The sequence below is a fragment of the Gopherus evgoodei genome, chromosome 11, assembly GCF_007399415.2.
Source record: "Gopherus evgoodei ecotype Sinaloan lineage chromosome 11, rGopEvg1_v1.p, whole genome shotgun sequence".
NCBI classification, from domain to species: Eukaryota; Metazoa; Chordata; order Testudines; family Testudinidae; genus Gopherus; species Gopherus evgoodei.
In genome coordinates, this window is record NC_044332.1 from 23,218,755 (window position 1) to 23,290,843 (window position 72,089).

The 72,089-nt window shown below is 44.3% G+C and overlaps 1 protein-coding gene and 1 long non-coding RNA gene across 2 annotated transcripts in view; both read right to left on the reverse strand.

The window, feature by feature from the left end:
* Nucleotides 1-4,915, reverse strand: part of LOC115659939 — a 10,675-nt gene extending 5,760 nt beyond the window's left edge. Inside the window, exons 1-2 of the long non-coding RNA XR_004002673.1 lie at nucleotides 4,383-4,915; nucleotides 3,873-3,933 (exon numbers count right to left, since the gene is read on the reverse strand). This is a non-coding gene — a long non-coding RNA (uncharacterized LOC115659939). The remainder of the gene's footprint in view (nucleotides 1-3,872; nucleotides 3,934-4,382) is intronic.
* A 2,970-nt stretch (nucleotides 4,916-7,885) lies between these two features.
* On the reverse strand, nucleotides 7,886-35,268 carry LOC115659856 (SUN domain-containing protein 3-like). The gene is made up of 12 exons (XM_030580564.1): nucleotides 35,183-35,268; nucleotides 34,441-34,563; nucleotides 32,553-32,686; nucleotides 31,479-31,595; nucleotides 30,817-30,888; nucleotides 29,065-29,128; nucleotides 28,125-28,257; nucleotides 26,690-26,771; nucleotides 26,300-26,403; nucleotides 22,804-22,971; nucleotides 22,147-22,242; nucleotides 7,886-7,961 (listed from the first exon to the last, which is right to left on the reverse strand). Exons 1-12 carry the CDS (start codon nucleotides 35,266-35,268, stop codon nucleotides 7,914-7,916), a joined length of 1,227 nt encoding a protein of 408 aa, XP_030436424.1. The 3' UTR covers nucleotides 7,886-7,913.
* Between the last annotated feature and the right edge of the window lie 36,821 nt (nucleotides 35,269-72,089).

A 72,089-nucleotide genomic window follows, 5' to 3' on the forward strand; every position in this document is an offset into this window, starting at 1 on the left:
AAGCCCATGGGCCCTAAATGAGAGAGCCCCAAACACCAGCTAAAGTCAGCTAATTCCAGGTATCCTAAGATATAAACTGTCATGGTCCTTGGAGCCACTCATCTGATAGCGGTTAAGAAGCCAGACCCTGGGAAGGAATCCCATGTTTAGGGCCAAATACATCACTAATTGGTGACAAGCTCAGTTCCAACTTGTTGTGTGGACAGGACCTTAAAAAGTGCTGCATCTCTGCCCAGAATTTCAACTGATTGCGCTCTGAGGACTGGGATCTTATCTCTCCCCTAAAGCTTGTTCGTTATATGTGCACTGATCACACACACACACTCACTTGCCCCTTTACACACATATACAATGTTACAGTTATTCTGGGTTTGATGCCCATTCTCTTTACTTGACTCTTACCAATTTATTGTCTTGTGTCCTTGGTGACTAAAATCATGTATTTCATGAATTGGAAATTCAAATAAAAAGGGTGGGGTTTTTTTAAATATTAAGACAATTAAGCAGGCTGGAAGATTTATGATCTCATTCTTTGCTAAGAGTCAAAATGATGAGAAGGAGGCAGCAATGGGAAACCTCTGATGAATCATCAGGACACACAGGTGCCAACAAGTCATGGGCAGGACATCTGCAGTGGGCACAATTCCCCTTAGCATTGTCTAACCCACTGTATGAGTCTAGAAATTGACAGCCAGACTGACACAGTGTTAGAAAGATCACTTGTATGTGAGGTAGAAGATCATCCATGTTACCCCAGCCCCTCTAGATCCATGATTCTACCAGGGATTTCAGACTAAATAAAGGATTAGGAGAGGTATTGGTGCACAGCTCCCTAGAGCAAACAACGCGCTAGCCCTTTGTGTGGGCTGGAGAGAGGCAGACAGCGCTGTGCTGGGAGCCAGACACAGGGTCATAAAGGGGGCATAGACTGCCTTAGGATGTGGGAAGTATCAGAGGGTAGCCGTGTTAGTCTGGATCTGTAAAAGCAGCAAAGAATCCTGTGGCACCTTATAGACTAACAGACGTTTTGGAGCATGAGCTTTCGTGGGTGAATACCCACTTCCTCAGATGCATGGCATGCATCTGAGGAAGTGGGTATTCACCCACGAAAGCTCATGCTCCAAAACGTCTGTTAGTCTATAAGGTGCCACAGGATTCTTTGCTGCTTTAGGATGTGGGAGTGATCCTACAAGGTTCTTAGTGCCCTCACATCTCAATGACATCAGTGGGAGTTGAGGACACACAGCACGTCACAGGAGCAGGCTCTTAGAGAGCTATATCTGCAGCTAACGCCGGATATGAGGGAGCAATGTCTCACTCCAAGCAGACAGTGACTGATTCTGAAGCCCGAGAAATATCTGGGGAGAGGCACAGTCCCTCTTGGACACACCAGAAGCCTTGGGAAAGTGATATTCAATATTTGGACATTCAAAATATTGGCACCTGAGGGCAAGAGGAGAAAACATGAGTAAGCTTCTCCAAACCCTAATCAGAGATACTCCATGATGACAAGAGCTCCCTCCAACTCTGTTAGTCTTTGCAGGGACAGCACAGGGCAGCAGCTCAGCACCTCCCTGGTAAATACTCCACCTACCAGGCTGCAACAGGCACCAGGCTCACCCTTCACAGGGGGATTTACAGCCACCGACAAGACCCCATCCCTTCCTCTGGCTGCTCTCTTCCACTGGGCAAGCCACAGCATGCACATAGCCCGTCTCTGCAGCCCAGAGACCCCTGTGAGGGATATCCACAACCAGCTGCACCACACACACCCTGGCTTCTGTTCCGTGTCAGACCCTCCTGACCTGGAAGGAGACCTGATTTTCTCCCTGCCCCAAACTCCTGCAATTTCTGTCTAATATGTTGGGTAAAACTGCTGTTCCTGGACTAGAACTGATGAGGATTTATAACTGTGGTCTGAGCCCTAAGGAATTTGTCCTCCCTCCAATCCCACCTCCAGATCCTCATCTTCCAGTTACACCTTTCCACAGCCATCTATCACCTAACATGACCCCCTCAAATTGCACTGCTCTACAGCCAAAATGCTTCTGAAAAATGTAGTCCAACTTTACTAATTCTGGGTCACTGAGAACAAAAATGATGCTTAAAAAATTTTTTTTTTAATATTAGGGCTGGAAGGGACCTCAGGAGGTCATCTAGTCTAACCCCCTACTCAAAGCAGGACCAATCCTCAGATTTTTACCCCAGTTCCCCAAATGGCCCCCTCAAGAACTGAACTCACAAGGCTGGGTTTAGGTGGTCAATGCTCAAACCACTTAGCTATCCCTTCTCCAACTCTACTTTTCAAGATATGCTATTGGGTCATTATATACAACCCTTGACTTGGGAATGGAGGAGGATAAGTGAGTTATAAAGGGAAGGGATCTCAATTTAAAGCAGAAATGACTAAAATATATCTTTGACTGGATCTATGAATAAATCTATGACTGAGTTTGGACAGTACTTGCTTTTTAGGCAAAACAATGAATGATGCAATCTGAAGCTGGTATTGCATCATACATGATATGAATTGCATCATGTTATTCCTAGAAGTCATGGATGATGCAATCATAACGAAGCTTACGTCACTCAGCTGAACAAATTGCCCTATATCAGCTCTAGAAATCAAACAGTGTCATGCTCTCTTAATTGTCAGTGTTTGATTTTGCAAAGGGACACATTTCTGTTTAGCCAAAGTGAGCAGAGATGCCTCGTACTTGTGTGAACAGTGCAGATAACTTCTGCTATGTTTGTGGTGAAGTGACTTTTGCATCACAAAAGAGCAGTATAACCACTATGGTTAAGAAAGCCTATCACCTTTATTTTGGCTGCAAAATTGGAGATCAGGACAAGAGGTGGGCCCCATACATATGCTGCAACACTTGTGCAACAAATCTTCGCTAATGGTTGAACAGGAAAAGGAAATCTATGTACCTTTGCAGTGCCAATGATTTGGAGAGACCCAACAGATTATACCAGCAATTGTTACTTCTGCATGGTGCCTCCAGTTGGGAAAGGTGTATCAAAGAAGAAAAAGTGGACTGTGCATTATCCAAACATTCCATCAGCTATATGCCCAGTACCCCACGGAGAAGGACTGCCAGTTCCTGATGCACCAGAATCCTTCTCACTTGAGTCAGACGAGGAAGAGGATGAAACTTCTGGTCCTGAACCATCAATGTCACAGGACCCACATTTTCTCCCATCCTCCTCCTCTGAACCACACCTCATAACACAAGGAGAACTGAATGACCTTGTCAGGGATTTGGAACTACCCAAGAGTAAGGCAGAGCTGTTGTGCTCCAGACTACAGCAGTGGAATCTCCTGGCAGGCTATCAGGGCAAATGGAGCCCATCAATGCTTGCAGACTATTGCTGGACAGTGACAAGAGATGCTTCATTTAATGAATACAAGATACAAGCCAAGAAACACCGAGTAGACCCTGAATAGGACTAAACTATGTACATAATAGTTTTTTGCCTTTTGTTTCATAATAAATTTTATTTATATAACCCTTTTGCTGATTTTTAAAGTGTTACATAAACAGGACAGGTGAAATATCATCATGTAAAGCAACCATAAACACATGAAAAGACCTAGGTTTACAATTTATGATTAAAACTCTACTATCTACACAATATACATAGACATAAAATGTAAAAACTTAAATATCTTAGAAACAGTAGCCAATCAGTTGTTTTAATTGTCATATTTGAATTCAGCACATCAAAATACATAATAAATATCACATTTTATCTCTGAAGCAGACGACTTCTAAAAAATTGTAGACCAGTGTTAGTAGCAGACCTTATGAGCTGAAAAAATTTAAAAGCTGCACTATGCAAAACCATACACAACTCAGGATACTCACACTAGGGATTGTCACTGGGTTCTGAGCTCTGATGATGCCTCAGGTAGTATGGCAACTCTCTCTAACAGTTCAAAAGAAACAAATATAATAAGTGATCTTGGCTTAATTGGTGCATGATAACTGTAGAGATTACAGATCAAGTTCGTCTGTGGTGGAACTCCACCAGAGGCTGGCAAGGCTTCATTAATGAGCATCTGCAAAGTTCTCCAAGCCCTTGGGAGGTGCTTCAGAAGGCAAAGGACTATTATAAAGTGGGGCTGACAGAGGGATTTGAAGAGAGGGTGGGTCTGGGCAGATAAGAAGCTGGAGACAAGTTCAGGGCTGCATGAAAGTGAGAAGGCATCAAGATGAGAATGGGAGGCCGAGCATGGAGGCTTAGGTGGAGTGTAAGAAGCAATGAGGGAGTGGGGGAGGAGGAAACAAGAGCAGAGAGGGATGCAGGGGAAGTCTGTGAGGAGCCTAGGAAGGGATAGTTAATGTCTATCTAAATCCCATCCTGTGGTTCGGTACCTGGAAGAAGCAGTGGCTTTTCATCTCCTTATCCTCCTGCTCCCAGGGCCGCTGCACATCTCTGGTAAACATTGTGGAGAAGGTCAGGACAAGCACCTCCCCCTACGCAGAGGATCCATCTACAGGCAGTCCTTGACTTTACGATGTTCAACTTACGACAAACACAACTTACAAGTTTCTGTACTGACACCCTGATTCAACTTATGCCGTTGGTTTCGACTTTATGATGCTCAGTCACACTATGGAGTGGATTGCGGTTCTGAGTTATGACATTTTGACCTATGGCGCAATTTTCAGGAACCAATCATGTCGTATGTCCAAGGACTGCCTGTACTTCCTCGGCTCTCACGCATGTCCCAAATTCAACAGCCCGGATCTCAGGGGTGGGAGGCCCAGAGACAGAGAGAAAGGCCTGATTCCAGTTAGAGAAAAAGGTTCTGTGAGGCCTGCAGTGTTCACACACACCCCAGCCTCAGTCACTTCCCTTCTATCACGCATTGTGGCTTCAGGGTTTGAACCCAGCACCAGCAACACCATTCTCCCACCTCTCCCCTGAAAGAAAGGAGTTACCCCTTCACCAGTGAGCGAGTAGCAGGACATTTGAGTCACTGGGTCTCACAGAGGGAGACAGCAGCACATGCCCCAGTGCAGCTTATTAAATTCACTTAGAAACAGCATGTTCTACACCCAAACTGGCTGGCTTCCGCTCCTCTATTTCCCCCTCCCCCTTCCATCGTACTCCCCCACCTTCTCCTACTGGCCCATGTTTCACAACAACCGTCTTCTGGCCAAGAAAGGGGTCTGGACACCACCCCACTCTCCACCATGATCTCAATGTCGTCTCCAGAGAAGGGGTCCTGGGATCAAGGAGGAACCAAAGACACAGCTCAAACTTGGAAGGGAATGAGGTTATTTCATTAACTTATTCCAAACAGAGGAGAAGCATTTTCAAGCCTGACCCTGCTATGTCCCCGCTGAAAAACAAATAACCCAGCTGGCTGTTTCACATTTTTCTGGGGTTGAGTGGCTTGTAAATGTCTCCAAACACCAAAGAAAGAGATGGCCTCAGAATGTGTGAAATGTGGGTACAATTAATGTGTAAAATACTCTGTTAGTAAGCAGAAAAGCACCAAACCTCCTGGGCCCTTGCTGTGGAGGTTCCTGGTGTGTCCATGTTTAAACCCTCGAGTGATGATTGCTACTTAGCAAACCCTCAAGAATGTCCTCTGAATCCAGAAATCTTTAAAAAAAAGGAGAGAGTCTTAAGGATTCTCTGCTCAGATTCTTGCTCAGTTTGTATAAACCTCAGTCTGTAGCTTCGGTCTGGTGGTTTCTATACAATCAGGGCCAAAGCCTGGTAACTTCAGTCAAAGTGAGTTCTGCCTCTAACTTCAGTGGGCTCAGCATGGCATTCCAGATGCATCTAGCTTTAAGAGTAAAGATCTAGCTAAACAATCAAAGTCCCAGGAGCTCATCACATACTTTGCAATGTAACCCCAAGGAGCTTGGCTCCTGGGTCTCTGTATGTTGTAATTCTTCCCTTAGAAGGAAGGGGGGCCCAACGGAGATTCTGAGCGCACTAGGCAACCCAGACAGAGAGAGGAGAGACGCTCTTTGACGCAATAGGGCACCTGTTGGCTCATGGGGGTGAAAGCTGGATGGCCATCAGCATGCCTGCTCAGAGGAGGAGCAGTGTTTGAGAGAAAGGAGGGGGTTAGAGTCAACTTACTGACAAGTAAAATCCCCAGAAGAAGAGCCAGTCTGACCAATAAGGAAGATCCCTAGGGAGACATCTGCCCCCAGGAGCACTGTGAGAGGGGAAAAGCCAGTTTGGAGGAGTCTGGAGCAAGCCACTGAAAAGCTAGCTGTGGTGAGCTTAAGAGTCCCAGGCCTGCATGCAGGGTCTCCCTGAGAACTGGCCTCTGGGTACCTGGAAGCAAGATCCCTCAGCTTGGTCCTCTCCCTGCTCAAGGTGACTCCCAGTTTGCAGAGTTTTGTTGGGAAAACTCCCTGCCCTGTCAGGCTGAGTTAATCCTTCATCTCTGTAGATAAATCAGTCGGCACATGGCATGTACTGCTCTGGCTGCTAGTCCAGGGCTGTCCACCTGCTGTGACTGATCTGAGTTCCAGGGTAGGAGGTTTGGCATTTTAGAATAGTTATTGTAATTTGCACCTGATCCCTGCAGTCCTTTATGGTGAGGGGGTCATCTCTGGAACAGAACCAGCCTGATTCCTGTGTGAAGAGGACACCTGCCAACTGAGATTGTCAGCCCCTCTGCAGTTGCTGAGGAGTCGAGATTCATCTCTGAACCTGTCAATCACTCACAGAGTGTGAGTGCACCGCCTTTTACTTAGATAGTCAAGAGAATTGTTTGGGAGACCTCCTAGTCCACGACCTGTGTCCGCAGGCCAGGGGGTAAGGGCTTGGGCATTTTATTACCTATTGTCTATTAAACCTGTGGAAGGTCTCAGCATCTTATTCTACGTGAGTCTTTTTGGCTGTACTGAACCACCAAGTCATCCACGTTGCTAATTGCTGCACAGAAGATATAGTCGTCACAGAACTTCAAGGGCTCCTATGAAGTACATGTACCAATGGGCCACCACATTTTACTCTTGCTATATCAGGTCACATGACTGGGAAAATTCAGGGGTATTATCAGTGTGGGGAGGGCACTGGTGACCTTGAGAGCTCTATTTTACCCTATTATATTTACTTCCTGTTCAATAAAATTATTCTGTTGAATATATTGTGTGTGTTTGTGTTATTCCTTGGGAATCTCCAACTATCTGGCAAACAACGAGAGATTACACTGTGGTTAGAATCTTCTTTCCAAGGGGCCCTGGTGATTCTGCCAGGAAGGAGTGAGGGGAGTGGAGGAACTGCCAAGCAAATTCATAGGGGGAAGAGAATAAGGAAGTTACACCCTGCTGAATTGGAGGTGAGATCCAGACGAACTCAGGCCTCTCCATTAAAATCCATAATGAGATCGGCACTGAAGGAGGTAACCAGGAGAATAAGGGTGCTACACAAAGGTTAAAAGCTGGAAAACAGAGCTCAGTAAAATGCTCTAATGGGATTTCCAAAGCACTGAAGTGATTGAGGAGCAGACGTGCCACTGAAAATCATTGGAGCTGACGTGCGGAGATGACTTCTCTTGGGCAACATCAGTGCATTTGAAAATCTCACTCTTAACCCAGTCCCTGGAAAAGCCCTTTCTGAATTTAATATGCACTGTCAAGGCACCAGAAAACCTTCATGTAACAGAAATTTGCACCTGAGCTGCAATTTAATATACTCACTTCCTGTAAATGTCTGTCTTGTAGAGAAGTATCAAAGCCCACACACAAAGCTAGTGCACCCCCAAGTCAAATGCAAATTTCACTCTCATTTTTCTACCTGAAAAAAAAATAGCACATGAACCTGCACTTACTGCCCCAACCACGAGCTAGTCGAGAATTATTCCAAGGCCCCTCCAATCTGCAGATCCAGAGCATGGTTCCCCTTTGAGGACCTCTAGAGTAATAGTGTCATGGGGTGCCACAGATGCTGTCCATAGTGTTCTCACCTTTCAACACCTGCAAGAATGAGAACGTCTATGACACCAGACAATGCACCCACAGCCCATCCTCTCCCCAGTGCACTACACTCTGGGGCTATGCTAAATATTAGAGCTCCTGCTACCAGCTTTGACGAAATGAGAATTACACAAAGTTCCATATTGTGTAGCTGGAGTTCTCTGATCTGTAACAAAGCAACAGAACCACTCGACCCCATTATAGAGGTTGGGCAAGCTGGTGAGATGGAAGCAAGGAGAGGCAAAGCTGATACACAAAGACATCTTCAGAGGCAATGCACAACTGTAGGTGAACATGACACTATATCTAACTCATTGGCAAACTCCACCCTGATGCGTTCACTGTTTGAAGATCAGAAGACCTGGGCACTGCAATATCTACTGCAAAGCAGGTGTGACCCCAGGGATGAGTTTAAAACACAGTTCCTTAGTGAACGGTAATTCACTGTGCACAAGCTACTGGGTGCTTTAGCAGCATTAGAATAGCAGAGAAGATGAGTAGGAGGAGTCCACTGAAGCTGCTGCATTTCAGCCACCTGTCTGATCACTGTTATTCCGGCCTCCTATAATCATGCCTTTGGAACACACCAAATACTGAGTATTTTCCAAAATGGTCCCCAAAGGGGAGAGGATACCCCTAGCAGCCTCTGGACAGGCACTGCTCTCTGGGGAATCACTGGTATTTATGCCTTACAGGGTGACTTTAAATGTCCTTTTTATCAATCAGTTAGTGTTGCTTTTGTCTCTATGCTGGTTGAAAACCCAGTTGAGCATTTCACACCTGTGGCATCAAGGGAAGGGTATTTAAAAATACCAATTAAAGCAGGACAACTAAACAAGTGGGGTACAGTGTGATAAGGTGGGGGAGTCATAGCTTTTATTGGACTAACTTCTGTTGGTGAGAGAGACGAGCTTTCAAGCTTACACAGAGCTCTTCTGCATGTCTCAAAGACAGTGAGATGTTTCCCCGCAGTTGTGCATTGCCTCCTCTTGCTTACACTTTACCAGCCTATGCAACCTCTATAATGCAGTAGAGCAGGCCTGTACAACTCATAAAGCGGCGAGGGCCATATTACTCCAAAGAAAACAGCTGAGGGCCGAACTGCCCCAGCCCTGCTGAACCCCTCCCAGCACCGCCAAGCCCCCCCCCAAAACACAACACGCCCTGCCACTGCCTGCCCACTCGCCTCCTCAGCCTCCCACCCCCCCAGCTCGCCTCCTCACCCCCCAACACTGCCCGCCTTTTCAGACCACCTCCTTCACCCACCGCTTGCCTACTCACCCCCTGTGGGCCACACAGTGAGCCCATGCAGGCCGCATGTTGTGCAGCCCTGCAGTAGAGTGTTTAAGCTTCTTTGTCGCAGATTGTAGGAGTCAAGCTAAACACCATGGAAAATGAATCTGCAAAGTGCCCAAGCTCTGAGAAGGCAGCAGGGTGACCCATGTGAATAGTCAGATCCCTTCTTTGTGAAGGCCAAAATTGGTTCTCTTCACAAACCTATCTGTTCCCAGTGGCCAGCTGATAATTTGAGTTCCCTGAAAACAAAGTGAAATGGAAAAGGACCAAGTGGGAGGTCTACAGTGGGATTAGGTAGAAGCCCAGTCCCAGAATAGAAACATGTTGCTGAAACTGATAGGGGAAAAGCTCAAGGTCCTACCCTCAGATGGGATTTTCTCTTGTAAGTTTTCTCCCTGACTGCTCCAATGCCTTCTGCTGCCCACGAGGATTCCCTCTGGGCAGCACAAGCTTTCCTGGTGCCACAGCAATAAGAAAGGAATCTGAAGCCTCCCTCCTCCCCAAATTCCTCCCCTCTGATGTCATGCCAGAAAATTTGCCTCAGAATCCTGCACTCTCTTTGACCTTCTGTCATAAACAGATAGTTAAGGGTTAATAGAACAGGAGTACTTCATGTCTCTTTTGACTGTAAAGGGTTAACAAGTTCAGTGAGCCTGGCTGTCACCTGACCAGAGGACCAATCAGGGGACAGGATACTTTCAAATCTTGAGGGAGGGAAGTTTTTGTGTGTGCTGTTAGTTTTTGGTTGTTGTTCTCTCTGGGTTCTGAGAGTGACCAGATGTGCAACCAGATTTCTCTCCAATCTCTTCGATACAGTCTCTTATATGTCCAGAATAGTAAGTACTAGGTAGATAAGGTGAGTTAGGCTTATGTTTGTTTTCTTTATTTACACATGTGTATTTGGCTGGAAGGAGTTCAAATTTGTATTTTGCTGAAAGGATTTTAATTTGTACTTGTATACTTAGGCTGGGAGGGTATTCCCAGTGTCTATAGCTGAAAGACCCTGTAACATATTCCATCTTAAATTTACAAAGATAATTTTTATTGTTTTTTCTTTCTTAAATTAAAAGCTTTTCTTGTTTAAGAACCTGATTGTTTTTTTTATTCTGGTGAGACCCCAAGGGACTGGGTCTGGATCCACCAGGGAATTGGTGGGGAGAAAGGAGGGAAGGGGGAGAGAAAGGTTAATTTCTCTCTGAGTTAGGATTACGTTCTCTCTCAGGAAGAGTCTGGGAGGGGGAGAGAGAAGGAGGGGGAGAAGGTGGATTTTCCTCTCTGTTTTAAGATTCAAGGAGTTTGAATCACAGTGATCTTCCAGGGTAACCCAGGGAAGGGAAGCCTGGGAGAGGCAATGGTGAGGGAAAGGGTTTACTTTCCTTGTGTTAAGATCCAGAGGGACTGGGTCTTGGGGGTCCCCGGGCAAGGTTTTGGGGGACCAGAGTGTACCAGGCACTGGAATTCCTGGTTGGTGGCAGCGCTACAAGTACTAAGCTGGTAATTGAGCTTGGAGGAATTCATGCTGGTACCCCATCTTTTGGATGCTAAGGTTCAGAGTGGGGGGTTATACCATGACACCTTCTCACAGGACTCCCAACCTGGCTAGAGCACCATATGCCCCACCAGGGAGCAGAGGGATTGGTCAGCATTCAGTAGGAAAGGAACCCAGGAATTGTTTTCCCCCGTTTTTCATGTTCTTTTAAAGTCCCCGTCCCCCAGGCTGGAGGATAGGTCATCCCAAAACTCTGCACATATAAATGGTCCATTACTTGCTGCACAAAACCTGTGCAACAGGATCACAGAAAACAAACTCATTTCAGTGCCTACCTTCAGCTCTGGCTTTGCAGCAGCCTTTTAAAAATGTCTTTCTAGACCCCATTCTGCTCCCACTCCTGTCAATGGCCCTGCAATGGGGGACTGCTCAAGGGTATAACAGCAGAAACAGGATCAGGCCCTACAGCTTACACAGAGGGAAAGTTTGTGGCTGTGTCAAAGCCTCTCATCCTTTCACTGAACCAGACATTGCCCATGGCTCACCGATGGAGAGTTCATCTAATAAATAGTATCTAAAGACACCCATAAGCAACTTTATATTTTAAAGAAATCCACACGAGCCCCGCGAGCGACGAATCCTGTCCACATGCATAGGTAAATTTCCCTTTGACGTTAATGGGGACTGTGCGAGCAGAACAACTGCCCTATGCTGGTATTATGGTACAGTCACAAATTGCATTATGGCATGTAAATGATGCAATGTATTACTTTCGAACCACAATTGGGCCTATCTAGTTTCACACAGCGGTGGTATTACATGCCCATCCTTTGAACAGAACAAGGCATGTGGAGTGCCAGCTCATATGTTCTAAGGGTCACAGTCACAGAGGAAACCCAGCTCTGCAGGGACACTTTTCCCTTGAGAAAGCTATTTGCCACTCGTGAGTTTGTTTCAATCAGAACTTCTGAAACTTTAATAGCCCCCAGGGACTGTATGAATGGAAGGAAGAATCTGGGCTCTTTTGGTCATATTTCTACATCCCTATTGTAGTCATAGTCCCTTCCCAGACAGTCCATATCTCTGTGACGCTCTGCCCCTGGCAGAAGGTAAACAGATCCCCACCAGGAGCATAATCTCGAGAACACACACATGCTCCATGGAAGCCCCCAACAAGCTGGACCAAATCCAGGTACCTTCTCCTGACTGACAGCCTCCAGTACCTGCTTCTTCCACATCAGGCTGCCAGCACCAAACAAGATCAGAGCCAGGGTTATAGTTAAGAGGAGTAAATTCTCTCCAGCATTTGCGAATGGCAAAGCCCAGAGCAATGCATTCAGGTAGAGGCTGGATCACTCTCAAGTACTGGGGGCATCAGAAGCCACTTGAAACTTGTTACACCTTGAAAAATTAGCCCTGGAAATGCCAGGTCGGGTCCTTCAGCGGTACTCACCCAACAGGGCAATGTCAAACATGCAGCCTCTTTCATTAGTCAGTTCTGAGAAATCTGGAAGCTCCAGGCAGTGACATTTGGCCCTCTCCCCTGCTCCTTTAACACCTAGAAATGGCATTTTCCTGCAGTCCCTCGGAAGTGGCAGTAACTTTGTGCATCACAACCACAGCTTTATTTCCCATTGACCTTTTTATGAGGTCCCCATCCAGTAGCTCTGACTTCTTCATGGTTTTCAGAGCTACCATTTTCCTCAGAGGCTTGTATTCCACCAGGAGCATCTGAAAGAAGGCATGGGTGGGGGAGTTAGTCCCACAGCTGAGTGTCTGCTTTTTAATGGTCACTCTAGTAAGTCTTCAGGGAAATGGACCTTTCTAAACTAGCCTTTCCCTAGAACATCAGAGAAGCAGAAGTGCCAGAGCTGCAGGGAGATGCTCTGAGATCTGCAAGACACAGAGTTAATGATAAAAGTTTTAGAGAGTCCCAGCAAATTGGGGAAAGAAACCATAGACATGGCCAGATAATGCTGGGGTGACCAGATAGCAAGTGTGAAAAATCAGGATGGGGATGAGGGGTAATTGGCACCTATATAAGAAAAAGCCCCCAAAATCGGGACTGTCCCTATAAAATGGGGGACATCTGGTCACCCTAGATAATGCTGCAGTTCTTGTCACCTTCCCTGCTGCTCAGATTCCTGGCCTAACTCTGGGGATGCTGGCTACTTCAGTTCTGCAGGAGCTGAGAAAGCAAATCACTCTGGTTCATTACTGCCTAGGAGTTTCTCTGTTTCTTACAGCTGGTGGTTTGGCTCATGTGCATTTCTTTACGAGACAGATCTGGTTTGATTTATCGATTGATAATGGTAGATGAAACAGTTCTCTCATTCTATACATTTTAATTGGAACATGGTTAACATCCCCAAGGACTCAATTCTAATTTGATTCAGTACAGCAGTTCCACCTCCAGAGGGCAGGAGAGTGATAAACTTTCCTAACAAAGACATTTCTGACACTGGCTTCCAAAAGGAAGTGCAATTGCATGGTAAAGATGAAAGGAATAATTCGAAGACTCAGAGACAGACTACTATGCTTTTAAATACTGGACTTCCAATCCTGCAAAGATTTATGCATGAGCTTAACTTGGAACTCAAATGGACTATTTAAATGCATAAAGCAAGGCATATAAACAACTCTTTGCAGGATCATGACCTATATTTGACAAAGCAGTTCCTCTTTTAATTTCAAGACAAAAAAATACAGGTGGGATCTTTCCCCTGCTATAGTTGATTATATGAGTATAAAATAGTAAAAGGAGACCAGCTGTCTTGCTGAAGAAGCAAAACTGAGAACAGTTTGTACTTTATCATCATGATATTTAAACAGTGGATTAACAGGTAAAATTGCTATTAGCAATGACTAATAATACCCAAGTATTTGATTGGCAGAAGCAGGGTTTTTTGCTTTGGTTTGATTTTTTGTTTTGTTCTCCATCTCTCTCTATCCCTTCCCCCCCAAAAGATCATTTGTGAGCAGGAAAATGTAGGAAAACATAAATGAGTAACAAATGAATAAGATACTCTAATGTTTTTGTTACTATAAATAAGAGAAAACATGCACAAATAATGAATTGTCTCATTGCTACAGAATCTTTAAGCCTGATGTTTATGTTGGCACTCGGGTGCCAGAGAATTCAAAAGGGTTCATTTATAGGAATAGCGGATTTACAGTAATGGAGTAGGTTATCCTTTCAGCAGAAAGCGAGAGAAGCAATTCCCAATGAATTGTTACTGCTAAAGAGGAGCTTGGGGTCTGTACCAGTGCTCCTCAATTTATTAACTCTGCCAAGATTGGAAATAGAGAATCTTTTGCCTGAACTGCTGTAATACAGGCCCCACAAGGAGTCATTATAATAACATGGCAGGACTACTGAGAATTCTGAGGCTTTCTGGCCTGAATTTGCAAAAATGACTTGTGTTGTTGGGTACTCAACAGTCAGAGGGTGAGTACCTACTTTCTGAAAACCTGGGCCCTTTAAGATGTCTCAAGTTCAGCACCTAAAATTGAAGCAGCCAAAATCACTGTATCTTTCAAGAAATATAGATCAGTCTTGGCTATATATCTATGAACGTATTTTAAACATCCATTTATCATTAATTGCAATTTACACTCAGTATACCTACACATTTTAGTTCATACAAATAAATGTATTCCAACTAAGAAGGGTGATACTGACTAAGCCTCCAGGCCTCATAAATTTAAATCTTTATTATCTCCTGTCAAAATGGACAGCAAGAAATATTTTGTAGCATGCATTTATCAGGGTATACATTTGCCTTTTCTCTCACACCAGCTCTCTAAAGAGACTAAATAATTCTATAACAGAGAGCGGTGCTGGCCATAGACTTCATCAGAGCAATATATCAAATACAGCTAATCAGCCCTGTTTATCACAAAGTACTTGAGAACTTTTAGCCCATTGCAAAATGTCAATTTTCAATACTTAAGATCTTTGCTGTGGCAACCAGTTCATTAATGAGCCGTACACTCGCGTATATTGGAAGTAAGTTCTGGGAGGCTAGGACACATCAAACCATTTGAATCGGAGATTCTGTTGCTTTTATATTTTGCTGGTAAAAGTATTTCTGGCGTAATTGCTCAGTTTTCCATACAGCAATAACGATGCACATTTTCTCGATAGACAGAACACGCAGAGTCAGGCTTTCCTAGCTTTATGTTTTAACAGATGTAACAATATTTTCTTGTGTACTACAGGTTTCAAGGAGTCAACATAAAATTGCTTCTCTTGACAATAAGATCATATAAGATGGAGCCAAACAGCATGATTCTCCCTGGACCAATACATCTGTGGCCCAATCAAGGAAAAAACGGTTGGTATGCTGGAGTTAGTCATACAGTATAACAATAGGGGAGCCAGACTTCCTAAAGAATGCTGAGGATTTCCCATTCATTGTTGTCCATGGGGCTATTAATTACATCAGTGATGGAAGATTTGATATGATCATGAAATAACTTGAGTGACCTAGTAATAAACTATAAAATGGGAATGACACAGGTCAACTTCTTCGAGAGCTTCTGAGGAATTTTCATAGATTGTAAAAGGCCAGAAGGGACCCTTATGATTATCTAGTCTGACCTCGCCCTGCATAGCACAGAACATAGAATTCCAACTAGTGATTCTTGCAGTGGAGGGTGTTATTCTTTCCTGCTACATAAAAGATAGAGACTGCCGACCAGTTCTAATTGTCCATTATAATCCCCTGTTTTCTGTAGCTTTGGGGATGAATCAGGTTGTGTAGTGAATGATGCTGTTGCCTGTAGGGTCTCTGGATCATTAGTTGCAGAAGCTGGAAGCTGTCTAGTTCTTTTTTGAACCCTGTTTAACAAAAAGCTGTGAACCGCACTGACATTTGCAAGTTAAGTAAAACACAGGCTAAAGCTCTGAAGCTGGAAGCTGAAGAACCCCATACCCACATGGAGTACCATGTTTAAATCATGATGGTGAACAATGGTTCCGGAGCACTGCCATCATTTTCTGTGGGCCTGTCCTTCCACAGATTATAACCATTGGCATTCTGCCATTCACATGAAATTACTAGTATTTATTGAGAAAATATATTCTTTTTAAAAGAATGTTTGTTATCATTGCAGCATATACAGTGTAATCTGTAGGGTGTCTTACTGATTGGTAATAACTGCTGCCAGACAGAGTGGGATGAATTTAACTGTACTAATAAAGGCAGCAAAAATTTCTTTTATTTTCACTTTCTGAGGAAAATAGTCTGGATTAAAAAAAAAAGCACAGATTTAGGGAGAAGATGTTTAAAACCCTAAAATACAGCAGATTTAGCGCTGTCCATTTTGATCATCTCAGGACTGTATGAACATCTGTTATCTGGCATAATGTGAAATCAAAATTGAAACCAGATACAGTTACAAACAAACATTTTCCCTACTGGTATTATTAGGACAGTGCAAAGTCTCTTGAAGAGGAAAGCACCAGTATAAAGTAACCAGTATCCTATTAGGAGTTTCAAAGCACTCCGAATCATGGCAGCTGTGCAATACCAGTAATTGACATGTGCCATGTTGAATGAAAAAAATATTTGTTTCCAAACAGCTAGATTTGCTTTGTACTTTATTTTTCCCAGTAGGGGGCCACAGACATCAGGGCATGGCAAAAACTGCCAAAGGACCTATTTTGAAATGCTGTCATCTGAGATAGTGAGAATCTTCCATTACAAGCACTTACAGAGACACTGCTATGCCAGTAACAAGTTGTCTCTACTCAGCAAGAGTTTAAAAGGACACAATCAAGTTAAATTTGTGCCAGTAAAAAATAAATTTAGAAAACCATAAAAGCAGTAGGAATGTTGACACCATTTTTTTAAAGTTACAGTGAAGACTGTAGTTGTTAAATCAACATTCAACTGTAGTGTTTGAAACCTAAACATTGCAGCACTAGTAACGTAAAAGCATATCTGACTATAAACATGTCAAAAACTTTTATTTTCATTTCTCTCTGCTTTGACACAAAAAAAATAAAGAAACAAATAGCGATAAGTGGATTTCTGAAATTCTTGCACTTGTAATAATCTAATGCACTATTAATAAAGAGGTGTAATGCAAGAAGTATGGGTAATAAGCAGGAAGAACTGGAAGTGCTAATAAATAAATACAACTATGACATTATTGGCATTACTGAAACTTGGTGGGATAATACACACGACTGGAATGTTGGTGTGGATGGGTATAGTTTGCTCAGGAAGGATAGACAGGGGAAAAAGGGAGGAGGTGTTGCCTTATATATTAAAAATGTACACACTTGGACTGAGGTGGAGATGGACATAGGAGACGGAAGTGTGGAGAGTCTCTGGGTTAGGCTAAAAGGGGTAAAAAACACAGGTGATGTCGTGCTGGGAGTCTACTACAGGCCACCTAATCAGGTGGAAGAGGTGGATGAGGCTTTTTTCAAACAACTAACAAAATCATCCAAAGCCCAAGATTTGGTGGTGATGGGGGACTTCAACTATCCAGATATATGTTGGGAAAATAACACCGCGGGGCACAGACTATCCAATAAGTTCCTGGACTGCATAGCAGACAACTTTTTATTTCAGAAAGTTGAAAAAGCTACTAGGGGGGAAGCTGTTCTAGACTTGATTTTAACGAATAGGGAGGAACTTGTTGAGAATTTGAAAGTAGAAGGAAGCTTGGGTGAAAGTGATCATGCAATCATAGAGTTTGCAATTCTAAGGAAGGGTAGAAGGAAGTACAGCAGAATAGAGACAATGGATTTCAGGAAGGCAGATTTTGGTAAACTCAGAGAGCTAATAGGTAAGGTCCCATGGGAATCAAGACTGAGGGGAAAAACAACTGAGGAAAGTTGGCAGTTTTTCAAAGGGACACTATTAAGGGCCCAAAAGCAAGTTATTCCGATGGTTAGGAAAGATAGAAAATGTGGCAAAAGACCACCTTGGCTTACCCTTGAGATCTTGCGTGACCTACAAAATAAAAAGGCGTCATATAAAAAATGGAAACTAGGTCAGATCACAAAGGATGAATATAGGCAAATAACACAGGAATGCAGAGGCAAGATTAGAAAAGCAAAGGCACAGAATGAGCTCAAACTAGCTATGGGAATAAAGGGAAACAAGAAGACATTTTATCAATACATTAGAAGCAAGAGGAAGACTAAGGACAGGGTAGGCCCACTGCTCAATGAGGAGGGGGAAACAGTAACGGGAGACTTGGAAATGGCAGAGATGCTTAATGACTTCTTTGTTTCAGTCTTCACTGAGAAGTCTGAAGGAATGTCTAGTATAGTGAATGCTTACGGGAAGAGGGTAGGTTTAGAAGAGAAAATAAGGAAAGAGCAAGTAAAAAATCACTTAGAAAAGTTAGATGCCTGCAAGTCACCAGGGCCTGATGAAATACATCCTAGAATACTCAAGGAGTTAATAGAAGAGGTATCTGAGCCTCTAGCTATTATCTTTGAGAAATCATGGGAGACGGGGGAGATTCCAGAAGACTGGAAGGTGGCAAATATAGTGCCCATCTATAAAAAGGGAAATAAAAACAACCCAGGAAACTACAGACCAGTTAGTTTAACTTCTGTGCCAGGGAAGATAATGGAGCAGGTAAACAAAGAAATCATCTGCAGACACTTGGAAGGTGGTAAGGTGATAGGGAATAGCCAGCATGGATTTGTAAAGAACAAATCGTGTCAAACTAATCTGATAGTGTTATTTGATAGGATAACGAGCCTTGTGGATAAGGGAGAAGCGGTGGATGTGATATACCTAGACTTTAGTAAGACATTTGATACGGTCTCGCATGATATTCTTATAGATAAACTAGGAAAATACAATTTAGATGGGGCTACTATAAGGTGGGTGCATAATTGGCTGGATAACCGTACTCAGAGAGTAGTGGTTAATGGCTCCCAATCCTGCTGGAAAGGTATAACAAGTGGGGTTCCGCAGGGGTCTGTTTTGGGACCGGTTCTGTTCAATATCTTCATCAACGATTTAGATGTTGGCATAGAAAGTACGCTTATTAAGTTTGCGGACGATAGCAAACTGGGAGGGATTGCAACTTCTTTGGAGGACAGGGTCAAAATTCAAAATGATCTGGACAAATTGGAGAAATGGTCTGAGGTAAACCAGATGAAGTTCAATAAAGATAAATGCAAAGTGCTCCACCTAGGAAGGAACAATCAGTTTCACACATACAGAATGGGAAGAGACTGTCTAGGAAGGAGTATGGCAGAAAGAGATCTAGGGGTCATAGTAGACCACAGGCTTAATATGAGTCAACAGTGTGATACTGTTGCAAAAAAAGCAAACATGATTCTGGGATGCATTAACAGGTGTGTTGTAAACAAGACACGAGAAGTCATTCTTCCGCTTTATTCTGCGCTGGTTAGGCCTCAACTGGAGTATTGTGTCCAGTTCTGGGCACCGCATTTCAAGAAAGATGTGGAGAAATTGGAGAGGGTCCAGAGAAGAGCAACAAGAATGATGAAAGGTCTTGAGAACATGACCTATGAAGGAAGGCTGAAGGAATTGGGTTTGTTTAGTTTGGAAAAGAGAAGACTGAGAGGGGACATGATAGCAGTTTTCAGGTATCTAAAAGGGTGTCATCAAGAGGAGGGAGAAAACTTGTTCACTTTAGCCTCCAATGATAGAACAAGAAGCAATGGGCTGAAACTGCAGCAAGGGAGATTTAGGTTGGACATTAGGAAAAAGTTCCTAACTGTCAGGGTAGTTAAACACTGGAATAGATTGCCTAGGGAAGTTGTGGAATCTCCATCTCTGGAGATATTTAAGAGTAGGTTAGATAAATGTCTATTAGGGATGGTCTAGACAGTATTTGGTCCTGCCATGAGGGCAGGGGACTGGACTCGATGACCTCTCGAGGTCCCTTCCAGTCCTAGAGTCTATGAGTCTATGAGTTTACAATATGTGGGTCTAGATCCTCACCTGGCATAAAGTGATGGAGCTATGCTGATTTTTACAGCAAAGATCTGTCCTATGATTTGTTAAAGGGTCCCTTTAGGTCTTTTTTTAGATTTCAAATTGTTCAAGGCAGCACCCTTTAGTGAAATCCTGGCTCCACTGAAGTCAATAATAAAGCTCCTACTGACCTCGTGGAGCCAGGATTTCACCGCTTTTCTTCCTGTCTGGAAAATGACTAGCACACTTGGGGTTCCACTATATATATAATGACACTTAGTGAGATGACTGTTCGTTCCAAACATGCAGAGGTGCATTTTAATAGTAGATGACTGAGTGTTTCCTTAAGAAGGAGGATCTCTTTTGGGTAGCCAAGACTTGGCTGCCTCAGCCCAGCATGGGTGCTTGCCTATTTTGAAAGACACCAGGATCACATAGACTGCCTAAGAATATCTCTAATAGGTCTTAAAAGTGGTTCTGCTCTGAAAAGTGATGCTAAAAACTGTATTGTGGGCTCCACTCTTGTTGTGGCTCCCCTTTCCAGTTCAAAATTACAAGTTGAATTATATTTCTACACTAATGGCCCAGCCCATTGGGATTTGAAAGTCCAGCGGGGTTCTTTCTGACTAATGCATCAGCAACAGTAATATCCATTCCACAAATGAAGCCTTGTTAATAATTCTGTCAATGGTACACAAGCTGGAACAGAATCAAGCTTAGTCTCTCCGAGAAGTACTGTATTAATTGGACTTGTTAAAGCTTACTTTGGCCAATTAAATCAGCAAATAGGATTCAGATAATACTCTGGGAGCAGATCGATGGAGTAAGAAGGTGCCATTTTTACAGTGTCACTTTCTGTCCATAGCCACAAGTTGGATTTTAGGAATCAGGTTACATTTCATTAATCATCTTCTTCAGTCTGGAGTGAGTCAAAAGTAATATAAAGAAACAGGGCTGCTTCTGTTTGCTGTTACTGGCCAGACCGACACTATCAAAGTGAACGTGTTACCAAGAAGTAATTATTTATTGCATGGATTCTTGCTGGCAGGTTTGTCAGAGCGCTGGTTCCCCATGCACACGAAGCCCATAAATGCATGTATAGTTTTGGTGACCCCAGTTGCTCAGGACTTTCAGCTGTAGGTATCCGAATCGATCTGTGTTTGCATCCTGAGGGAAGGAAAGAACCAGATGTGTGAAAACTCACTGGTTTGTTCCTTAAGGACACTCATGAGTTGTTAAGGGACACTGCTAGATTCTGGCTCTGGTGTCTCACCAGCCTATGAAATGGTTTGACAAGGAATAGCCAAGGCCCATAAACACAAGAGAACAAAAAAAGTAGCAGGGTTTAAAGAGGGCCACTCTAAAGGAGAGGAAGAATCCCCCAGGAAAGAGGACTCAGACCCAGAAGCCCACTGGGAGGTCTGGAGAAATGAGACCTGCCTAGGTTGCCATCATAGGATGGTAGGAGTCAAGGGAAGGTAGATGAGAGTAGGCTGGGTTTTAAAATCCTTTTCTCTAGTACTTTGTTCCTACTGATAATAACTACTGTGTTTGTTTAAAGAAGGTTGTTTGGTCACTGGTTCCCAAAGGCAAGAACCACAGGTGCCCGAATTCAGTCAGCCCTTCAGGGTAATAACAGTTGATCCATAGGGTATGTCTACATCTACAATTTTGCAGCACTGGTTGTTACAGCTGTATTAGTACAGCTGTATAGGGCCAGCGCTGCAGAGTGGCCACACTTACAGCAACCAGCGCTGCAAGTGGTGTTAGATGTGGCCACACTGCACTGCTGTTGGGCGGCTTCAAGGGGGGTTCGGGGAACGCGAGAGCAAACCGCGGGAAAGCAGGTCTCCTTCCCCGGTTTTGCTCCAGTGTTCCCCGAACCCCCGAGCAAGCAGATCTCCTTCCCCGCGGTTTGCTCTCGCGTTCCCCGAACCCCCCTGCAAACGGCAGGGAAGGAGACCTGCTTGCTCGGGGTTGCGGGGAAGGAGACCTGCTTGATTACCAGAGAGGCTTCCTCAGGTATGCTGGGATACCTGCTTATTCCACAGAGGTCAAGAAAAGCGCTGGTAAGTGTCTACACTTGATTACCAGCGCTGGATCACCAGCGCTGGATCCTCTACACCCGAGACAAAACGGGAGTACGGCCAGCGCTGCAAACAGGAAGTTGCAGCGCTGGTGATGCCCTGCAGATGTGTACACCTCCTAAGTTGCAGCGCTGTAACCCCCTCACCAGCGCTGCAACTTTGTGATTTAGACAAGCCCATAGAGTACTATAGCATGGGATAATTGCAAAATCCCACTCTGGGATAGATAAAAGGAACAAGGCCTGACACCAGAGGGGAGGCACTCGGAGAGAGACCAAGAGGGGACCGAGGGGCTGCTAGCCCTGTCACTGTGACAAATATTTTTCAGCATCACAGTTGGATCAAATGAAGAAAAACATTCTTCTTCCAATTTCAACTCCAAAGCATACCTCCAGCTTGAATGTTTGGACAGGGAACCCTTCCTGATCATAGACAAACTCCCCTAGGAAGGCACCTCCCTTCTCTCCAAAGCCTTCTTTCAGCCCCTAAAAGAAGAAACAGGAAGGGGATGGAATGTCAACAATTCCAGGGCCAGAGACAGACAACATGCTGATCAAAGGCTATTGCAGCATGCCACAAATCCCACTGTGTGATCAGCCCTCAGTGCCAACCAGCTCTGACATATGAGCAAGCAGCAAGCATGCAGGGGTCAGTTTCTTTACAAAAGGTAAGAAGAAAAGGAGTACTTGTGGCATCTTAGAGACTAATAAATTTTTTTGAACATAAGCTTTCATGGGCTACAGCCCACTTCATTGAATGCATAGAATGGAACATATAGTGAGGAGATATATATACACATACAGAGAACATGAAAAGGTGGGAGTTGTCCTACCAACTCTAAGAAGCTAATTAGAGTTAGCCTATTTGGTAGGCTATTATATTTCACTATATGTTCCATAATATGTATCCGATGAAGTGGGCTGTAGCCCACGAAAGCTTATGCTCAAATAAATTTGTTAGTTTCTAAGGTGCCACAAGTACTCCTGTTCTTTTTGCAGATACAGACTAACACGGCTGCTACTCTGAAAGTTAAGAAGGTTACTCACATAGATGGCAAAGTTCTTTGGGGCACTGGATATCTCTTCTGTCTGAGAGTCTTCCTTGGCAATATGATCCAGCGTGACAGCAAGCGGATGGATGACTCTGGATAATTTCACCACGACATAGCCACGAGATCCACGCAGAGCCCAGCAGTTCCCTGGAGTGTTATCCCGCTGGAACCCATACATAAGATAAAATAATGAATCACATTTCAGACATGTCTAGATGGCCTAGTGGTCCCTTTGGACATGACAGTTTATGACTTGCTAGCTACATGACCCCATATCACAAGCAAAATATTCTGGTGGCAAAGAAATTCCAGGTTGCCAATGTCCCTAGCAAAATATTAAAATGGGGAACAGAAAGATTTTTTGTTGTTGTGAAGGTCACAGATCAGAGGAAATGGCTGCTGGCATTTTTAATATCAGGTCAGTTAGAGCTTTTCTGGGAGTGCAATGGGATGGTGTTGCAAATGCCTTTCATGGACTTATGTATATATACGCCCCAGACCAATAATGTAAACAAATACACACACACACACACACACACACACAGATGAAGCAAGACATGCAGATAGGTTGTCAATCAAAACATGTAATAACCATGAACCGATTAGCTCAAATCATGGTAACAGTCCAAACAGCAGATATTTAGCAGCAGGCCCTGAGTAGCTGCACACACCCAATGCTGTGCACACCTACAGAGACTTAACCAGGAACAGAACCACTGAGTTCAGGGAGAAGGAGCAGGCTGCGGGAAGCAGGAAGGCAACATGCACACCAGTCATCACAATTTCCTTCCTTTCTCTCCAAAAGCTCAGCGGTACTTGGGAAGAGGCACTAGCCATAGATTATGCCTCTGATGCACTTCAAGAGGAGGATGCTGTTGCTGTGGCACAACTTCTCCAATTGGCCACATGACATCATCATACACAGAAAATCTTCCCCATCTGTTCCCCTTGCAGCAGGTGATTAACACCACGTTCTCCCCAGGATAAAAACACTCATCGCACTCTGTACCCTGCAGCCATGTCACGAGTATCAAAAACTCTGCCAGACACTGCTTGTCCAGGATAGAATGCCTGGAATCTTGCATGATACACTTGTTGAAAACGCATATTTCCTCATCTCAAAAGTCAGCTTCAAGAATGGTGAAAGGGTGGGCCGTACCTTATCCATCAGCATAGACAACCTGGTTCTCAGAGGCTGACTGAAGAGCCAGTAGAATGGGGTTTCCCCAACACATTTATGAGATTACTCCAAATATCATATAAAGCATGAGTTAATGCAGTATCCAGTATACATGTAACCTACTTCTTCGGACTCCCATGCAGTCTCTCCACTACCCTATTTCTCTGGGGATGGTACACAGCTGATTAACAATGTGTTGTACCAATACCCATCCGAAAGCGTTCAAACTTTCTTGATACAAAAGGCATCCCATTAACTGAAAGAAGGCTTTCTGGCAAATCAACATAGTGAGTCAAGGGGTTAGGCAAGAAATGAGTTCTGTTAATGCCTTGTACAATTATGATTTCAAAGTAATGTAATCATGAGTAATATTCTATAACAGTCAATAGTGTGTAACCATGCAATGCAATTGAGAGGCCAGTAACATCCACTGCAATTCTCTGCCATGGTCTGTCTATGACTATAGTTGCAGAACTACAGTAGTTCTGTGTGGATCATTTGCCTATTCTGGGTGCATCAGAGCATAACAACCTGACCCACTGTTAGCAATGCTGAGAATTTTTAAAGCTATTTCCTTAGTGCAGACAGGACCTAAGAGAGTAAATCCATGTCTTCTCTTGGCCTCAGTCACTCACTACTTTAATTGAATAATATGGATGCCCACTCATCCATTTAGCTAAAAAAAGAGAGTCTCATTTAATTGCACAAAATAGAACACGAAATATTTATTTAAATAAGTGATACCTAGCTCAGTTCTCAAGTCAAAAGACTTAATTTACAAAACCTATTAAGGTTGCTAAGTAAAAACAATGTAGATTCCATCACTTTGCAAAACTTAGTCATCTAACAAGCCAGGAAATGCATAGTGAAGGACATTGATGCCCACATGACTATCACATTCTTATCAAACAAAGAAATATATACTGCATCACAACAGCCTTATTTCATACCCATCATAATGGAAGTGTGCCTACATTATGTTATAATGTCAGTCTTACAAACTTTTCTTGTTATGCTACATGTACCAAGTTATTCTCAATAAAGTTATAACTATGCATTTCTTTGTTCTGGATTAGAATGTGTCCCTATGCATTTTCTCAGCAGAAGATTTATGATGCTCTGAACTAGAAATTAGCTTGCTTTTTAACAACTGACTTTTGTAATTGACGCGATAGGTGACCATATTATCACTTTAACAACTTTAACGTTTTTTTTTTAAAATGCAGGATTTGGTTGTGTGTGTTTGTTTTGTAACAAAGTAAAATATTCTAAATTATTCTGATTCAGTCCTGGTCTAGGTCTTAAGTTTCAGAATTATTTTGATCTCTATAAAGCAAAATATTTGAAAAGGGCCTCAACTGCTCTTCCCTTCCCTCCTTCCTCCTCTGCCTTGCTTCCAAGACCCCAGTTTGAGAATTCTGTGTTTCCCTGGCAGCTAGGGATGACATCAAAGTACCAGAGTGGTACAGGGAGATGCTACATTCAGTGCGACAGTGATATTCTAGGATAGGAAAGTAGACTGTCTTCCCTATTACAAAAGCCTCTCTTCCTAGACGATCAATTTGGAAGGACTCATCCCTTCTTCACTGTGGGTAGATATAGTTTCTGTCTGTTTTCTACAAAAAGAACAGGAGTATTCGTGGCACCTTAGAGACTAACAAATTTATTTGAGCGTAAATTTGTTAGTCTCTAAGGTGCCACAAGTACTCCTGTTCTTTTCACCTTAACTGATCACTCTCGTTAGAGTGTGTATGGTGACACCCATTGTTTCATGTTCTCTGTGTATGTATATATCTTCCTACTGTATTTTCCACTGCATGCATCCGATGAAGTGGGCTGTAGCCCACGAAAGCTTATGCTCAAATAAATTTGTTAGTCTCTAAGGTGCCACAAATATTCTTGTTCTTTTTGTGGATACAGACTAACACGGCTGCTACTCTGAAACCTGTCTTTTTTCTAGTGTCCCAAGCTTGAGACAGTTGTGAGCCTGGTCTCTTGAGAACTTTGAGTTTTAGAGGAATATCTTCATCTGAAATGTCAGCCATTAGCTTTGCATTTGGCACTGTGATAGCTGACACCCCGTTTAGATCTCTTAGCAGGTCCTGTTTCTGCTCATAGTGCTGTTGCTAATGAAGACAGCTGATCTAATCTGGAGGGGTCAATTTGCTCAGCTGGAGACTTATGTTTTGTCTCTTTCTGGACAGGGGACTCTGCCTCCACAATATCATGTGAGGGCTGGTTGAGGTGGTGGGGAAGGGAGGATCGAGCCACCAAAAGAGAACAAACAGGTGCAGTTTCATGGCATTCCTACCTGTAAAATCACATCTGGAGATCGTGAATATTCCCAGCAGAGTCCAAATATACAGATATGCGCACCTGTCTTGTAGCTTTCACTGTATTTCACAACAGAGGCACCTGCAGATATTACAGCATGCGTGAGAATGTTTTACATCCAGACATACTAGAAGACATAGGGAACAGCTCCAGAATAAGTTGCATTTGGACAGTAGCATATGTGCACCAGGCAGATGTGCAATTCCCTAGTATATACAGGGAATAGACTTTGAAGTCTATTCTTGTGATATAACTCTTGGCTTGCGAATAGGAACTAGGCTTGGGCATTTATCTTCCATTCACCCCAACTGAGAGCATCTTTTGCTGTGGAAGAGGAGAGAGCCCATTTTACTTGAGTTTGGCTTACCCAATGATTTCAGAGCAAAGTCCTCCCTCTGGATGCAGTCACTGTTGCCCTGTACCCAACTGTCCACTGACTCTACTGGATGCTGTGAAGGAGACACCAAATGAGGGAATGCTGCACAGAATAACATCTAGAGGTACTTGAACGGACACATCCCATCTGGGCTTAGACAGTTATTTTCCATGGTCTCTGCTCAACGACTCAGCAATGATGCTGCATTCCACACACTGCAGCACAAATATGGTATCCATCAGCCATCCCCATAAAAGGATTTGTTGCCTTAGTCCTAGTAGACAGATCTCCTAGACTATCAACATAATTGGTGCTAATTAGCCTCCGTGTGAAGCACTGGAGCTTGGATTGGACTTCCTCTGTCCTGTGCTGATTGGCTGTTTGTTCCACCCCTTCCTTCCCCTTCCCTCAATCTCTTCACCTCAGCTTCATTCCACTCCTGTCTCTCTTACCCTAGCCCTGCCCTCCTCCACTCCTTTTCCTTCCATTCTCCTCTCCCTTTACTTGGTTTTCCATTTGGCATATCTCCTCCTAACTAAACCCACCTCCCACAAAATAAAACACAGTGTGCCACTATCATCACCACGTTTGCCACCATTGTATCATTCACTCTGATTGTGTGTTCTCTTCCTCCCCCCACACTGTGGCTCTCTTCTCTCTATATGTTACAAACTCATGGAGGAAGAGACTGATACTATCTACTCTCTTCGTATAGAACCTGGCACCATGGGGCCCCTCTCTTGGGTGGCCCTAAAGCACCACCATAAACATGATTCCTAATTAACAACAAGAAACAGGACTGAATGAGTCACATGAGCTGGACTCTTCTGTCCAACACAGACGTGTTCTCCAATAGAAGGGTGAGATGGAAGGGTATGTGGGGGTGGATAGCACTGTCACTGCCTTGCCTATTCCTCCTCTGTGGATAAAGAGGACTCCAGCCTCCAGGACTGCCCGCATGCAAAGGCCCTCTAGAATGTAACCAAGATTAAATCAATATGGTTCTATAGAAGTTATTCTAAAAACCTATAACATTTCATAGAAAGTTACTCCCTTTCTACTGTTTTGTTTGAGCCCGCTCCAGCAGCAGGGCTGTCCTTTGCTATTCAATTCTATAGGACGGCTCAAAAAAGTCCTCGCAGTCTGATAGCTTTCTAGAGGAATGGGTGGGTTTGGTACCTTCACTTTTAAAGTAAATGTAACATAGATGAAAGCCATCGAGTAGCAGTAGGTGAAGTTCTGACACTAATACAAAGAAGCTCAAAGCAGTGGCATTTGGGCTGACTTGGATGGGCCACGGCTGTCCCCAGACAGTTTCCACATGCCTGAAAGGCTCTCAAAGCCATGTAAATGTATTACCCACCTGGACTTAGGTCCATTTTCTAAGACTAAAATGAAAAGCAACTACACACGGTCTGGTCCTCACTTTCTTTGTCCTCCAACGCTGCTGTCCATGCGTCTTTGCTAGAGTCTCTACTTGAATCTGCAGCTCAGCAATCTGCCCTCGAAAGTCATCAATTTCCCGCTGAAGGTGTTGCTGAAGAATCTCATTCTGGTGTCTTTATAAACAACAACAAGCAGACATCAGGAAATGCCATTTCAGACTAAGCTGTCACACAGTGTGTACGCAAGCTATCCCCACCGGTGGCACAGAGAGGGGGCAGGAAGCAGACGCCTTCACACATAGGTGAAGACAGAGAGAGAAGGTGAGCCACAAAGGTCAGGATTTCAGGCCTTCCAAACCTCTCTGCCCCTCTCCAGGCCGTTTTCTTCAATGTAGACTTTGGGGAAGAGCTGTCTCCAGGGAGGGTGCTTTCTCCAGGGCTCTCATTCTTGTCCCTGAAGTAAGGGGCAGTACGGTAATGACCTCAGTGTGCCCCAATGGCAGGCAGCAGAATGTGATCTTTCCCATAGGTGCATTAGTACATCCCTTTCCCCTATGTATGGGACACATCCTGCATGTTACCACAACCAGGCCTTGAAGCATCAAGCTGATGGTCTCTCAAGGCAGCAACTGCACGAGGTGAGCCAAAGGAAGACTCTTTCTGGCTCAAGCAACATGAGAAAGAGAAAAGAAGGGAAGAGAAGAGAGCTGGATTTAGCTAGAGTTCACCTCTCCCAGATCTCAGCCAGTATATACAGCTCCCACACTACAAAGCTTCCAGCCCACACACCACAGGTTACGCATTTGAGAATTCAGAAGAGAAACTTGAACTAGGGTCTGGTATGTCAACCCCATCACAGCACAAGCTGCCAGGAGACCAGTCAGAGCTCCTGAGACTGTAGTAACCAGGTCGGTGCTTCACCCTTTTCCACGTAACCCCAGGTTATGGTGAGCAAAGCTCTCTGCAAAGAACCCTTTTTACCTGAGGTTCAACTGCATCTGCTGCTTGCAGGTCCCAGAAGGCAAGCGAAAACCATGCACAAATGCTAGAGAGGAAATAGCTAGGTTAACAGGTTTCTGCATGCGTCAGCAGCTGTATATATATGGTGCGGGATCATATAACTGTACATAGCATTATTTACATTCTAAATATCACCACAACACAAAGAATGTAATTTTTTTTTGGTTTAGATTGATAAAAGTGCCCTGAAAAGTTGAATACACACAAATTAAAGCTGACAGTTTTTTTTGCTTTCCTGGAAAAGAAAAGGCGGGGGGGAGAGAGACTCCTCAAATAACAGCAACCCTTAGAGTCAATATATTTATCTATTAAAGCAGGACTAAAGGATTTTAAGTCAGAAGTTAATGCCAGAGCTGCCCAGCCCATGTACTTTTGGGATGATGTTGACCTGAAGGGGGACATTCTTAGTTTCTAAATCCAGAAGGAACTATTTTGATCATCTAGCCCTGCATAAACATAGGCCATAGAATTTCATTCAGTCATTAAGCTCTTATCTTTTGGCTGAGCGACAGCATATTTTTTTAGAAAGGCATCCAGTCTTGATCTAAAGACCTCAAGTGATGGATCTGACAAAACAGCCCTTGATAAATTGTTCCAGTGATTTATGACCCTCACTGTTAAAAATCTGTGCCTTATTTCTAACTTGAATTTATCCGGCTTCAGCTTCCAGCTACTAGATTTCATTATGCCTTTGTCTGCTAAATTAAAGAGCCTTCTACTCTCAGAAATCTTTTCCCTATGATGGCACTTACAGATGGCGACCAAGTCACCTCTTAACCCTTCACTTTTGATAAACTAAATAGATTGAGATTCCTAAATCTCACACTGAAAAGCAGAGTTCTAAACCCTGAATATGCTTAAAGCTCTTTTCTGAACCTTTTCCCATATCCTTTTTGAAGTGTGGACATCAGAATTAGGCACAGTATTCCAGTAATGGTCTCACCAGTGCGGTCTATAGAGGTAGCGTCATATTCTCTGTTTATAAATCCTAGGATTGTGTTTGCTTTTTTAGTCAAAGCGTTACACTGTGCACTTGTGTCCAGTTGGTTATCCACTATGACACCTGAGTCCTTCTCAGAGTCCTTTCTTTCCAGGATACATGGCCCACTGTGCTCCTCTGACAGAGGACAGAAGTTTCACCGCTGCCCCTCGTAAGTCAGATACAAGATTTACAGAAGAAGGAAAGAGAACTGGATTGGCAGTGTGATTATGAGAGTCTCTCACTACTAGTTTGATCATTTACATCTAGGTTTGGTCTATCGAGGACCCAAAATCATTACCACCTATCAGCTATTCGGTGGTAGGCCAGCTTTTAGTGGATAAACACTGACATCATAAATAGCATTCTCAGCAAGAAGCCAAGAACTGAACTGGCCCAGGAGACTAAAGTACCCTCTCACTTACAAAGGCAGTTCTTTTGGGTAGGCAGTGAGGCATTTTGAAAGGACAATCTACATTACAGCTGCTGACTCTGCTTTCCTTGTAGGTGAGGGGGAAAAAGGGAGAGTTCATTTTCCAGGTCTTTCATCAGCACCAAATCCAATATAATAAAAATATTTTGAAAGATGAGGACCCAAAGGACTCCAGTTTTAAATGACCTTAGCCATGGGCCAGGTTTTGGCATGAAACTAAAACAATTCCTTGACAGATAAGAGGAATTCTGAGTATAGCAAGAAAGTTTAACCCTGACCTTACATCCTTTAGAGCACTCACCCGAAAAGATGCCCAACAGGAATATTATTGCCGGAAAAGCAACCATCTTCATCACTCGCCTGGACTGCTCCTCTAGGAGGGAAAAACAGTCCCACATGGAGATTGGTGCAATGCATTCTTTATTCATCTTTGTCATTAGAACTGGGCCAGCAATAGAAGACTGTAATCAGAGTGATCCTGCAGAACACTATGACACTTGCTTTGGTGCAGGAGACCCATCCCTGGCATCAGTGAGGAGCCCGGGGATTCTTTTGGCTTTGGTCTGGTATCTGGGGCTGGAAGAATGGATTTCACAGTGGCTAGTGGTTGCACAGTAGTGTCTGAACAGAAAAGCGCAGAACAAAATCTCAGCGTCCAGTTGCCTTAGTGGCTGCAGAGCAGATTGTCATGTTAGTAATGAGACAGATGCAGCCAGACACAAAGGGTAGCTATTATTCCTTGCTGTTATGAGAGAAGGACAGTGTGAGGGTGCTAGGGCAAGGCTATGAAGAGAGTAGGGAAAAATACAGCTGCTAAAGGAAGCCAGTAGGTTTAATATTGAAGCTTTACTTCTCAGACTGGTTAACTCTGAAATCCTGAATAGTCAGTGATTTTGTGACGGTCCCCTTGAAAGAAGAAATACCCTACTGGAACTGACCTCTGGTCCATCTACTCCAACATACCTAACGGGATATGCCCTTGGTTGTGCAACACATGGGAATTGTTGGTGGTGTCTACCAATGTGCTGGTTTCAGGAAGACATTTGCTGGAGCAGCTGCTTCCTTCATGCAGCTCTGTACCTGTCAATTAGATAAATATCACTTCAGTAACACTAACGAAGGGAGGCGGGAATTTAGACTGCAAATCCCTTTGCAGCAGAGTCCTCGTGCTATCATTCTTCACTCTGACATGCCTAGCACACTTGGAGTATGATTAAATAAGTAACAGTAATAGAATTAATTAATAACAGCTGGAAAATCCAGGGAGAAGAACTACCAAGATGCCTGGGGTTGTTCTATTACGGGACACAAAATCCAAGAGGCCACGTAAAGGATTAGAAACTCTGACCCCACTCTACACCCCTGAGATGTATTTAAAGCTAGTCAGAAACAGGTTTCCAAAACAGGGCATATTCCACTTGAAAGGGCTTTTGTTTGTATCCAGTAGTCATACACTTGCATCCTATACAGATTTTATAGCTGCTAAATCCCCTATCAAAGAAACAAATCCATTTGTCAACATACTTCACCAGATCTGTCCCTGGTTCTGACACATCATGGCCCTGGCATTAGTGCTACCAAGGTGCTGCTTTGAAGAGAATATTAGCTGATGAGACTGTTTCCCTGCACTTATCATAGTAACATCACTTCATTAATTCAGCCTCCATGTCAAACAGGAGATACAGGGATGGAGAAAGTATTTTCTTGGTTTCTCTTCTACATTATAGCCAGAGGAATAGGTAGCACTGGCATATCTGGCCTGCTATCTTACTTATGGCCCATAGTTTTGTTAAATGCACAATGTAATGGGCTAGATCCTGGAAACCAGCTCTTCTACACCTGGGTTAGACTGAGGTGAGGTTGCAGTTGCAAGCCATTTTGTGGCCACCTGATCCTTGGCAGAGCCAGAGAGCCTGACAATTTAATGGGGAACCTCCAAGCATCTCAATACTACTTCAGTATTACATGCCTTTCATCGGCACAACACCCTTGCTCCGGTTTGCCATAGGAGAAAGACAGAGAGATGTACAAACTAACTGCAGGTATGCTGCTCTGTTGAGTCTTCTGCATCTCTGTCGCTGTGTGGACAACGGTCCTGCTCAGGGCTGCAGTGTCGTTTCAATCGTGTGACACTAGAAGAGTGCTTACTCCTGTACGGTCTTTTGAAAACCCTAAGGGAAAAGAGGAGACCATGATGACAGGGACCCTCTCCAAGGAAAGTGAAGACTGTGTGGTATTCAGTGAAAAACTTTGCATTTCCCCTCATTAAAGGTTGTGACCCTTTATCCATGCACACTCCTCAAGGGGAATTCTCTTAAGGAAGACATGGCACTGAGATCCCATGTAGACAGTAGACTGCTGCTGAATGTTCCAGAGTTGATTTACCTTGCTACAGAAGTTCTAGGGCTATCCCAGCTAGTATACATCTTCTTTACTGCCCAGAATGTCAGGTGCATGCTAGTTTTCCATTGATCATAATGGGATGTCCACATTGGTCTGGCTCACTGGTAGTTTTTGTGCTACCAAATAAACAGCCTTCAAGCCAACAGACAGTGATTATCATTGGCAGGAGTATCTGAGATACAATGGCTAATTCCTAGTTTAAGCATTAAAACAGTGGTATCTCTGGTACCACTGCATAGTAACCCAGGAAATGTTGACTTTTTAATAGCAACCACTGCAAAATAAATGTAGAACCCTTGTCAAACAGGTGTAGGGAAGTTATCAGATTCCTTTTTGCCACATCCAAAAGTGTCTTCAAACCCCAGGGAAATGGGATAGAAGCCCTGCAAAGAGGAGCTCATTTCAGACTATCAGTTTGTACACAGTGCTCAGACTTAAAACTTATACTGTTTTGCCTTAGACAGCATCACCGCCATATCAGGAATGCTCCTTAAGGAATCTAGGGAGCACAGAAAACATTACAGTAAAATGATCTAAAAGCAAAGCAAGATTAAAATTTTAAACATTGCCCCTTTGGCAGTTGTGAGTATCAACTCCATAGCTCTGTCTGGGTACTGCAAATGCAACAGAATTTTACTGATGACTTTCAGAACAATTCCAAACGAGTGGGTCCTGTATATGAACAAAAACAAGGATAATGCATCATAAGTGTATTTATAGTAGAATCCATTAGAAAGTTAACATTTGCCAATGGTTGCTATTGGTACAAGCGGAAAATCTGTGGTTATCTCAGCTAGCATTCTTTACTAACTGTTGACAAGGGCTATCTTTCTGTAATTCAATTTTTTTTATTTAGCTAAACTGAGTAGTTTTATTTAGGATAATTCATGATATACTGGTACTTGTAAATGTATTTTGTAAGCATAATTAAGTCCTCGTTATATCACTCTGTTATTCAGTGTGTGACAGATCTCTAGCTTTTTGTGTAGAATACAAAGTATCACATCCTAGGTTAGCTGGCTGAATGGTTTAGCACTATGGCCTTTGACTATGTCAGAGGTTATGGGTTCCAGTACCAACAGGAAAATAATCATTTGGCCTCTTCCCCAACCCTATCTGTACCCACCAGACTGTCTTTAAAATGTTAGGTTCATGACACTAGAGTAGGTGGGGATAGGAAAGAAGGAAATGCCTTCTCTTGGATGGGCAAGAGAAGAAACATTTAGATAGTTTCAAATCCGATAAAAATCAGCATCCCCGCAAGTTGAATGTCAGCGACTCTCCTTGTACATTGCATCCCCTTCCCTGCACCCTGTCTTTACAGGTTGTACTCTCTGGCTGGCGGGGACCATCTCTTCCTATGTGTGTCTGTATAGTGCCGAGCACATGTGGTGGTACAGCATCTGCAAGACCACTAATAGCAATAGCATGGACCGAAATACAGAGTGGATATACTGAGGTATTTTCTAATACAGTTCTTAAAAACCAACATATGCTGACAGCCACCAGGCCCCCCTCTTACCTCCTCACCCCTGTTTCTCGGTATATATTGGGCTTCTGCTTTTGAAGGCTGGCCAGTCTTCCACTGCGCCTTTCCATTGTGTTTCCTCCAAAGAAACTGCCCACAGAAACTGCCTTGCTCAGCCTGGGAGAAAAAGATAGGGATATTTTAATTAGTTCAAAGTGATCAATACAAACTAGCTTGGATAAATGAGGCCTGTAAAAAAATGTAGGATGACAAGAAACATTGTTAAATAGAATCCAAAAGCCATTGAGGAGATTACAACAAATCGGTTTCAAGTTAAGGAACAAAATGCTAATGCTTCATCTTTACCTAAAACATTACAAGGTTCTTGGCATAGGTTAATTGTCTTACTAGTGGGCTGTGGAAAGAATCATTCACAGGCAGTGTCTGAAAGAGAGTACAGTGTAGCAATGGATACTAACATACCTTTATTTATGCTCTATCAGCTGTACCCCAGCATTATTGCAGGCACTTTGGTCTAGATTGTGATACTACTGAATGCAAGTAAGAGTAACTGTGACGGGTCCCCCCGGGTACAACCTGGAACTGGGGTATCACTGAGCCCTCTCTCTCACTAGCCTGGGCTCCCTTTACACTGTACTGGTGTGACAAGTTGCAGACCATGCTGAGTCCTGTACTCAGGGCCGGCTATAGGCCGATTCGCCCGATTCCTGGGAATCGGGCCCCGCGCCTAAGAGGGCCCCGCACTTTAGGCGCCTTTTAAATTTTGTTTACTTACCCTGGCTGCAGTCTGCTCCGGGGTCTTCCATGGCCCCGCTCCCCTGACCAAAGCGCGGCGGGAGTGCGGCTGCCCCACAGCCCCATTCTCTCAGGTGGAGCTCTGACCAGAGTGCCGCAAGCCCTGCGGCCCCACTCTCCTGGCTGGAGCTCTGGCCAGAGTGCGACAAGCCCCGCGGCCCCGGCTGGAGCTCCGGCCGGAGCGCGACAAGCCCCGCGGCCCCGGCTGGAGCTCCAGCCGGAGCGCCGCAAGCCCTGCGACCCCGCTCTCCTGGCTGGAGCTCTGGGCCCTTTAAATAGGCCCCAGAGCCCTGGGGTAGCAGGGGGCTCTGGGGGCTATTTGAAGGACCAGGGCTCTAGCTGCCTCTGCCACCCCGGTCCTTTAAATAGCCGCGGGAGCCCCGCCGTCCCCATGCATTCCCCAGGGCTCCCATGGCTATTTAAAAGGTCCAGGGCGGGGTAGAAGTAGGGGAGCCCCGGGCCCTTTAAAAGCCCCCAGAGCCCTGGGATAGCGGGGGGCTTGGGGGCTATTTAAAGGGCTGGGGCTCCAGCTGCCTCTGCTGCACCCCTGCAGTGCCCGCACCAGCCCCACCCCCCACTGCCTGCAGCCAGCTCTGCACCCCCTGCCCACAGCCAGCCCATACCAAACCCCCTGCCCTGTCTCCAGCCAACCCCTGCTGCACCCCCCTGCCTGAAGCCAGCCAGTCCCATACTCCTGTCTCCAGCCCTGCCAACCCCTGCTGCACCCCCCTGTGGCCCTGCCTGAAGCCAGCCCGCCCCACACTCCCCTGTCGTCAGCCAGCCTTGCACCCCTTGCCCTGCCTGCAGCCAGCCCCTACCTCCAGTCAGCCCCTGCCCTGCCTCAAACCAGCCCCATGTCCACTGCTGCCCTGCAGTTCCCAGGCCAGTAACCTGCACACCTGCTTCAATGAGGGGGGCAGGAAGCAGCGGGGACCCACACATGTGCACACCCCCAGGGAGTGGTGTGGACCCACACATGTGAAACGGCAGTCATTAATAACCAATCAACAGCATATATGATGCAATGTACATAAAATATACAATTTTATTATTTATATAGTTATGGAAAGTAAATAATACATGGAAGAAATGGAAGGCTTTTTTTTTTTTACACTTTTTTCTTTTTAAGTCATCCCTGCCAGGGCCCCGCTGTTCGAATTGGGCCCCGCACTTCCTAAAGCCAGCCCTGCCTGTACTCACACAGACCTTTACACAAGCAGGGACACTCCCAGCTCCACAGCCTAGGACACCAGAGCTGTACCATCTTGCTCTGGTCAAAAGCCTGACCAGTAAAGATTATTACCCAGTCTGCCCCTCCCTCAATGTGGAGAGGACAATGCACCAGCCCCTGGTCCTCCACAGATTTCCCTTCACACTTTAAACAACACACTGGTTTAGGTAAAAAATATATAACAAATTTATTAACTATGGAAAGATAAATTTTAAATGATTATAAGCAACAGCGTACATATCAAAGTAGATTACCAGAAGAAATAAAACAAAATGCAATCTAAGTTCTCTAAACTGGATAGGATTTGAATCAAGCAGTGTCTCACCCTGTTAGATAGTACAAACAGTCAACCAAGCTTCCATACACAGGCAGATTTCCTTCTTTCCTGCCTGGAACCCCACTTCTCCCATTCAGTCTTTGTTCCTAAGGTGCTTTCAGGTGCTGTGTTATAAGGGAAGTAAGGCCCCTCGGTGATGTCACTTCCCTCTTTTATAGTTTCTTCCATACAGAGGGAACTTCTTTGTTTCAAGGCAAGCCCCCAACACAGTTTATGGAAAAATTCAGCCTCTAAAATGGAGTCCAGTATCACCTGATCTAGTCACATGCTCTTGCACGCTTTGAAGAGTCATGGCAGCCATTACCTATATTTTGGCTGAAATGTCCTCAGGAAAGATCATCAGGGGAGGTTTTCCCATGGCTCATTGTCTTTGCTGATGAGCCATTACCTTGGATAGCCCCAATGTGCTAGCTAGACTGGCTATAAACAAACTTTGTGGGTGTTACCCAGGAGCAAAACACATTTGACATACAGATGCATAGTCAATATTCATAACTTCAGATACAAAAATGATACATGCATACAAATAGGGTAATCACCTTCAGCCAATCAGAACTTTTCCATTGACACTCACATGACATATTTTGTACAAAATGCCTCATAATTATATCATCATCATAATGCAATCATAACACTATGGTGAATATGGAGTGCAGTGTCACAGTAACATACTCCATAAGTAGCTCCTTTGATTTCATTGGGACTAGCACCCTACATCAGGAATAAGGACATAATTTGGCCTTTTGGCTGTATGGCAACCTGTCTGGATACAGCAGAAACATTAAGCACCGAGCCATGTAATTAAACAACAGATATTTGCCTCTTGCAGGGAGCTCCAAAGAACATGTCTACACAGGGGACACTCAGGAAAATAAAGCCAAATTAACTAAAGTTATAATGTTAAATTGCATTAGTTAAGGTGCATTAAGACCCATGTGTGAAAGTTCTCATTCAGGAATAAAGTGACCTTAATTTGCTTTAGCTTAATTCAGTGAGTGCCCCTGTTTAGACAAGCCCAAAGTTTTAAAAGTATTAGACACTAAAGTGATAGGAGATTCAGAAAAGCCTAAGATAGAGGTAAAGGCCCAGTCCGGTACCCACATAGGGGTATGAAAGTCTTTCCACTGATTTCAATGGATTTGGGACCAGGGCCTGAGTGAAGCAAGTCTCTGTTCCCAATAAATGTCCATTTCCTTCTGGGAAAATACAGGCACACAGTAAAAAGATTAACCCTACCCCAGAAAGCTCAGGCTGGGATTTCTAAAGGAGACTAAGGGAAAGAGACTCCAACTCTGACTGGATTTTGATGGGCTTGGGGCTATTGTGCCATTGCATCGCTCTTAACATGGTCCTCCTGGGCCACCTCATTTCAATTTTAAACAGTGACCAGGCAGCAGCTCTGAACGGTCTCCAGTACTGCCTGGTAGAGCGTGCCACCGCATTTCTCTTGCAATCTGCCTTTGAAAGTCAGCCGATAGGCACCATCAACAATGAGGAGTGTCATGTCACATCACAGGGCCAGATTCTGACATCACTTACACTGGTGTAAATCCAATCACTCCATTCAAGACCAGGAGAGCTGAAAAATCAGGTCATTTTTATTTAGATGCCTAAATAAGGATTGAACTATCTCCATTTAGGCTCATGTTTCAAAAGGTTTTAGCCTTCCAGTCCAGTAAGTGTAGGATGGTTGTGTACCCCTGAACTCTACAAAGGTAAGCCCACTGCAGTTTTTCCTTTGGGTTTCATTCCTTGTATCTGGACCCCAAATATTTCGTTACCTTCCTTTTCGTCACTGTAGCTAGAGTTTTGGAAATAGTGCTGCTCTTGCACCTCTCCTTCTGGTTCTCTCTCATATTATCTGTGCAGGCAATGCAAGAGAACAGCGCCATCAGGCTTGTAATTATGCCCTCCTCTATTCTGCTCTTGTTCACACTCCTTCTAGTTGTGTACAATTCAGTAAATTAAATAAGTAAATTTAGTAAATTAAAAAAGCTGTAATGTTCTTACCTCGGAAGAAACTCGAACCTTGTCCCACTGAGACCAGTAGTTAAACTTCCATTGAGTTCAGAGGGACAGGATCAAGCCCTTGGTCTGTTATATATGTCTCAGTTCTTTGAGGGAAATGATTGCATGTATTGTATATTGCTATAACACACTGTGCTCTTTGCATACTTCAGCAGTGACATCTGTCTCTAATCAAATGGCTCAACAGTAAGAAAAACTGAATGCTTTGTATGCCCCATGACCTCACAAAGACTCACTAGTATGATGTTCAGCCAGGCATGAGGTCACACAGCAGCTGACCAGTTTCTAGCCCAAACCACAATAAAAATGATACTCTGGTTAAAGAGACAGATCTTTAGATAAATAAAGATTTCCAGTTTGTTCTGCTACAGACAGTAGTATCCTCATTCCCCACTAAGTCTCTAGCTTATCAGAGAAGCTGTGTATATGTGATATGAGTTGTATCACAAATTGTGCATATGTGTTATACCGTCTTTCCAACATAGTGTCGTTAGCACTTTCTACCTTGTGTAAACCCTACATAGATTAGTTTTGTAAAGCCCTCTAGAAGAAATTTGGCTGCATTAGATTCTATGTGCAACACCTGTCATCCATCTGTAATTGAAAACCCCACTACCTGTGTGCCTACTCCTCCAATGCAACAGATGCATGTGGGATGCCTGAAATCAATACTGGATCTAGAGCAAGAAGTGACATTTTATGAGTTTACAAATGAATGGGGAGACAGAGATGCCCCTGGTGCACAGCTATAGCCTCTTACCCTTAAGAGAGTCTGATTTTTATTGGCAATGAGATAAGTTGATTATCAAGAAATCTAAGTACAGTAAAATTTTCATCAATTCTCATTAATGATTGGGAAACGGAATGTTGTGAAATAGCAAGTGAAATCAAGAGTTGAAATGGATAACACTTCATCATGCACTAGTAAATGATATGCAGTATATTTTATAAAAGCTATTAGGTCTTAGTAATGTGAGACCTCACTACAGAACTCAGAAAAGTGGGGAAGACAACAGTTTTGTGCACAAATCACAAGGTGTGCAGGGTAACAACCATCTGTTCCAGTGTATTTCTGATGCTACAAGAGAACGTGTAAACCTCTAAAAGGTGATATACTAGTAAACACACAGAAGAACAGTTTTAGTGTTTGGGACATTTGTGGTCTTATCGCTGGGATACAACCTTGAACCCAAAGTCTTTGCCGGGGGAGCTGATTCACAAAGATTTATTTTTCAAATGTTGGTATAAAATTTAAGTCCATGCACATCACTAGTTTGGGATCTTAAACTTTCTGGTCCCCAATTTTCCTTTCACATGTACTGTTGTAGGTCAGGAATAACTTCATGGAAGACAAAACGTTCCATTGATATAAACCCAGTGTGAAAAGAGGCTCAAGCCTTTTTCATTTAATTTTATGGAAAAGAAAGGGTTGGCCATTGATCTTTAACCCTTTGTGATGATAGGGATGGCTCTGAAATGGCCATCAATGATTCCTTCACCTGCTGCAAATAGTGACCCTCAGCATGACTGACTACCACAATCAAAATAAAATCTTCATCATCACACTATTCTGCAGTTGCCACCAGTGTTTTAAATGCTATCTTGTAGTCACCATCAGTGATTATGAATATCATGTAGGCTTTTACACTTCTATCACCTGAGGCTCTCAAAGTGCTTTACAAGTAATGAAATAACCAGAACACATAAGCACAGCAGACAAAGATTATACAGCAGCATCTTCACCCACACCTAAGAAATGGCAGCCGCCTCTTGGGTAGAATAAAACAGCTGTTTACCAGTGCACACCAGCTTTTCAGAACAGTTTGGAATAGAATACAAAGAATAATATTATACCCAATAGAAACCTCAGGAGGAATTTATTTAGACAAAATGTAAAAATACACAAATTGGCTAAGTGAGATCAGTCAAGACACCAGGGCTAAAACTCTTTTGAAAAGAACCGTAGGATCTTTAGGGTTCATAATTGCTGATGAAGTTCTTGTTTTCCATCACAACTGAAATATTACTGATACGATCTGCCTTGTGGTGCTTAAATACCACTAGATGCCATAACTACCTTGGTAGATTAGATACATCATGCAGTCATATTTGATTCTTGTATATAAGATCTGGGCTTATTTTTTGCTTGCTGGAACTACAATACAGAGGGGGGTTTTAAGAGAAGGAAATAAAAACTTATGAGTTGAAATGAATTAGTGCAATGGGAAAAAATAAATCACAAAGCAGCAATTTTGATCAACTCACTAGCAGTTCCCTTGTTTGATGTGCATATATTCCTTGTATGTAACGTACTCTCTTATACCACACCTCCAGACATCTCAACTTTTACTAGCATCTAATTTCTCTGGTGGGGCAGGGGACTCAGTCCTGGACTTCTGCATCTTGTAAGGATAAGCAGATGCTCAAGAAGAGCCAAAGGAGGAATAGCAAGAGGTAGAGTTCATTTCGCCAAGAAAGCTTAGTTCAGTTGCAGCTTTGGTTTTTCTTTCCTGCAAACTTCACAGCTGAGCTGGTTTCATAGCTTAGAAAATGGAGGCAATTAGTGGTACCTTTGAGTTCATTTTGGTTTCTAGCCAATCTTTGGGCAGTGAAATTACAGAAAAATGGAGCTATGGGACTGAAACAATGCTTAAGATACCTAGTTATGGTCCCATGGATATTGTTGAAATGAACAAATCAGCTTCAGGTGACCACATCTGGCACCTGGTCAAAGACGACCAGGTCAGAAAGAGCTCTCAGAAGCAGCCTTCATGCCAGCCACAGCCCTGCGTTGGCAGGCTCTACCTTCTTTGTAGCAGGCTGCCATTTTAGGATTGTTCAATCAGCATTTCCCACCTAATGCATTATAGATCTTCCCCTGGAAACAGTAATCATTTCACTACTCAAATGCCTCACCACAATGTACACCTCCAGCTTTTTTAACAGGTGCCAGCAGAACCCATCATTACTCTGCCTGGGATTATCCAGGTTTATAAATCTATATGGCAACAGCTTTGCAGTCACATGAGTGATATGTACCATTGATGGCTACTTTTAACACATGTTGCATTTTGTGTATTACATTGCACCTGCTGAACCAGCACACTGGGGAACATTAGGAGTACTCGAATGCGATACATAATGAAAGAGCCATATTTCTCAAGCCCCCAAGCAACCAGAGCAGAGGACCTCAATGCAGCAGTAGTGGACCGACGTGGAGCAAAGAGTATTATTAGGGGCTGAACACCACGGTATGGGTCTGACCAGGCCCTCAGACGAATTAGTCTTCCCTTTACTACCTCTTTTAAATCATACTTCTTTTAACCTTCCATTTAATCCTCTGAACAAAAACGAAAGTGCTGCAATGCATCCCGTTTGAATACAGCTTGGCAGACACTTTAAATTAGATCACATTGCTATCAACCTTTCATTAGGCCTAGTTTCAAGACAAGGCACAGAAGCCTGAAACACTTCTTGCACCCGTTTTACATCAGATATGCCTGATTTACACCAATTTATGTGACAGTTGACTCAGGATCAAGCTCACAGATCTGAGTGCTTTACCAAGCTATGCAAGGAAGTCAAGGGACTTCTTTGATTCTTCACAGCTGATTCTGATTTTGCACTCAAAGTGTGGAGGCCGGTCAAAAACAACTCCTCAAATCCACTCAGCAAAAGTTTTAGACAGCTTCACTTTTGGATAAATGTTACTTATGTGGTTTCCATAATGGTTGTGCACAAAACACCTAACTCCTTCTCTAGCCTCCTCATCTTTTTGCCATTTTTCTTCATCAAGTGAAGCAGCAATCAGCTTTCTTATTTAGAAGTGTTAGTGATCAGCTAGTCAATTCTAGATGGGGTGGGGGGAATCTATCAAAACAAATACTGCAGATAACCCAATGAGGAATCACAATAACATACAGCCACATTTAAAATGTAATCACCCTTTACTGATATATGCACACACGTCAGGAAGCATTACCCCTTGATGTGTATTACATTAGATCTGAGCAACCTGTCTACCATTCAATAATGCAGTCTAACAGGTAGTGCTTTTAGGATGTCTGTAGCTTTCCATTAGTGTGTGTGCAGGGTTTGCATGTAGAAGACAACAGCATGTGAAAGGGAGAACTGGGGAAGGAAGACCTTGCTAATAAACGCTAGTGGAAAATAAAATCAGCTGATCTCCAATCTGCCCTACCATCCCCCACAAAGCTTGGTTTGGAGGTTCTTCTTGATTACCTCATTCAGTCCTGGCAAGACAATGGTCCAGCGCACCCTTACTGATGGGTAAGGCAGGGCTCATACTAAGTAATGAACAATTTTTTCTGAAGCTTCAACAGCATTTCTGCCAAAATGGAGGTGTTTGCAAAATACCCTGCTCACATCAAGTGCTTAGATTCTGTTTTTGAGGGGCTGGACGTGCATGTCATGCAACTGATCTTTGGGGAGATGCAAACTTTTTCTTCAAAATCTTTTGGCACGGTTAGCTTCCGATTTGAGTGCAGGAATGACACCAGTAGTTTTCTGAACCTGTTTTAGGCCCTCCCAGACTGTTTGTCAAAACTCTGGACTAGCTGGAGAGGCACCCAGTCTTCTCGAAAGGGAGTTTTGTGCTTTTGGCAGGAAACTTTAAGCCAGAAGGCATATGGGACTAGATTTCCAGGTCTCTGTATGCTTTAGGTAACTCCATGCAGGAGATTATGCCAGGGCTATCAGGGTTGTCAGGGATAGCTGTGTAGTTGCCTGGCACTCACCAGAATACACCCAGATTTAGAAGTGCTATAACGTAACAAGAAATAAATAAATTTCACTCTTCGGGCAGGAAATAGGGAGGCGTTTTGGTTCTCATTTGTATTTGACAGGCAGAGGGCACATTCAGACTAAGCCTAAAGATAGTACTTTAGTCTGCCTGGGTATTATTTATTCTGTCTTATGACACTGGCACACACAAAACTCTGTTTAAGCAGTTTGGCAGATGCTGCCTTCATATAAAAATATACAATCCGTTCCTGAGAAAGTGGCAATATTTCCCAGGAACCAGCTGTGGGCTTAGGGCTATAACAGTGTTGTTATCCACTTCCGAACAAAGCAGTTTAGGTATCCTCAAAAAAATCTCCAACTACATCAGCAACGTGCAACTGGGACTTGAAATCACTGTGCAGGAATAGATATCCGGAAACAAAACGGTCCAACTCAGTCTAAAGAGACTTGGCAATACTGATTCAGGTGATGTCACTGTGACACTTGGTGACCGTGATCAAAAAGGGGCATACATTGACAATAGCTTTTTGTTTGCAATGGAAGGCCTCACGGTGCAGAACCTGAAACCCTGAGAGATTGTGGATTTGCCCAGTGACTCATTGCACAGCTATTCTCAGACACTGCTTTCTCCATCTTGGAGCCAAAATGCAGCTATTTCCATTCACTGAACTTGCCAACATGCTGCATGACAAAATGTACAGCACTTATTATAATGAACAAATTCTGCACCATGTAACTAAGGGAGGATATTAACAACCATGCAGCCATTAGTTATTTGATCTGATTTACAAATCACCAAATACAAATAGTTGATCTTCACATATATAACTCTGCATATTAAGATAGCTAGCAATGGAACATTTTGATGAAAAACAGTTGTTTTCCTTGTAGAGTCTCTTCTTTCAGTGAAATATCATAACAGCCTTATTCTCATCCATCAGAGGAGTTCCATTATGTATTAAATAGGACAGTACATGTCTCATTTAATAATTATTCATCTGACAGAATTACAGATCTTGGATTGATTATATTTAACTGTTTCATATACAAGATCTGTAGCAAGTTCCTGGTACAAACTACAGTTAAGTTATTATAAGTATATATTGTACATGGCATACACAAACATGATTTGATATTGAAGTTGGTATTCAAGTCATCTCATTGTTTTTTTGCAGTATGAAAATTTTACTAAAAAAACAACAACACACCACCACATTTTAAAATAAGCTCTTTTCCAATCAAAAAATTGATGGACATTTTCAACCAGCCTAAGTTCCTTGTAAGATCCCAAAATATCTCTTCAGTGTCACATAAGCCTTGTGCAGGAGTGCTGACATAAGCACCTCCCTTTCAGTTTTATTATGTTCACTGTACAATGATCTGCTGATACACATGACAGGAGAATGAAACATCCATTTTACTTGCTTCCTCATGACAGGGCCATAACAAATCCAGAACAGAATCTATTGCTGGTATGAGTTCTACTGTTCCTTATTCTTTTATGTCTGGTACCATGCAGATTTTCTGATAGCTTGGTTTATATTAGCACAGTATATCAGAGAATTTGCTCCACAAATAGCAAACTGTGCCTGTGGTCCATTTGGCTCTCGCTCTCTCTCTCCCCGGTCCTGAATTGTTGTCATATTTCTGTTCTCTCCTTATGAGCACTTTGGAATTTACTGATCAACATATAAATGAGACTCTCCTGAGTTCCAGATTGCACAAATCACTCAGCTAGCATCACACTGTTTATTGCGTTGCTGCTAACAGCTCCCTTAGCCTTATGTTTCTTCCGAATGTTGTGACAAACGCCTTTCTATGCACAAGATACTCCCGTGGCTTTGAAACATGTAGCAATATAAACAACAGGCCACTCTGGGTTCGTCGAAGGATCTAGGGATGGCCATGTGGCTAAAGCACAACTAAGAGCCAGGAGAAGGAAGTTCCATTTCCAACCACAGAGGTGTTTATACATGGGCAAATTCCTTAAAGTCTCGATTTTTCATCTTTTTCCTGTGCATAACAACAAGGATAATACCACTTCCCTCCTAGGAGTATTGCAAGGCTAAATCCATGAACAGCTATAAAGCACTTTGAGCTCCTCAGATTGAAAGTACTATATAAATGCAAAATATTCTGATTCATTCAAGTTCTAGACTTGATTTTAACAAATAGGGAGGAACTCGAGAATTTGAAAGTAGAAGGCAGCTTGGGTGAGAGTGATCATGAAATCATAGAGTTTGCAAGTCTAAGGAAGGGTAGAAGGGAGTACAGCAAAACAGAGACAATGGATTTCAGGAAGGTAGGTTTTGGTAATCTCAGAGAGCTGATAGGTAAGGTCCCATGGGAATCAAGACTGAGGGGAAAAACAACTGAGGAGAGTTGGCAGTTTTTCAAAGGGACACTATTAAGGGCCCAAAAATAAGCTATTTCGCTGGGTAGGAAAGATAGAAAATGTGGCAAAAGACCACCTTGGCTTAACCATGAGATCTTGCATGATCTAAAAAATAAAAAGGAGTCATATAAAAAATGGAAACTAGGTCAGATTGTTGGGTCTAAACTTTTGGTGAACTTTGGAGCCAAAAAACACCCAGACTGGCCGTCTCTGCATAATCCTTTCTGAACCTTTTTTTGAACAAAGCACTGACCTGCAAACTACTCATGACACCCCCTTCCTCAAGTAGCCATTAGCCTTTATCTCTATGCATTTACTTGTTAAACTTGCTCTTCCTGTAAAATCTTGATTGATTATGCATGACCATTATCTTTTATTAATCACTTTGTTTACTTCTGTGTATAAATATTGATGCTCACCCCTAATAAAGGCGCCACACTTATTCTAAAGCTTTTGGGGTAGTGTGAGCCCGTTGATCAACGCATTAGTGTCTGGTCTCTGACAGAATTGTGGGCCCAAATTCCAACTCCGCACGACCTTGGGTGTTGGAGAGGTGAGTGAGGACTTGCTTTATTACCTAACAATTTGGGGGCTCGTCCGGGATTCCTTCTGGTGCGGTACCTCTGTCCAGTGGTCAGACCACTCATATATGAATTGGCAAGGCGCCACAGGAGATTTCTCCTAGCCAATTCAATATTGAGGGGTCGTGTATTGGACAGCAGGGTAAACGCCAGTTGGAGGGCTCCTGTCAGACACCATGGGTCAAGGGACTAGCGTGCCTCTTGAGAGTCCGTTGGGGATTGTAAATAAGTTATGGAACGAAGGGAAACTCCCAGTACAGACAGGAATGTCTAGGAAGAAGTTGTACACACTATGTGTAAGGAATTGGACTGGGTATACCGCGGTATTGGCCGACTCGGAGATGAGGTGGCCTTCGTATGGCTCTTTCGAACAGGCTGCCTTAAGAGGAGTAAAGAGCCAGATCGAAAAAGACCATCCGGGACAGTTATGTTACTGGTTTTGTTGGGACACAGCAGCAGAGCTGTGGAAATCTTTAAAAATTATGGCAGTCAGGTACTCTCCCGAGAGTGAACCCCCTCCAGGTTATTTCGATGAAGGGTGTAGACCACGGCGTGTTTTGACTCGTCAGCTGGTCCCCTCTGCACCTGCCCCTATTCCTCCGCAGGGGAACTCTCTCCTTGTAGCAGAGGGGAATCTGCAGGATCCCAGATTGGAATTTGTGCAGAAGGATGAGGAGGAATTGGAGGGGCAAACCTCCGGAGGAGTAGTTACTAGGCTTAGGTCCAAGCAGGTACAGCAGGGTGCATGCCCCCCCCTGAGGATAGCCCAGAGGATGTCTCCGTCAAATCTCTTGCGAATAATAAAAGTATGGTTATAGAGATGCCTTTACAGGTGCACGATCAACCTTATATGGGCAATGATGGACGATTGCAACATGCTAGTATTGTGGAATATAAAGGATGGCTAGAATGGGATTTGAAAGAGTGGGGACAGTTGTCAGGGTCTTTTGGGGAAAATCCCCGAAAGATCATAGAACTTCTAGAAAGATTGTTTTTAAGTTATAATCCTACTTATACGGATGTGGATCAGTTGTTAAGTAGAGTTTTGACTGGAGAAGAACGTAGTAGATTGTGGATGGCAGAAAGGACATGGGGAGATAGCAATGCAGCTAATTTTACTTGGATGGATAGGCGGGATCTGGCCGCTGGCTGGAATCCCCTAGACTGGACTCAGCTAAGGCTGACTCAGCTGCGAACAGATAGAGAGCGATTGTTAGAGAGACTCAAGGAAATGGCTCGCCGCTCGCCTAATCAGGCTAAGTTCATGCAGATTCGGCAGGAATCTGATGAGCCGCCCAGAAAGTTCTGGTCGAGGCTATTGGAGGGGGCCCGAATGTTCACTCAGATGGATCCTGAGAGAGAAGCAGACCACCCTACTCTTATTTCATTTTTTGTGAATCAGTCGGTGCCCCCTGTAAGGGATTACTTCTTAAAGTTTCGCCCTGGTTGGGGAGGTGAGTCAGTCACTTCAGTGTTGGAAGTAGCTGATTTTGCCTGGGAGAAAGAAAGGGAAAGTAGTAAAAAGAAAGAGAAAAAGGAAGAATATAAGCTGATGGCTTTAGCTTTTCACGGTGGTGTTCGAGGCAAAGGCCGTGGCCGTGGCAGGGGATTCCAGGGTGCCCGGGGAAGAGGGTCCTGGCAACCCCAGCCATCAGGAAATTGTTTTCAGTGCAGACAGCCTGGTCACTTTAAACGTGAATGCCCCTGGGAACGCCCAGAGGGTCTGGCTGCATCCGCAGATGCTTACACAAGTGAGGAATACACCCCTGCACCACCAGCTCAGCCCATCCCCCAGGCCTGGATCAACTACGGGAAACAGCAGCAGCCGCAGCAAACTCAGCCTCCTCAATGACGGTACCCCGGGGGCGAAGGCAAACAATGTGATGGTCTTATTTCCTTAATGTCTTTAGCCGGCTCCTTTCTCACTTTCTCCCCTCCCAGCAAAGAGCCTCGTTTAACCCTTTCAGTCCAGGGACTGCCTGTCTCTTTCCTCATTGATACTGGGGCTACTTTCTCTCTTTTAAATCATGCCCCCTCTCCCTGGCTATCCTCTGAGGTTAAAACTGCGACTGGGGTGGAGGGCAACCCACAGTCTCTGGGACTCACTTTGCCTTTGAATGTTATTTATGCTGATAAATGTTTTTCTCACCGTTTTCTTTTTTCCCCAGCTTGTCCGATCCCTTTGATGGGCCGGGATTTACTCTGTAAGCTTGAGGCTACTTTAACCTGCACTCCTGAAGGGGTAGGATTATTGATGACAGTATTAGGAGATTCGGCCCCTACTCAGGGTAATTGGGAAACACCTCTCTCTCTCTCCCCTGACCTCACTGACTTGCCTTCAACCCTCTGGGGAATTTCTGACACTGATGTTGGCCTGCTCCTTTCGGCAGAGCCCGTAAGGATTCAGGTAAAGCCTTCCTTAACCCCCCCGTCAGTCCCTCAATACCCCCTGTCGCTGGAAGCCCGGGAGGGCATCCGCCCCATTATCGAGGGATTCATTGCGCAAAAGCTAGTCCGCCCTCAGCGCACTCCCTGTAACACCCCTATACTGCCTGTCAAAAAGCCTCCTAAAAAGGACGGAGACCCTGTTCGTTGGCGCTTTGTACAGGATCTACGAGTTGTTAATCAGTATGTGGTCCCTCTTCATGCAGTAGTTCCTGACCCAGCTACTATCATCAGCCAAATCCCCTGGGATGCTGAGTGGTTCACTGTTATTGACTTAAAATCAGCTTTTTTCAGCATTCCTGTGCACCCAGACTCTCAGTATCTCTTTGGTTTCACCTGGGAGGGACAAAGTTATGTCTGGCAACGACTTCCTCAAGGCTACAGAGACAGCCCCACGATTTTCAGCCAGTGCCTCCGCCACGACTTGGAAGGTTTCACCAGTCCGCAGGGATCCACATTGGTCCTATACGTAGATGACATCCTATTAGGTAATCGCGAAGAAGCTGCCCTCCGCATCGATGGTAAGGCACTTTTATTATACCTACACACCAGAGGCCACAAGGTAGACCCTAAAAAGATTCAGTGGGTCTCACAGAAGGTCCGATATCTGGGCTTCCTGTTAACCCCAGAAGGAAGACAGATGGACCCAGCCCGCATAAAGACTATTCAAAACTGCCCTCTACCGAACACCAAGAAACAACTTCGAGGTTTCTTAGGATTAATTGGCTTCTGTCGCCCCTGGTTGCCGTCCTGCGGGGAGTTAAGCAAACCGCTCCACCGACTCACTGCTAACCTTGTTCCTGACCCTTTGCAGTGGTCCCCGGACACTATTCAAGCCTTTCAGTTACTCAAGGACAGTGTGGCCTCCTCCATGTCTCTCCGCCCCCCCAATTACAGCAAACCCTTTCACCTTTTTGTCCACGAGAGGGGCGGAATTGCTAGTGGTGTCCTTACCCAGCTGAGCGGGCCCCACCATTTCCCGCTTGCTTTTTACTCTCAGCAAATCGACCCTGTCGCTCAGGGAACCCCATCCTGCACCCGGACTCTGGCAGCAGCTGCCCTGCTGATCACAAAGGCAAAGAGCCTAACCCTGGGTCATTTTACCACGGTTTGGACCTCTCATGCCTTGTCAGCCCTTCTGCGTAGGGGCACAACCCAAGTCTTTTCGGCCCATCGTCAGCAACAGCTAGAGGCCGAACTCTTAGAAGACACTAACCTAATTTTTGAAAGGTGTGGACCCCTTAATCCAGCTACCTTGCTTCCTGACCTGCCAGTCCCCCAGGACCAGCACGACTGTGTGGAAGTAGTTTACAGCATCTTACAGATAAGAGACAACCTGTTTGACGTGCCACTGGACAACCCCGATTGCATCCTCTTCTCGGACGGAAGCTCCTTCTATGTTGATGGCAAGCGTTTCACTGGTTATGCTGTCACCTCTGAATGGGACATTCAAGAGGCCGCCTCACTGCCAGGCAACTGGGGAGCCCAAGCCGCTGAACTCTATGCCCTGGCCCGAGCTTGCCAGTTGGCCGCTGGTAAGACCGTTACCATTTTTACTGATAGCAAATATGCTTTTGGAGTTGTGCATTGTCATATCCACCTCTGGAAGTTTCGAGGTTTCCAGACAGCTGCCGGTAAACCCATTCAGCACCTCCCCCTCATCCACAAGCTTTTGGACGCCCTCCAAAAACCCTCTGTCCTGGCTGTAGTTCACTGCCGGGCCCATACTAAAGATAGCAGCCCCGTTACCCGTGGGAATGCCCTGGCTGACGCCTCCGCCAAGAAGGCTGCCACCTTACCTTTAGCCATGCCCACATTGGCTATTGCAACCTCCTCCTTTACTCCACCGCACCCCGTACCAGTACCCGCTGCTGAACTAAAATCATGGGAAAGCCTCGGGGCCACTCTGGTCAAAGGGACCTGGCTTATGCCAGATGGCCGAGCCTGCCTCCCTCGCTCCACATACCCTGTGGCAGTTCGCTGGCACCATGATAAAGGGGGTCACTACGGCACGCACGCCCTCGTGGACACTATCGCTCGCTTTTGGTATGCTCCAGGCATTCAACCCTATTGCCTATCAATAGTGAAAGCATGCAGCACATGTCAGCGTAATGGACCTGCTCCACCTCTTAACAAAATTAAGGGTGGAAGACCTCCGCCTGCTGCTCCATTTCAACATCTTCAAATTGATTTTGTAGATATGCCAAAGGCTTTTGGGAAAAAGCACCTCCTTGTTTTGGTTTGCCCTCTGACTTCCTGGGTCGAAGCTTTTCCTACTGCTAATTGTACTGCTGCCACAGTGGCGAAGATTCTCCTTAGAGATATTGTACCCCGTTTTGGCATCCCTCTTGTGCTCGACTCAGATCACGGACCTCACTTTACTGGTCATGTCCTTGGCCATTTAGAACAAGGACTGGGCATTTCACACTCCTTTCATACACCCTACCACCCCCAGTCTAGCGGGAAAGTTGAGCGTATGAATAGGGAACTTAAGTTTACATTGGCTAAATACTGTCAGGAAACAGGATTAAAGTGGCCTCAGGTACTTCCCTTGGTCCTGTTTCACCTTCGTACTTGCCCAACCCGCGCATTGGGATTATCCCCCTTTGAACTGCTCTATGGACACCCCCCTTTCAAAGGCGGGGCGCTACCACGTGCTGATGTTTCACTATTGGGAGGGGATCATATGACTGCGTGTCAGTTTCTCTCCCTACAGGCTCGCCTCCGTACCCTTTGGAAAGCCTCGCAGTTTTCCCAGACCGTGCCGCTGGAGGAACAAATCCACCCGTTCCAACCAGGGGACTTCGTCTGGGCCAAAAAGTTCGTTCGTGATGACACCCTCCAGCCAAGGTTTACTGGACCCCACCAGGTCCTTTTGACAACCCAGACTGCAGTGTTCCTGGAAGGACGCAAATCTTGGATCCACCACTCCCACGTCAAGCCAGCCGTAGTGGACCACAGTGACGGACCAGCAGCTCTTGTCACCACTGAGGACACTGCCTTCGACCAGTGGACCAGCTTACCTCTCTCAGACATTAGACTTAAATTAACTCAAAAAAAATGAGAGGACCCTTTATTCTGACAACTGTATGTTTTTTATGCTTTTTCAGTTTATTTTCTGCTTATGAAGATAATGCTTTTATTAGATATTCCCACGAGGTTAAAACTCGTATTTTAGGAAATAGAAGTGATTGCTGGGTATGTACTCAATTTCCAGTAAATGCAGCACAGGGACTCCCCTTCACACCCATTCCCCTAACCACTGCTAATATGACTTGGATGCCACCGACTAGAATAAAAGATCCAGTCCAACCCAATCTTACATGGGACAAAACAGAAGTGCCAATTAACAAATATCTCAGGGTAACCAATCAAACAGGATCACTGTGTTTTGTTAAAGAAAAAGGGTCAACTTTTGTGGGAACAAGTAAATGCAACATATATTTTAATGGCACCGCCTTTAGTAAAAATCTTGGCTTCAAGCCTTGCGCATCCCACTTATCCCATATGTGGATCCCTCACCCCGATCCAACCTTTTCAACTTTTTCATGGAGGGGCAGGTTTTCAGAGTCAGTTTTTAAAAAGCCCTGCTCAGATCTCGAAGGTGTCCAACTAATTGTTAAAGGATACACAATTGCCTTCTACAACTGCTCAAGCAGTACTACACTGCCCTTTGAGGACAACACTACCAAATTGTGCCTCTGCAGTTCACACAACGACCCCTCTGCGTTGCCAGGGGAACAGTGGTACAACGGGTGGTGGGTTACCTCCTACTTTGAGAAATGGAATACCCAAAACGCATTATATGGAACATACTGGGTGTGCGGGCCCAAGGCTTATTATTTTCTCTCCCCTGATTGGGCAGGGTCATGTTATTTGGCATGGCTAGCACCGCCTTCTCGGATCTCCCTCACTCCCCCTCATTTTCCCCACGTTCGTAACATCCGTGAAACTGACAGAGATATTAATCTCCGTGATGGTTTGTCCTGGCAGCGGTGGGCTGGTCACACTAGCTTGAAGGGTGCTATCATCCGTCTACAGGGACTATTAGAATCTTTGACCAATGAAACTGCAACCCTATTTGAGAACCAGGCCGGGGAAATGTCCCAGCTGCGCCAGTTGGCTTTGCAAAACAGAATGGCTTTAGATATGATGTTAGCAGCCCAGGGAGGAACTTGCGCCCTCATAAATGAAGAATGCTGTGTTTTTGTAAATGACACCTACTCTGACACTTTTCAACGTACCAAACACCTAAGGGAAATGGCTAAAAACTACTCCTCTGGCCAGCCACCTTATGATTGGTGGGGAGCCTTATGGAATTGGCTGCCCGGATTTGGGTGGGTTAAAAACCTCTTGGTGGGTGTTGTTGGGGCCATGGTAGTCCTTATAATACTGTGTTGCTGTATTCAGTGTGTCCCCTCCCTCATAAACTCATGTAAGTCAGTTTATTCTTTTCCCACTTCAGCTAAAAGCCTTACTCTCTTCGAATTGGCCCAGGCTGAAATTGCCAAGCGGCCCTTGAGATCTTGAAATAGGGTGTAGCTTTTTGATTAATAGTTATCTCAAAGCTACAAATGGAGGAATGTTGGGTCTAAACTTTTGGTGAACTTTGGAGCCAAAAAACACCCAGACTGGCCGTCTCTGCATAATCCTTTCTGAACCTTTTTTTGAACAAAGCACTGACCTGCAAACTACTCATGACACCCCCTTCCTCAAGTAGCCATTAGCCTTTATCTCTATGCATTTACTTGTTAAACTTGCTCTTCCTGTAAAATCTTGATTGATTATGCATGACCATTATCTTTTATTAATCACTTTGTTTACTTCTGTGTATAAATATTGATGCTCACCCCTAATAAAGGCGCCACACTTATTCTAAAGCTTTTGGGGTAGTGTGAGCCCGTTGATCAACGCATTAGTGTCTGGTCTCTGACAGAATTGTGGGCCCAAATTCCAACTCCGCACGACCTTGGGTGTTGGAGAGGTGAGTGAGGACTTGCTTTATTACCTAACAAGATTACAAAAGATGAATATAGGCAAACAACACAGGAATGCAGGGGCAAGATTAGAAAGGCAAAGGCACAAAATGAGCTCAAACTAGCTATGGGAATAAAGGGAAACAAGAAGCCTTTTTATCAATACATTAGATGCAAGAGGAAGGCCAAGAACAGGGTAGGCCCACTGCTCAGTGAGGAGGGAGAAACAGTAACAGGAAACTTGGAAATGGCAGAGATGCTTAATGACTTCTTTGTTTCGGTCTTCACTGAGAAGTCTGAAGGAATGTCTAACATAGTGAATGCTTATGGGAAGGGTGTAGGTTTAGAAGATAAAATAAAAAAAGAGCAAGTTAAAAATCACTTAGAAAAGTTAGATGCCTGCAAGTCACCAGGGCCTGATGAAATACATCCTAGAATACTCAAGGAGCTAATAAAGGATGTATCTGAGCCTCTAGCTATTATCTTTGGGAAATCATGGGAGATGGGAGAGATTCCAGAAGACTGGAAAAGGGCAAATATAGTGCCCATCTATAAAAAGGGAAATAAAAACAACCCAGGAAACTACAGACCGGTTAGTGTAACTTCTGTGCCAGTGAAGATAATGGAGCAAGTAATTAAGGAAATCATCTGCAAACACTTGGAAGGTGGTAAGGTGATAGGGAATAGCCAGCATGGATTTGTAAAGAACAAATCATGTCAGACCAATCTGATAGCTTTCTTTGATAGGATAACGAGTCTTATGGATAAGGGAGAAGCGGTGGATGTGGTATACCTAGACTTTAGTAAGGCATTTGGCACGGTCTCACATGATATTCTTATTGATAAGCTAGGCAAATACAATTTAAATGGGGCTACTATAAGGTGGGTGCATAACTGACTGGATAACCATACTCAGAGAGTAGTTATTAATGGTTCCTAATCCTGCTGAAAGGTATAACAAGTGGGGGTCTGTTTTGGGACCAGCTCTGTTCAATATCTTCATCAACGACTTAGATGTTGGCATAGAAAGTACGCTTATTAAGTTTGCAGATGATACCAAACTGGGAGGGATTGCAACTGCTTTGGAAGACAGGGTCATAATTCAAAATGATCTGGACAAATTGGAGAAATGGTCTGAGGTAAACCTGATGAAGTTTAATAAAGACAAATGCAAAGTGCTCCACTTAGGAAGGAACAATCAGTTTCAAACATACAGAATGGGAAGAGACTGTCTAGGAAGGAGTATGGCAGAAAGGGATCTAGGGATTATAGTGGACCACAAGCTAAATATGAGTCAACAGTGTGATGCTGTTGCAAAAAAAGCAAAGGTGATTCTGGGATGCATTAACAGATGTGTTGTGAGCAAGACACGAGAAGTCATTCTTCTGCTCTACTCTGCACTGGTTAGACCTCAACTGGAGTATTGTGTCCAGTTCTGGGAACTGCATTTCAAGAAAGATGTGGAGAAATTGGAGAGGTCCAGAGAAGAGCAACAAGAATGATTAAAGGTCTTGAGAACATGACCTACAAAGGAAGGCTGAAAGAATTGGGTTTGTTTAGTTTGGAAAAGAAAAGACTGAGAGGGGACATGATAGCAGTTTTCAGGTATCTAAAAGGGTGTCATCAGGAAGAGGGAGAAAACTTGTTAACCTTAGCCTCTAATGATAGAACAAGAAGCAATGAGCATAAACTGCAGCAAGGAAGATTTAGGTTGGACATTACGAAAAAGTTCCTAACGGTCAAGGTAGTTAAACGTTGGAATAAATTGCCTAGGGAGGTTGTGGAATCTCCATCTCTGGAGATATTTAAGAGTAGATTAGATAAATGCCTATCAGAGATGGTCTAGACAGTATTTGCTCCTGCCATGAGGGCAGGGGACTGGACTCGATGACCTCTCGAGGTCCCTTCCAGTCCTAGAGTCTATGAATCTATGAAATCAGCATTATTGCTGAGTGGCAGATGATTCCCTACAAGGCATATTTACCATTTCCCCATTGTGTAACTTCAAAGGTTTAGAAAAATATTGTGTATACAGGATTTCACTTAAAAGGCTAGATTCCAGAAGAGATTAATTTGTCCTTGACTTTTATTTTCAACCTTGTTTGTCCTCTAGTTATGGACATAAGTCACATGATTTGATTACACAAGGATCATTGAGGAAATCCTCACCTCTATGTTTTAACTTCTAGGCCTGGGGTGATGCTTCAGCGCCAGTTTTTAAGCTACATTCCTTTATGGAATGGTTGCCTACAGAGGAGTTCTTGCTGGTTTGTCAGCAAATCACCTGGTGTATAATGAGGTGCCCAGAGAGTCATTTCCAAAGTATTAGAACTCTAAATAATGGAGTCCTATTGGAGAATGGACTAATGAACAAATGCTCGGAGGTTTGTAGGTCTCATTAAAATGCCAAGTTTCTGCCAAGTCTAAGTACCGAAAACGGAAGATGTAGAGAAAGATCATTATAAGCACCCAAGCAATAGATGCAGGGTAGTGCATCTGAGATAGCTTGTTTCTTTAATTAAAAGCACACATTTTTAATGTTTAACAATCGCCACATATGCAACATTCAAAATAGAAGGAGAAAAGTGTGCTGAATTCTTTTGAAACCAGTGGCCAAGATTTCCAAAAGCCAAACCCTGGGGACCTCCAGTTTTGGGTGCCCAGCCTAAGGCACCTTAAAAAGGGCTGAGTTTTCAGTAAGTGCAGAGCACCTGTTCTCTGAAAGTCCGGCCACTTTAAGGGGTCTCAGGTTGCAGCCCCAAACTTGAGCCACCCACCATTATGAGTTGCTTTTGGAAATCTTGGCCGGAGTGTTTAAAAGAATTAAGAGCTAAATTTATTTCTGGACCCAAGCTCTGTGGCACCTTTGCACATGCAGGGGTGAGTTCAGCTCCTCATTCAGGTTAATAGCAGCCTCCAGGTCTGTCTGAACTTGCCCCTGACTGGCAACAGTTCCTATGGGCTGTTCCAGCAACTAGGAAAAGCTGGGCTGGAGGAATTCCCTGGCCATGCCTCCCTGCCGAGCCCTGCACCGGGGAACACAGGAGTGGGCACAGACACAACTAACTCAATCCTACACCTACCCAGGACTCTCCGTTTGACAGGGGAAGGCCAGTACAGCCATTTTACAGCTACTCTGCACCACCAGGGCCAGTGAAAAGCTGCTGCGGGGCAACTGTGAGTCAGACTCCAATAATACGTAGTAGTCACAAAGAAATATTTCTCATTTAGACCAAGGGAAAATAAAATTAGTTTAAGAGCTGCCAGTTTCCTTTTCGTGCATGCTATTCATAATTAAAGGGAAGAAAAATAGTTCAGCATCTCCTCCCCAAAAAGCCCATTGAGAAGTCAGGAATCTATATGTGGAACGTTAAGTAGTATTAGGAGTTTGGGGAACTCAACATTACACACACAGACCCAGACACCCTCTGCATAGGCCACCAGCAGTATTCTAGTCAGCTAGCACCTGAAAACTGCAACTTGTGAGGTGAAGTCCCAGCTCCATTGCAGCCTGCAGGAGTTTGCCATTGACAGCAATTTCACCCATGCCATCAGGGTGATAAACTTTGATCATTTTGAGAACTACATCATCAACTACCATTTTACGGAGAGAGAAAAAAATGACTTCTGTAAATTCTGTAGAGATTTTGCTCTTTACAAAGAAAAATGCAAGAAGTGACTTCATCTAAAGCTTTTGAGGCTACAAACCTGATCTCTCATTTTCAGGCACACAACTGTGAACATAATTTTTCCGTAATTCCTAAATCAGTAGCGTCTCCTGCAATGTGCCTGCCATTCATGCAAGAAACGTGTACCCAGATCAGAAGACAAATGGACTATGCAAAGGAGGTCATATGGGTAGAGGTAGACATGGAATATTAATCCAATATATTAAAAAAAAATTCAACTGAGATCATGGGAATATCAGTGAGCCAATGGTGAGAAGAATCAATTGTTATTTACACAAACGCTTATTCAGTTCCTAATGCATATTTGGAGGTGAAAAGGGCTAACTTTCGGGGGTTTGTAGGCTCAGCTGGATGTTTAATCAGATGCACAACTCCACGCTTCAGGTCTCTATCCAGCCCAAATTGCATTCACTATTGCTAGCTCCTTGAGTCCCTTGGCTGGCATTTGTCTGACAACAACTAAATTTCAAGGGGTCACATAGTCCCAAAACATTTCTCTCCCTTCCATTCAGTTCTTAAAGACAGTTTATAGAAGGAGATAAAGGTGTATCATAAAAACAGAGCAATTACTACGCCTTCGTTCCATGGCCACTGGCAGTTGAGGACTTCCCTCCTATTCTCCTGTAAACAGCTCCCACCAATAGCTGATACCAGAGATGCATGTGAAAGATTTCGCCATTCTGCGTGTAGAAGGATCTGATGACTTTGGCCCTCTCATCCTGAAATCACCACAGCCCCATCCAGCAGATTCACAACTGCTCCATTTGCCGGGGAGGGCTGGGAATGGGGATTTGTGTACATACTCAGTGTGAGGTAATGATAGCTCATCTCAATTGATTAGACTCTTCCTGTTGATATGCATACTTCCACCTTTTCATGTTCTCTGTATGTATAAATATCTCCTGTCTGTGTGTTCCATTCTATGCATCCAAAGAAGTGAGCTGTAGCTCAGGAAAGCTCATGCTGAAATAAATTCATTAGTCTCTAAGGTGCCACAAGTACTCCTGCTCTTTTTGCGGATACAGACTAACACGGCTGCTACTCTGAAATCAGTTAGACTGTGGCTCTTTAAAAGACCTTATAAAAAGGAAAAGGGGCAGGGAAGATTGTGCCCTACATTTTCCTTCTTCATAATGCACAAAGGCAGCCTGAAAGGTTTGGGGATTTATTTTGAAAGATTTTTGTACTTTAGAAGCACCATGAATATCAGCTCTTGCAGTTTCTGGAAATCTGCTTGGAGTAGAGAGAGGAGTGTATTGGAAACTCTCAAGACTTATTAGAAGCATAGGGCTGTTAAATCTTTAACAGAGAGCTAGTTCCCTTTAACACTGAATGAAAATTACAGTCCATCAAGTTTTACTGTACTTTTACTTGTTACCTCTGATGCAATAATCTGACTATGTCTCCAGTTGTCCAACAGCTTCCAGAAAAAAAATAAAACAAAACAAGATACATACGACCTGGATTTATAGTGCAAAATACAACAGATGAAAAACAGTGCCCATTTTTATTATTTTTTTTAAAAGACACAATAGTTTAAACCTAACAATATATTGTCTCCCTGAAGCATGTTCTCTCTCTCTGAACAGCCTAACAAGTGAGGAGAAGGAGTGAAACAATCACATCTATTTAATTATGAGTTTATTCGACAAGATCAGGCTCTATATTTCATCAGTATTACGTTTCGCAGTCCAAGTCATTTAATAGTCATTCCATGCACTAGGCTCCTACTGATGTTGCTTTCAGTTTTACATACTATTCAGCAACAGAATCGGCTCGCTGTGTTTGACTAGCCAAGCTGTGTGATGAAATGGCCGTACGCAGTTTACTACATGCTGTAATTTAGCAATTACGTCTTGATGTGAATGCCCTTTATATTTCCTTGTTTGGCCAAGATCATTCTGTCCTTTAAAGGAGGTTGTTTGGACATACTTTGCTTTGTTTTTGTTCAGTTGCATGAGGCATTCTCAAACGTTATTGTCATTTAGACTACACCTGAATACACAAATGGACCGTGTGCTCTCATTCACCAGCATGTAGACAATCCCGTAACATACTTGTGGTGCCCACAGCAGTTGTTTACAAGGAACAGTAATATTAGGAAATATTCAGGAGATGTCTAGCTTCTTTCAATGCAGTTAGCAGCTGGAAACAAGGAGGGAGTGAGCACCATGTGACCTGCCAGCTCTCCATGGGCCACCAGCAAGTGCACCACAGACTTCTGGTGGCTGACAGATCACTGTCTGGGAACCATTGCAGTGATCAAAAATTCATTGGGGGGGGGAGTAAGGCAGATGCTTTAGATCCAAGAGATAGTCTTGTTTGGAGGGACACAGCTGAACAGTAGAGCAGCAGGTAGCAGGACAAAGCACAGTTAGCTACTGCCATCCAGCACCTGCCAATGCAGGTAGGAAAGCACACACCGTATTTTGGGTGCTCCCACCTTCACCCTTCAGGTCACACCTGTGTCACATTGTGACTTATTGACAAATTGAGTGAAAAGGGGCAATGCAGTTTCCAGGAGCGTAGCGTGGCTGTGGCTGTGTGTGTGTGTGTGAGAGAAATTCTGTAGTGTGAGGACATAACCACGAAGAGCCATGCCTCAAGCAGCAACAAGACAACTCCCTGACTGAGAAATGCTTCTCTCTGTTAAATTCTCCAGCAACAAATCATGGCCCTCTCTGGTAACTCTGGAGGACCAGGAATTTTATAGTTACGCCACAAACTCAAGCACTTACCACACTGCTGGAGTGGTTGAGAACAAAGGGGATGCAGACTGGATAATAGCATTAGCATGAGGAGCACTGAGAAAGGAAAACCAGGAGCTTGCCTAGTGTGAAGCTGGCTTCCCCCTTCTCTCTCCTGTCTGGTTGGCCTCAGGCCACAACTGGAATACAAATGAGAATTTGTTTAAGGAGGAAGGCAAGGGAAAAAAAAGTTTCAGGTCTTTATGCTGGAGCTAGTGTTGGCAATGCCAAGCAGCTCACCTTTCTTGTGAGAGAAAAAATGATCTAGGAGGTCTAGGAGAAAAAATGAGATGTTGGAATAGTCATTTTCGGCAGAGTGAGAAGTTAATGTGGCACAAACAGAGACATGGTATTCACCCACAAATTCTAAATGTACTGGCAAAGTATAAGCCTGCGAACATTTTGTCTTGTAATAGAATTGGCCTCACCTTATTGCAAATGCAAAATGTCTTTAAAAAAACCAAAGCCTTTGAAATGGAAAAGATAAAGAAAGGCCTTGTTATGCTGGGCTCCTTGTAGCTGAGAGGCACTGAGAATGAAGAGTTAGGAAGTCTATATGCTGGGAAAGAGTACGCCACTCATTGATGTTTCGGCACATAACCAATCATTATGATGCACTGCTAGCAATAGAACCAGTCTTTTGGTTTTGCGGTTTGAGAAGCCATCAAAATATTGGTGCTCAAACTTTTTATTAAAGAAAAAATATTGTTTCAAATACCACTGCCATGCTGGGTTTGTAAATGACAGTCACGTCTCTTTTTCCTGGGTCCTATGCCCAAAAAAACTGAGGATTTCAGCTCTGGAAAAAAGAAATGCAAGAAGGGAAATGCCAGTGGTTCCTGCTCACTGTAAAATGCATCACCTGTCTCAGCAAGCTTGATTAAGTCTAAAGTCATTGTGAGAACATACCATTTACATTGCAAGACTGGAACAAAAAATTTATTCCTTCCCAAAACAAAGAGATTTCTGAATACGATTTCAACCATTTGTGCTGTTTAAGGGAGAAGGCCTAAGTAGCCCAGCACAGATGTCAGAGCTGGGGAACGTCTATATGCTGAGAAGGTGGAGAAGGGGAGGAACCATCCCACCTTAATTTAACCCATAAACTAGTGAGATTACCTCTGATTGCAAGTGAGGAGAAAAGAGGCACTAATTACATCCTACAAAGCAACAGCCCAGCACTGTCATTTTGACAATCTGGATTGTGAGGTGAAAGATAAGACATCCACATTATGTTGTAAAACCCAACAGACCTGCATGCCTGATAACAATGAATACATTTCATAGTCAATGAGCGGGCAAGCTGCAAATTAATTTGGCAGTGTTGTAGCAAGCTAATTGGCTTTACAGCACTGCCTAGTTTTTGTTTTCTAAAAGGGAAAAAATAGCTATAAGGGAGATTTTCCAAAGGCACAAAAGAGAGTTAGATATCCACTACCCACTGAATTCCAGTGGAAGTTGTATGCCTAAGCTAAAGGCAGAAGGAATTCTAGGTTTTTAGCTTGAGTTTCAACTTAGTCATCTATGACAATATTTCCTTTGGTATAAGAATGCTCCCAAAATTTGACACTTTCTACACTCCCGTAACTAATAACGTATCACATCAAATTAACCATGGTTAGAGTCATTTAAATCTATTACTTATTTTAGATACATAATGCTTTCTCTCTCTCGGCCACTGTTGTGGCAGCCAACTGAATGCCACAGAACCAATGGGTCAAGTTGACCCAGCTCTTCAGTGGTTCTCTCCAGCAAATGTATTCCATGTCAACATGTGTTTCTAGTCTCCTTTTCCATGCTAAATCATTTTCTACATCCTGGTTCATTACTGTTTACAAAAAGTTGCTCTCGTCTGTGATTTTCATAGTAAGGAAAATGTAGACAATGTTAACATGTAGACAATGAAATGCGCTGTGATTAGGCCATCTTGAATACATTAGAAAAGAATTATACAGAGTTACAAAGATGGATGTGGGCAAAGAGTTAGGCCAGCATTATTCAAAAAGACAAGGATGACTTAAAGCTATGATTATGATATTACTATTATTAATTATTACTATAATAGCTAGAGGTCCTTGTCCGGGACCAGGACTCCATTGTGCTAGGCACTGTACAGAACAAAAAACGAGGCACCTAATCCATATTTAAGTAGCTAAATATTTTTCCCAATTTTGTTTCTGATCCAGGAAAGCACTTAGCATGTGTTTAAATCCATCCCCTTTTCAAGACAGCTCTTAAGCATATGTTCAAGTATGAGCATAAGTTCCATTGGCACTCAAATACTCAAGTGCTTTTCTGAGGAGAATCTGGGCCTTTCATATGGTTGCCAGGTGTCCAATTTTTGACTGGAACACCCGGTCAAAAAGGGAGCCTGGCAGCTCCAGTCAGCACTGCCAGCCAGGTCATTAAAAGTCCGGTAGGGTCTGCGCAGCTCACAGAAGCAGCAGCATGTTCCCACTCCGGCTCCTAGGAATAGGGGAAGCCAAGAGGCTCCACGTGCTGCCCCTGCCCCAAGCACCAGCTTCACAGCTCCCTTTGTCCAGGAACCACGGCTAATTGGATATGCGGGGGTGGAACTTGTGGACAGGGCAGTGCACAGAGCCATCTGGCTGCACCTCCATGTAAGAGCTGGAGGGGGGACATGCCACTGCTTCCGGGAGCCATTTGAGATAAGCGCTGCCCAGAGCCTGCACCCCTGACCCTCTCCACCTTGCCCCAGCCCTGATCCCTCTTCCGTCCTCCAGACCCCTCAGTCCCAGTCTGGAAAATCCTCCTGCACCCCAAACCTCTCAGCCCCAGCCCCACCCCCTGCCAGAGCCTTCACCTCACCCACGCCCCAGCCCCTTGCCCCAGCCCTGATCCCCCTCCCACCATCCAAATCCCTCAGTCCCAGCCCAAAGCACCCTCCTACACCTCACAGCCCCACCCCAGAGCCTGCAGCCCCAGCCAGAGCCCTCACACACATGCACACCGCATCCAGCCTCCCTTCCCCAGTCTGGAGCCCCCTCCTGCACCTTGAACCCCTCAGCCCCAGTCCAGAGTCCTCTCCTGAACCTCAAACTGCTCATTTCTAGTTCCACCTGGACCTGCACCCCCAGCTGGAGCCCTCACCCCCTCCTGCACCCCAACCCCCTGAGTCAGCCTGGTGAAAATGAGCAAGTGAGTGAGAGTGCAGAGAGTGAGCAATAGAGGAAGTGGGGGTTGAGTGAAAAGGGGTGGGGCCTTGGAGAAGGGGCGGGGCAGGGGTGGAGCAAGGGTGTTTGGTTTTGTGCGAGTATAAAGTTGGCAACCCTAGTCTTTCAGAAGTTCTGAGAACCCATAATTCACACTGAATGAATGTAAATCAAAAGCATCTACTAGACTGGGAGTTGTGGGTGCTCAGTGCCTTTGAAAATCAGGACAAACATTTAGGTGCTTTAATGAGTATTTAGGTGTCTAGAGCTAGACACCCACATTTGAAAATGCTGGCCTCACCTTATTCTTCTAGCCTCTGATCCAGCAAAGCATTTGCACATGCTTAAGTGGCTGAATAGGGATGACATTTCTCACATACACAAAGGTACTGATATGCTTAAGTGCTCTGCTGCGTTGGGGCCATAAAGTTTCAAACGTGTTAAACCTGGTATTGAGAGCAAGGCCAATGCTGCATGCTGCTGGCCCTACTTTTTAACCTTAGATCAGGGGTCAAAAACTCAAATCACCACGAGGGTCACATGAGGACTAGTACATTGGTCCCAGGGCCGCATTTACTGACACCTCCCCCCCGCCGCCCTCGGCCCCAGTCCCGCCACCACCCCAGCCTTTCCATGAGGCCCCGCCCCTGCACCGCCTCTTCCCACCCTTTCTCTGCCCCCATTCCAACCCCTTCCCCAAAATCCCCACCCCAGCTCCACCCCCTCCCTGCCCCAGGGGGTGAGGGAGGAGTGTGGGGTGTGGTGGGGTCTCAGAGCAGGGAGTTGGGGTGTGGGATGCAGGAGGGGTGTGGAGTGCGGCGGGGGTTCAGGGCAGGGGTCCAGGGTGCAGCAGGGGGCTCAGGGCAGTGGGTCGGGGTGCAGAAGGCGTGCGGGGCACGGCAGAGGGTTGGGGTGCAGGAGAGGTGTGGGGTGCGGCAGAAGCCTCAGGGCAGGGAGTTCGGCTGCAGGAAGGGTTCAGGGAATGGGCTCTGGCCCGAAGCGCACCAGGGGCAGGGCAGGCTCCCTGCCCGCCTGTCCTGCCCCCGTGCCACTCTGGTAAGCGGATGGAACCTGGGGAAGGAGGGGTGCAGGGGTGTGTGTGGCTGTTGCTTCAGGTACCACCTCCAGCAGCTCTCATTGGCTGGGAATGGGGAATGCTGGAGGAGGGCAGGGGGATCGCAAGGAGCTTGCGGGCCGCAGAAAATAACCCCGCTGGTGGCATGTTTGAGACCCCTGCCTTAGCTGGTCACTCTTCTCTATGTTGTGTGTATCATTTGCAGGAGCAGGCAGAGGTGTGCAGATTAAAGGCATCTCAGCAGGACATGCCCCTCAGGCCCCGACTCTGCAGCTGCACAGCCCCAGGAGCTCACAGCCCTGCCACCAGAGCATTGTGCTGGTGGCAGAGTGAGCTGAGGCTATAGGGGAGGGGGAACAGAAGGGGAGGGGCCGGGGTGAGTGTCCCAGGCCAGGAGCTCGGGGACCAGGCAGGAGGGTTCCACAGGCCGGATGTGGCCCGCAGGCCATAGTTTGCCCTCCTAGGCTATAGACAAAAACATCTTTAAAAAAAGAACCCAGACATCATACCTGTATTATTTATGTCATCCTGCAGATCCAGAGTTTCTCTGTCTGATTTACTGCAAATGATTATCCATAATGTTTCAGTATCAGTGACCTCAAACACTAACTATAGTATCTTCTGGACAATTTCCTTCACAGAATGTGGTATGTTCTTCTGCTAACTTCGGGGCTTTGTTACAAATACATGCATGATACTAAAACCATGTTCAGTTTCACATCTTGCTACCACAGGTTCATATTCCAAACAAGTCTGCTGGCTCTACCTGTCTAAGGGGGTTCCAAAAATATTTAACTAGAGAGTTTGGCAGCCCTGCTGTGACTAAGACTCTTAGATAAACCACACACATTCATAATTGTACCTATGGTCACCAGTAGTGAGGTTCCTTAAAAGAAACGAAGGCCTGGTCTACCCTGGGGAGAAGGGGTCAATGTAAGATACGCAACTTCAGCTACGGGAATAGTGTAGCTGAAGTGGATATATCTTATTTTGACTTACCTCCCGTCCTCACGGTGCGGGATCAACTGCCGCAGCTCCCCCGTCGCCTCCACTTCCGCTGCTCGCCCTGGTGGAGTTCCGGAGTTGAAGGGAGCATGTTCGGGGATCAATATATCGTGTCTAGATGAGACGCGATATATTGATCCCGAATAGATAGATCACTACCCACATAGCTATAAATATATCCAGGAGGGAGGGATACTCAGTGGTTTGAGCATTGGCCTGCTAAACCCAGCAATGTGAGCTCAATCCTTAAGGGGGCCATTGGGGGATCTTTGAGCAGGGGGTTGGACTAGATGACCTCCTGAGGTCCCTTCTAATCATGACATTCTATGATTCAAGCAGAAAAGACAAATATAAAACCTACAATTTCCCCCATTATTTCTAGTGAGAATATTGTTTATCTGTATTGTGATAATGCCCAGAAGCCCCACTCATGGACCAGGACCCCATTGTGCTAGGCCCTGTACCAATAAAGACCAAAAAGACAGACTCTGCTCCAAGGCACTCACAACCTAAAGTCTGGTCTATACAGGGGGGAAATCAATCTAAGTTATGCATCTTAAGCTATGTGAAAAACGTAGCTGAATTCAACGTACTTAAACTTACTCACTGCAGTGAGTCGACTGCTGCCTGCACCTCTCACGGCAGTAGAGTACAGGAGAGCACTCGGGGACTGATTTATCACATCTAGACTACACGCGATAAATTGACCCCCGCTGGCTCCATCGCTGCCCGCCAATCCAGCAGGTAGTATGGCCATCCCCTAAATGTAAGACATGAGACAGACACAGAGACAGACAGCTAGATGGGGAACACAAAGAAACAATGATCATCATGACGCCTAGTTCTCAGCCAACCAGTTGCCTAGCCATTGTCAAATTTATCATAAATACAGCCCTTATTCCCATTTCTTAAGAGGGATGCAGTCTGGTTAGTTTCCAAACCGTACAATACAATGGAAGACAAGTCCCATATAGTATCCTTGCTGGATGTTTTTTTTTTTTTTAAATCCAAAGTGCTGGTTTAAAAAACAAAAAACTATTGTAGTACATAAATCTATTGCTTTCTTTCACAGCAGCCTCGAAGTAATTTAATTAAAATATATATATGGGCATCCTCTATGGGATTTAAAAACAAAACAAAACTATGTTTGTTGATTTTAAAATGTACACAAGATCATCACCATAGAAATGGAAAAGTAATACAAATAATGGCCAGAAAAATGCTTACAGATGACTGACCTAGCCTAAGCCTGGTAGTTCAGAAGGAAAAGACTCCATATGCATAGGATTAAATTCTTTTGAGGAGGATAAAGTTGCCCATCTCTTACTATCTGTTTTTAAATGATGAATTGAGACAAAATCTTTATGGAAATAGAGTTGGACATTAGCCAAATTTTGCAATATGCTGAGCACTTCAGTTGACACACAAGGCAGTGAGTTAGATCTCATAGGATCACGCTCCCCTATTTCCATGGAGTAATTCTCCTCCACAGCTCTGACTTTTGATTCCCTATATACTGACCACCACACCATAGAGAACTCTGCCACCATAATCGCTGCACACAGTGAAAAGATGGCCACTGCAAAGCTCAGATGCCTGGGTTGGAGATCATTTTTCCACTGGCAGCATCTTGCCTTCTTTAGGTGCTCCACAGCAATGAGTACCCATGGGTCTTCAATTACCCATTCAGGTTTCTTACGTGCTTGTGTTACTGTGGGCTTGGCTCAGTCATCAGAATGCTAGTTTAACTGCATGCACTAACGTGTGAGTAGTTCCTGGGCTGAGAACCAATTCCTGGGCAAATTCCTCAGAAGATGCATGGACCCTTTTATAGTGTTTAAATAAAAAGGATCTCATGATTAATCCGGAAAGCATTTAAATAGTTGGCTTGCCTCAAGCCTGGCCCCCCACATGACTGTAATGCATTGTCATAACCATAGTTTGAATTTCTCTCATGTGATTTTTAATTATGGATTCAATAATAATCAGATGGTTCCTAGTGTACCATGAAAATTACGACTCGCACAAAAAACAAGTACACTTTAACCTTCAAGGGAAAATGCAGTCCCCTACACACTGGGTATTAATCTTTAGCTCGTGATTAAAGACTTTGCCCTGTAACTTTAATTACAGCACTGCTCTTGGAAATGAGAAATTGGACAGCAATGGTGGCACGGAGAAGTCTGGTGCTGAAGTGCTACATCACTTTTGATAGAATAATAGCCAAAGTTCTGTTCATGAAAAATACATTACAGTGCAAGGCAAAAATGTAGCTGGGTTCATTCCTTTTCTAAAATTAGAGGTATAGTGTTTATTAGAATGCCATTGAAAGCTGGGCCGGCCTCAGCGTTCAAGTGCAAAGTAAATTTGGTAGGGGCCTCAGCCAGCACTCTGCAGCTTGCATAGCATAGAGGGAGAAGTGGATGGAGGAATAAGACAAGTTTGGAAGAGAGAATAGGTACAAAAGAGATTTTCATGAGAAAACAAGGATTTAAGCATTGGAGGGGAGGGGATTGCTTAGATCCATGTACTGTCATGAGGTAATTGGAGAGTTGGATTCTTTAGAAGAATGGGGTGGGAGATCATGGTGAGCTTACAGGCTTGCATGATCCTAGCTATGTCTTGAGAAGGGGTTGCTGACAGAGAATGGTCTTCCCAAAAGAACAAGGTCTTATGCAACACCATGCTGGACACAGGTATTGACCAAGACAAGTCCTGCTGCAAGGTAACTGGTACCTTTCTGGCCCTGCAGGAAAGGGATTCTCTACCACCAGCTTTGAAACCAGAAGACACTGTACTCAGGACAGTTGCGCTTTTCTGTGAGCCTCACCCACATTCTTTTTTCAACTGGGACTTGAAAAGGGTCGTTTCTACATGACTGGCTGCAGCAAGTCGCGATATTTCAGTGTAGGGAAAGGATTCATTTTTATTAAAGAGGATATTAAACTCATGGAAATTCATAATAAATATCAATACAAAGCCAACATTCCTGATGACCCTGGAACTTCTAAAGCTGCAGGATGCTCTCGGGGGAAAAAAAAATAAAATATCTTATACACGGACATGCAAGCTCTACTATGGCAGCCATATTGTGGCTACAACTCCACAGCCAAGGGCAGTGTATACAGGATTAGAAATGGGGGCTGGGGAACAGAGCCATTATATTTAAAGATCCTGCTGGGGCCACGTATCATCTGTTTCAGTAAGATTAGTCAGCCCCTCATGGCTCAGGAAAACTACATAATCCTGTAGGCACATAGTCATTTCGATGCCTGTCTGAGATTTGGGGGATGTCCCTATTGTCTTGGAGATACACCCCATTTATGTTGCGTTACACTGAGGTGCAGCTGACAGCCATTAGAAAGTTGATTGTTTCTGCAGTGAGCTACATAGAGTTTACAGAGTCTTTCACAAGTTACCCTGGCTTTCCCCAGACAGTAACTCTACAGACCAGAACTCCACTTTGGCTGGATATATCACGTGACATCTGAACAGTAGTAATTCCATACAGCATCATGCAAAGTGAAGAACAGTTTTAGAGCAAACTAGTATGATTTCCTGCACCCAGCAGTATTCAAACCCAACAGAATGCATGGCCAATAGTTTTTACATGGACATTGAAGGGAATAAGTGAGGGATGAAGATTCCAAGTGTGTCAGCCATGAATCCCCACAGATAAGCCAGTTGGCCGATGGTGTTGTGATGTGAAGTGTTAGTTCTATGATACCTTTTTAAGGCTCAAATGCATACTCCATGCCCATACAGCAGTCACCATACAGAGGGAAAGGGATTAGGGTAGGAACCATGGCCAGTTGCTTCATATGCTGCATGGACCCAATTGTCAAGTCCCCTACATGGCAGCAGCATGGTTGTGGGTACTAGAATCACACAGATATTGCACAGCTGCTTTGTACTCTGGCTCTAGGTCTGGCTTGAGTGGGAGAGAAGAGGAGAATTCCATATGTGACAGGGTAATAATGTAACACAGGGCTACAGTTTACTCTGGGCTTTTAAAGAGGACATGAACATTGTTTAAGTGCCAGGTGGGAATGAACTGTTCTGAAATGGGAGATAAAGCCAGTCACTCAAGGATGACCAGTAATATGAACCTATATTATAGGCTCCCTTCTCTAGCAGAATATACCCTATACTATGTGCACAAACATGATAGGGAAAATGTGTAACTGCAAAAGTTGTGTGGAAGTTCTAAAGATGGTCATGTTAACCAGCAAACGTTATGTTTGGGTTTTTTTAAGTTTAATAAAGACAAATAATGCAGATGCTCCCTTTCCAGTTTTACCACCACCCACAACCCAGTATTTGCTTACTTTTTATAGCTTTCACCTTTGGGAAGGACACCAGTAGTTTGTGCTCTAAATTTCAGAATTATTTTTGAAAGCAGGCTTCATGAAAGCAATGTTTATAAAAATGTTTTGAAGTTTTCAATTTTAATTTCAGTAAAAGATCATTTTCTGGATTTTAAAAATCTACAGTTTACAATTATAACGTAAGGCTCAAGAACCTGAATGTGAAATTAACTAGAAACTGGGCTGTCCAAGGGCCCTCTGTCCATGGACTATCCAATGGAAATCTTTCCACTGATTTCAATAGGCTGAGATGCATTGCCAAAGCTGAGAAAATTGCAAAAAGTAAACCAACAACATGAGATGCGAAGAGTATATTGGATTTATTTTAAATCTTTACATTTCAAAAAGCAGAGATGTTAATATCACAAGGAGAGAAACTATTGGGGGTTTTAAATTCTGAAATCACAACAAAAAACACTCTAGTCTGCTTGTAGCTCTTTCCTAGGTTACTCAGATCCTTACTTGCCTCTCATTCACTCCCTCTCTACACTGTTTTATTAAACTTAATTTTCTATGTTTATTCCCTAAAGGTCTACCCACTTTTATTGTATTAGTCCTGTGAAGTGGGGGAGGGGAGGAGGTTGATCTCTTTCTGTCAGTTCTGTAATTCTCTCTCTCCTTCCTCTCCTGAGCATTTGGGACACCAGGCAGACTGCCTCAGACACTCTCCATGAAGTGGCAGCTGAATTCCCTCCAGACTAGTGAAAAATTAGTCTGTCGGAAGGTAAAACATGCACATGGTTCATTTCTTCAGGATTTCTGTGCAGAGTGCTTGGCTGACACACTGAGGCCTTTTATTTCATAACAATACGTCCTTAATTTAAAATAGATTGTTTAGCCTAAGAGGAAGTTTGCTTTACTACCCAATCCCAGTTTGATGATTTATGAGTTGGCTTTAATATGGGCAAATGTCCCCAGGTGGAGAAATCAAATAAAGAAAAACCATGTAAGTATTAACATTCCTGCTTTAAAGCCCCAGCCCTGCAAGGTACCGACTGTTGAAAGTCTATTGGCCTCAAGAAAAGTTGGAAGGTATTCAGCACTTTAACAAACACAGCCCAAATTGAGATGGAGGAGAAGACAGGAGACAAAGCAATGCCACTGGCTGGCTGGAGGCAGGTTGGCATGTACCCTCCCTTGGAATATGTGTAATGATGCCAATTATACTGTCTAAAAGCAAGATGTTTGCTTTTCTGAAATGTCTTTAAAGCAGACAGAAACAGCCTTGGCAGAGATGTCTTTGCAACATCCCTAGAGAGAGACAGAGGGAGGAACTCCAGACGCTGGCAATTCAAAACCTGCTGTTTTGCACTTGAACTCTGATGTACAAAGTGGCAAACAGATATGAAAGTGAAAGGATTTGCTGTTACAAGGTGTTAAAAGCATTCATACACTTCCTGAGTTTGACTGAGATTGTGGGCTTGAGGTCATTTCCCTAGTTTGATTTAATTTTATACACTTGGCAATCCCCCTTTTTAGCAATTAAAGCCTGTTACACGGTCCACTCACCACTAGGTCACCTCCTCCTAGCAGCTCTGGGGATTAGCTCCTCCCAGGTGCTGAGCCCTCCTCTGGTGATCTCGTCCTCTGGTGACCTGTCATTCTCTTACTCTTACTGCAGGAGCAGCAACTTGCCATTCGTGATTTGGCCCTCAAGCCAGGTCATTATGGGCCTCTCCTTCCAGAGCAAACTGTCCCTGGCAGTCCACTCTCCACTGCCTGGTCTGTGCCACTTCCCCAGTGGCTGGTAGGAGAACCCAGGCCCACCCTCTATTCCGGGTTCCAGTTCAGATGCCCTCTCTTCAGCACCCAAGTGCAGCACTATCTCATGCCTTGCCACTTTTCCCCAATGCCTTTCCTACCTTTCTTGCTTTCCCCCCACCCCACCCCCCTCTGGATTTGCCAGCCCAAACTCCCTGCTCCCAGGGAGTACCCAGAGGTTACTTACTGCTGTAGCTCCTAAACACACCTCCCTCCTCCCAGGGAGTGACTGCAGATTACAACTCGGCCAGTGCTAGCTGCTCTCAGTTTCATACAGGCCCCGCTTTTTCCCATCTGGCTGAGCCTCATTTAA

Coding starts and splice junctions, on each gene's coding strand:
- LOC115659856 (XM_030580564.1), bottom strand. CDS start 35,268: ATGGGGCTGTGGGGCAGCCGCACTCCCGCCGCGCTTTGGTCAGGGGAG. Junction 28,258..29,064: donor CAGATGCAGTTGAACCTCAG/GTAAAAAGGGTT, acceptor TTGTTTATAAAG/ACACCAGAATGAGATTCTTC. Junction 22,243..22,803: donor CAAAGAACTTTGCCATCTAT/GTGAGTAACCTT, acceptor TTCTTCTTTTAG/GGGCTGAAAGAAGGCTTTGG.